This window comes from Calliphora vicina, chromosome 1, assembly GCF_958450345.1.
Source record: "Calliphora vicina chromosome 1, idCalVici1.1, whole genome shotgun sequence".
Classification (NCBI taxonomy): Eukaryota; Metazoa; Arthropoda; class Insecta; order Diptera; family Calliphoridae; genus Calliphora; species Calliphora vicina.
Genome location: NC_088780.1, coordinates 107,681,035 through 107,753,123, shown reverse-complemented (window position 1 = coordinate 107,753,123; position 72,089 = coordinate 107,681,035). Strand labels below are relative to the sequence as shown.

The 72,089-nt window shown below is 28.8% G+C and overlaps 1 protein-coding gene and 4 long non-coding RNA genes across 5 annotated transcripts; 2 read left to right on the top strand and 3 right to left on the bottom strand.

Annotated features, from left to right (window-relative positions):
• Positions 1 to 4,725: 4,725 nt before the first annotated feature.
• On the bottom strand, positions 4,726 to 6,465 carry LOC135955258 (U-Kazal-Dg21.2-like). The gene is made up of 3 exons (XM_065505596.1): positions 6,192 to 6,465; positions 5,965 to 6,117; positions 4,726 to 4,864 (listed from the first exon to the last, which is right to left on the bottom strand). The coding sequence occupies exons 1-3, from the start codon at positions 6,415 to 6,417 to the stop codon at positions 4,815 to 4,817; spliced, it is 429 nt and encodes a 142-aa protein (XP_065361668.1). The 5' UTR covers positions 6,418 to 6,465; the 3' UTR covers positions 4,726 to 4,814.
• Positions 6,466 to 9,745: 3,280 nt separating this feature from the next.
• On the top strand, positions 9,746 to 10,229 carry LOC135955252 (uncharacterized). Its single transcript, XR_010576290.1, has 2 exons — positions 9,746 to 9,995; positions 10,054 to 10,229. It is a non-coding gene; the product is annotated as an uncharacterized LOC135955252 (long non-coding RNA).
• A 22,238-nt stretch (positions 10,230 to 32,467) lies between these two features.
• On the top strand, positions 32,468 to 32,943 carry LOC135963007 (uncharacterized). Its single transcript, XR_010576806.1, has 2 exons — positions 32,468 to 32,691; positions 32,761 to 32,943. It is a non-coding gene; the product is annotated as an uncharacterized LOC135963007 (long non-coding RNA).
• Positions 32,944 to 38,184: 5,241 nt separating this feature from the next.
• Positions 38,185 to 38,741, bottom strand: LOC135955245 (uncharacterized). Its single transcript, XR_010576289.1, has 2 exons — positions 38,497 to 38,741; positions 38,185 to 38,417 (listed from the first exon to the last, which is right to left on the bottom strand). It is a non-coding gene; the product is annotated as an uncharacterized LOC135955245 (long non-coding RNA).
• A 31,953-nt stretch (positions 38,742 to 70,694) lies between these two features.
• Positions 70,695 to 71,121, bottom strand: LOC135955241 (uncharacterized). The gene is made up of 2 exons (XR_010576288.1): positions 70,897 to 71,121; positions 70,695 to 70,818 (listed from the first exon to the last, which is right to left on the bottom strand). It is a non-coding gene; the product is annotated as an uncharacterized LOC135955241 (long non-coding RNA).
• Between the last annotated feature and the right edge of the window lie 968 nt (positions 71,122 to 72,089).

Below are 72,089 nucleotides of genomic sequence, written 5' to 3'. Positions count from 1 at the left end.
TTGTATATCTTTAGTAGTTTTTACTAATTGTTGTTCTGTTGTTACTTTTTCTTTCAATGAAATTCTTCTACGGTTCCCCATATTTAATTCACGTGAATACTTGCACAATTATAGCCAGTTTCACAATATCGAATGAAAGATTTCGTTCGCATTATAAGCGAAAGAAAGCTGATTTTGGATTCCCTAACTCATGTTTATGTTAACGCTTAGAATACGAACGAAATCTTTCATTCGATATTTTGAAACAAGCAATTAAAACCACTATAAAAAATATCAGCACCTATTATTAAATAGAATAACCATTGAAAACGGTACTGTGACGACTTATTGTTACATTCTTTACTACATTTGTTTTTTATACTTTCTGTTCGTTATATTGAACGTACAATATTCAAAATGTTCGCTATATAAGATTATAAATGTTAAAAATTTTGTTTGTTTGAATTTGTTTGTTTTTTCTCACCATTCGTTATATCGAGTATACAATTTTTGAAACGTTCGTTATATAAGGTAGTCAATGTTACGAATTTGACCGTGCGTTAAATCGGATTTTCGTTAAAGTGAGATTCGTTATACCGGGATTTGCCTGTACAAGTAAATATGTATATATTTTAAGTAAAAATTAGCTCTTATTTTAATATTTCTCAAAATATATTTATTTTGTTCCTACATTTCTGGCGATTTTTTAATAACTTTAACATTTTTTAACCAATTTTTGTATTTTATATCTTATTAGAACGCCAATTACGTACATATATCGATTCTTTTAAATTAAATTGCAAAAGTAATTATTTAATGGCAAAATTTTTACAAAAACTGAAAAAATACATTTTTTTCCCCTTGTAAATGCACCTCGAAACTAAATCGCAAGTCGGCACGGTAGAAAGACAAAATTTCATGTTTAACTATAGTTTTATATATATAAAAACTCTATCGTACATGTTAAAATAACTATTTAAATAGCTAGTAAAGTAACTATGTAGTTACGAAGCTAGTAAGGCTTATGGTAATCGATTGGTAGATTATCATACTTTGAGTACTATGGACCAGTTATATAGCTAACTATTAATTACCCTAAATTATAGGAAAAATCACTAGTTTACACACAGAGAAAAAACATGATTAAGCATGATTACCACAAATATACTGTATTAATTGTAACAATATATTGTTGTCGTACACAAATAATTGCTATTTTAACAATTTCAACAATATTTTGGTTACTGTAAACATTTTGATGTTCATCGCAATTAGTATGGCTCAGTGAAACAACTAATATTATATTATTTACAACTATTTAAACATACAAATAACTATTAAGTAAATGTTAAATTTGTATATACATACATACTGATAATATGTTTAAGATGCAAACAAAATATTTTTACTTTTAATAGTATTATGGTGGATAATATCTTTAGTTTTCCTAAAGCGAATAACAATAAATTTAAGTAAATTTATCAATAATATTTTAATTGGGAACATTAAAACTAAAACCAATTAAAATTAAATTTTGGTTTCCCATAAACAGAACATATTATGATCATGTATGACAATGATGTTACGATGATGATCATATGGTATTTTAGTATACTAATGATCATAATATGTTTGCACTACAAATAAATCGTATCATAATATGTTGCTCTTAGATTATGTTTACCACAATCATGTTTTTTCTCTGCATGTAGAAAAAATCCACAGAACTGCTGGATAGTTTTACTATCCAGCAGTTCTGTTATGAACAAAATTGCTGTTCAATTGTACTTAAAACTTAATTTGTTCAGTTACTTTTCTGTTTTAAAACGATTCACTCAGGCATGAAATTTTACATTTAGTTTCAAACACTTTGTCTGTGTCACAGTTACTTGGTTTTGATTGTTGATTTTAATGTTTGAATTACAAAAAATATTAGAATTAATTAATTTATTCATTTACTTTTACAGTTCTTTTTTTTGCACTGTTTTTGCATAAAATATATGGGGAGTTTTAAATCGCGTGCCAATTGTAATTGTTATTTAAATGAGTGTCACATTTGTGGAGATAAAAAAAGGAAACGTGCATATGTCATAAGATAAAATAGAAACTGCTTCAATATATTTTATATACATAATTAAGTCTTTAGTCATTACTATAATTAATTAATTTTTTAGTATGGTTGAAATATCTTTTCATTAGAGAAATTTTTTCAGAGAATTCCTCGATTGTCACCTTTATTTAGTTGGTAATGAGCTAGTCAATTAGTCTGATGGTTGTGCCTTTGATTCCCACCATAAACTCTATGGCAGTTCATAACAACGGGCATTTTATTTTTATTACTTTACTGAATAAATTTAGTTAGTCAAAATATTTTGGATATTAATCTGAAACAGCTGCAAATCCAAAGAAACAAAAATCAAATTTTAAAAAGTTTAAAAATTTAAAAATTGATATACGATTATCTTATGGCTTTAATTTTATTAATATAAAGGATGGGCGCAGATATGTATATGCCACGCCCATTATTTAGAAACAAAAATACTTGGAGTTTAACCCATCGATTTTAAAAATATTTATTATTTTTCTATTTTATAAGAAAACAACAAAGAGAGCTATATTCGGCTGTGCCGAATCTTATATACCCTTCACAAAATAATATTTCAAAATAAAAATTTTAAATATTTTTAGGTAAACAAAATTAATTTTTTTTTTTAATTTTTTGGAAAAAAAAAATTTTGAATGGTTTTTTAAAATTTTTTTTTTTATTTTTCAATATTTTTTTTTTAATATTTAGCGAAAATAAACTTTTGGTGAAAAAAAAAATTCGGGTTAAAAAATATTTTTTCCGATTTTGACACATTGTAGGTCCAACTTACTACGGGCCTTGAAATATTTATCATGAGATATCCATATTGTCTATATTAATGACATAGTAATCCAGATAAAGGTAAAAAATCGAGGTTGTCCTGTTTTTTCCTTATACATATCTGAGCCATTTGTGGACCGTTTTTCTCGATTTTAAATAGCAATCGAGCCGAAATAATTCCGGAGATATTGATGTGTGAATCGTGTATGTATGTTTTTTGGGTTGATTTCAACAGACAGACAGACAGACACGAATGTGAAAGGTATAAAAAAATGGAAATTTTTCCAGATTTTTCATACAAAATTCTGATTGAAATTCAATTCCGCGTGGTATAATGAATAACTACCAATTATGAAAATTGGTCACTTTTTATTAATTTATTTTTGCCCAAATGTGACAATGTCAAAACAAGGCACCTTTCACATGTGAAATTGTTTGCTAATGAAATTGAGTTTAATCTAGCCCAGTTCTCTCAAAATATATCTTTTAGATCGGATGAAAACCAAAAATTAGATTATTGTTTTATTGGATAAATTTTATATGTGAAATGTTCCCTGACATCTTGCGTAGATTGTCAAAAATTAAACTGAAATACGAATTTTATATTTGTAATGACAAATTAATATCAGGATTAAATATTAGTTCTAGGTTGAAGTTTAACCAAATGTTTTAAGATGTCTTTTTCTAATGAAAAGGGTTTGATTTTCAAAATTCTTTCTTTATTAAAAATTATTTTTACACTAATTACTTAGTTTAAAATTTATAAAGCCGAAAGCAATTCTCTGCACTCTCTCGAATTAATGCGACAAATTCCTTCATGAAGTTGTATCCAGCCTAAAAAATTAAAAAGCAAATATAAGTTAAATAGTTCACGAATTTTTATTAGAAAACTTACCTTCTTTTGGTCTTTTGCATGCCCTAACACCTAAATGACAGGAATTACTAAATGTACACTGTATTTTAGAATTACCCATCCTGCCGCAGACAGGTCTGTATAATGTAATACACATGTCAGGACAACGTTGACAAAAAGTTGAGGAAATTAACATAAATAATACAAGATATAAACATTTCAACAACATTTTCTTTTTCACCTCTTAAAGACTTTTAATAATAATGCACAAAAAATCAAAAGTTGGGTTATTTATATTTTATATTCTTTTAAATATCATATTATTTTAAATATTATATAAGGTTAATTGTACTTATGTTATTATTAACCTACATATTATTGTCTGATTTTAAGTATTATTTTTTTATTGAATTATGTATTGTATTAATAAAATATTGTTTTATTGTTTTCTTTTCAGGTATTTATTTAATTTAAATATTCCATTTTACAATAACTTTGTAAGTAACACTTGTATTTATTTAATTATGCATGTATAACACAGCAGTTCTGGGGACAGTCCCCGAACTAGCTACCAATCATTTAATTGCTACCAAATTAGATATGTAACTAGTTATCTTCACATGTGTGTGTCCTGAGAGGAACTAGATTGTTCCTGCATAACCCAGAGAAAAACTCTACTTACCTATTAAGCCAGCTAGTAATATTGGAGCTAAGTGATAACTACTCAAAATTTGACTGAAACAGTAATTATTGTTGTTCGGGATTTAATCGAACCGGCATGCTCGAACCGGCATGCTCGAAAAATAGTTTTAACATAAACATGTAAATTAATATAACATGAACAAAAAAAATGGTAGCTTCGACTGGTGTTGAACCACTAACGTCTTGTTTTTCAGTCAAATACACTAGAAAACTGTGCTAAATACTAAATTAAAATCGGCAAATCCACGTAAATGTTGTCATTAAAGATTAGTTCTCAAATTTTCAATTAAATCTATATATTTCTTTTATTATAAATTCTTAATGATACAATTAAATTTAATACTATTTACAATAAATTTAATTTCCAATGCAATGAGCAACAGGAATTGAGGTCAAATGAGTTTTATGTTGGTTTTAGGCAGCAACGGCTTGATCGCATTCACCAACGTGTAGAAAAATGTATGCTAAAATATATAAACAATATAGAAAATTCATAAGAAAGTTATACAAAGAAAACTCTTTAAGAACTATTTGAAAAGCTTAAAAAGCTTTTTATAATAAACTCATCAAACTGTTTTTTTTTTATAGAAAATTGTACAATAAGAGATCCAAAGAAAACAGCTTGCAAATATTTATATTGAAATCTCATCTTTCTGTAGAAACCCTTTCAAAAGCTTCCACATAACATCATTTGAAAACTTGCTGTAAAAAACCGTTGAAAAGCTTTCTATAAAAAATCATTGAAAAGGTTTCTATAGAAAGTTAATTGAAAAGTTTTCCATTGAAACCTTTTTAAAATGGTTTCAATAGAAAACTCGTTGTAAAGCTTGTTGTAGACAAGCTTTCTAGGACTTCTTGAAAAGCCTTCTGTAGAAAAATCATTGATCAGCTTTCTATAAAAAAATTTTGATAAACTTTCTATAGAATACTCTTTGAAAAGCTATCCATACAAAACTATTTATGAAAAACTTGTTAAAGTTATATCTACAGTAAAATTTCGAACATTTTCTATATAAAACTTATCAAAAAGCTTTTTGCAAAATAATCTTTAAAAAATTTAAATATAAATCACGTCAAAGCTCTCTATAGAAAACTTGACGAAAACTATTTTATATAAAATCCGTTGAAGAAGTTTCCATTGAAAAGTTGTCGAAAATTATTTTATAGGAAATTGTCTTAAAGCTTTCTAAACAAAAATATTCAAAAGCTTTCTATGGAAATCTGACTGTCTTCCAAAAAATCTTCAAAATTACACAAAAGCTTTTATTTCTATAAAAAAACCCCTCCAAAAGTTGTATACAAAAATAGTCATAGGAAAGTTTATACAGAAAGCTTTCCAAAGAAAATTTTGTGGAAAAGCTTTCTATTAAAAACTCATTAAAACTTTGCTCGTAGAAAACTCATCCAAGAGTTGTAAAAAAGCTCATCAAAAACTCGTAAAAAAGCTCATCAAAAATGTGTCCATAGAAAACTTGTCCAAAATATTTGTTTACTACCTTAAATTTAAGTTTTCCGAAACTAGCTTTCAACTAAGAATAAGACTTAACCATATACATATACTTACATTCGTTTTTCTGACAACTGTGTCTATAAAAATCACATTCATTGAAGAAAGTCTTGTGCGCATTATCATACTCCCCACAAACCGCAGCATATTCCTCAGTACAGAAGTCATAACAATACTTTTTGCATTCTTTCTCAGTAACAACTTTGTATTCTAAAAACAATTAAATCAAACAAATTATAAAGTCGATATATTAAAAACAACATATCATACTAATACAATCATACCATCTTTGTTTTTATTTCTTCTCAAGCACATTTCATTCGCAAATATACAGGGGTTTCTAAATAAATAACACTGCTTATCATCTGTAGCCCAGACAATATCTTCTTTAGTGGAACACTTTCGTTGTATAGAACAGTCTATATCTTTATCACTGTCCGACATACTAAGGGAGGAGTTGATGAGGCTACTCATCAATACCAGAGTGGTTATTAACTTAAAATAGAACATTTTTATATTTTGTTATATTTTAATTTTTATTTTTCAGTCCGTTTGTTAATGAATCGTTTTAACTACTAAAACTTATTCCGTTTTGCTTTGGACCTTTTATAGATTCTACATAAAAATAACCTTTTTTATTTGTATTTACTTATATATTTTTTCGAATTCATAAAATAGGGGGAATTTTTTCATTGTTTTGTTAGAATTTTTTAAATATTTTTAATAAATATTAAAAAAAACTAGTTTTTTTTTTCTTATGTACGTGTTTATTGTTGTTTTCTATATGAAAACAAACGTTATTATTTGTTTCGTATTATTTATCATACCACTTTGAACTATTAAGGGTGTTCAACATCATCGTACACAATTTATAAAATAACATTGATCTTTGAAATTTTGTATAGTTGATCTGGTATATTGGCTTTAAAGTAGGAACATTTTAAACTAATTTTAATTTTTTAAACACTTAGCTAGCTATAATATTTCTTTATTTAAACATATATTTTGTTTGCTAGATTTAGTTCTTCTGTTTTCCAAATTAAGGAGATATACCGAAAATTACTGTTCTCTAAGATTTGGATTCATATATTAATTTGCTATTTGATATCATTAAACTGTATAAATTGAATTCCCTTATTGTGGAATATGATGAGTAGGTATCATTTTAATAAGTACTACATTTAAAAATACACCAACTGCCAAACGAATATTATTAATTATTAAAACAAACATTTTAAAAATAAATACACTATAAGCTACCTGTTATATTTATAATTCTATCACATTAATATTTGTACATGCTTCTTGTGCTACACTCTACAAAAGTCGAATAAATATTTAAGAGTGAATTATATAAATTAATTACTACTAGAGAAAAATAAAAATAATACCAAGGTTGGCTACCGTTGTTACCGCTTAGCTACCGTTACCCATAAAACTATGAATATACAAATTTTTGATATCTATAATTGAGTTTAATGGAAAAAAGAGTAACTTTTGTTTATTTATTACCTTTTTTATCTTAATGCTAGCGGATAAACAATATTTTGATTGTTTTCGGTGGGCGTGTAATAGGGCGGGTCGATTTAAAAATAGCAAAAGTGACAAGGAAAGTCGTACTATAGGGATCAAGATAAGAAACTTTGCCCAACGAACCATACTCTAAAATAAATTCTGATGTTCCTTACTTTAAGCTAAATTTTCAACATTTTTACTCACCCTACTCCAGCTCTTTGATAACATCGGATCCAAATATTTCCCGATTTCCATTTTTCCTTTATCGGACTAAAAACAAATGCATGTGTCAAATAGAAAATGAATTATTTAAAAATAATGACTAAGTTCAAAGTTATATACATTTGAATTTAAAAAATTTTAAAATTGCAATTTTTCGTTAATTTTTGGTATTTTTTTTTTCTTTTTAAGTTATCTCAAAAAATTTCTAAGAAGATGTATAAGGAATTTATACTGTACATCAAATATTTTAAATGAAAAAAAAAAATTTAATTCAAAAAACGCCTATTTTTTATGTAAAATTAAATTTTAGGGCAAAATGCAATTTGTAATTATTTATCTATTACCTAATGACAAGCGGTTTACTTTGTGGTTAGTGTTAAGTTGTATCATAGGATATTAATTTTAAGAGGTGACCGGTACTGATAATCTTTTGTCCCTCTGTAGAAATAATAAATTTTTTTTTACAAAATATTTTTGTAAAAAAAGTTCCAAAAGCAGAGATCAATTTATCCATTTTAAATTTTTTAAAAGGACTAAAATTCCATTTAAACAAAAATCAAAAGTACCACACAGATTAACTTTGAATTTTGGTATAGATACATATTTTACACGTTTTTACCAATTTTTACGCCCTTAAAATTCAAATTTCCAAAAATCCTCCCTTAGTGGATCTACACATCGGAAGAAATTTAAAGACAAACAAATTTCGAAAATTCAAAATTGTGAATTGTAAATGTAAAACGTTCTGGATGCCCAGTTGTGGTCTCTACATCCGAAACAATTGAAAAAATTCGCTGTTGTATTGGCCAATGGAAAATTGAAAGTGCAATAGATTGTGGAAGCCAATGGCATCTCTCATGAGTCATGACTGGTTTTTAATGATCATTTGGGTATGAGAAAGCTTTCGGCACAAACACAATCGTGAACACAATTGCAGTTTCCCTGGCGAAATTCCATGAATTTGGCTACGAATTCCTCTCTCATCGGGCATATTATCCGAATTTAGCCCGTAGTGAGTATTTCTTGTTTCCAAACCTGAAGAAATGTCTCGGCGATGAAATCATCTCACAAAGAAATACCTATTTTGATGACCTCAACAAATCTTATTTTTGGAAGAGATAAAAAAATTGGAATAACGTCGAACAAAGATCATAGAGCTTAAAGGAGACTATGTTGAAAAATAAAATGATTTTTTATCCAAAAACCTGTGTTTCATTTAAAAAGCCACGGACTTATTGACCCGCCCTAGTATATACATTAATGCTTTCAGTAAAGAAAGCATTATAAAGACAATCTAAATTTTTTGTCCGATTGTTACTTGCATCAAACAAAGTTAACTGCGGCTTAAAAAGACTTTCAGCATTTGATTTTAAATGTTTAGGGTTTTCTTTTGCGATATTGTTTGCATATTTTAACTTGTTTTTGAAATTTAGCTCCATTTAAATGGAGCTCATCATCGTTTTGAACAGATGAGGGAACATTGTGGTCAAATGGGCGTTCATATGTATATTTGATGTCCATACATTTTTGACATTCTTTGTCTGTTATAATTTAGCAGATTATGTTTTGAAGTTTTTGGGTAATTTATCAATCAAGATTTTCGGTGCTTCCAAGGTCTAAAATTTTGTTCACTTAATTTCAAAAAAATAAACCTGCTGTTTGATTTTAATATAATATAAACAACGTTGTTCTAAATTATTCATCCGCATAAAAGTACCAAAACTTAATTTTCTCTCTCCAATTCTGGCAGGAGAGGCCATCAATCTTTTTTAAATAGCACCTGGTAAATATTAAAACTTAAAAAAATATTCAATTTTATGAGGATATGTGTAATAAATACCTGTTTAATTAAAAGTTCCTTAAGTAATCCTTACATTTAGTACTTAATAAAATATTATTTAACATCACTAATAATTTTATCAATAATAAAAGACTAAATATAACAATAAACAAATACTAAGTTTTTCTTTTATTGATCTGTTTTTACAATTATATTATTTACGAATTTTTCCTATTAACTGCAAATAGAAATTTACGTCTGTTTGACGCCTTTATTATAATTATAAGTAGGTACATATATAAAACTCAATAGTATTGCTAAATAGTTATTAATCGTTAAAAGGCAATTCAATCGTACATTAAGATGAATTTTTCATTGAAAAATTTAGCTTATTGCTGCTTAATCCTTTTAAGTTTAACATTTATCAGTGCCAGAGTTATTAATTTCTATACATGTGGTGATATTTGTACCGAGGATTTTGATCCTTATTGTGTGATGTTTGTAAATGGTACCGTAGCACAGTTTGTCAACGAATGTAAACTAAATGTATATAGTTGTAACAGACGTTATGGTAAGATTTAAAGATGTTAAGGATTTGCTAGAATTTACAAATTTGTTTTTTTTTTTAGTAGATATCTTGAAAAGCAGAAGTGGAGCTTGCAATTACTATTATGGATAAGAGGTGTCCGAATGCAGGGGAAAATTAATAAGTTGTGAAACCGTTAATATGTCTTAAAAGTTGTAAAATTATAAATTATGTAAATTTTTAAAGGTGAAAAAAAATATTGTGAAAACTAAAAAATAACTCGAATTAATGGCATGTTTTAATATCCTTGGACATTTGCAGAAGAAACCGGATATAATTGCTTCTATAATTTTGGTTTAGGTTTAATTTTGACATGTCATATGCATAGGTTTTAAATTCTGGTGTATGTCCATGGACGCTATGACATTCTACTTAAAATATTTTTATTTTGATTTCAACACATACATATGTAGGTATACAACTGGTCACATTTGGACAACTCGCAACTAACAATTATTTTCCAAGATGAGATAAAGATGCCAAACTATTTCTCCATCAAACACATGTTGCACATTGGAGAAATGGATATAACTGAGGTGCCTCAATATGGGTCATTGTGACCCCGCCCTTATATTCTACTGTATCTGTGCTATAGCCATGGGAAGTTTTATTAAAATCTGGAAATAAATCTATAATTTTCGATTTTAATAAAAATTTCCATGGCTATATCCAAGGTATAGTTGAGTTTAGGCTTTGAATTTGGATTCTATTTGAAGGAAAAAAATCTAAATTACTATCCACCGGAATATGCTAATTATAGAAATTACATTGGTAAACACTAGAATATCCATATTCAGTGTTTGTTATTGGTGATCCTATATTGGAGCTATGGTAAATTATGAACCGATTAGCACAAAATTTGAAGGAGTGATAAGAAACTGATATTAAAAACAAATCAAATTTTTCTTTATTAAACTTTTTTAATGAAATTTTATTTTTTTTTGAGCAAAATTCAAAAGAGAAGCACAATACCCCAAAAAAAAATTAAAAATTCCCAAAAATTCGATTTTTTTATTTTTGGTTCTATTGACGGTGCCAAGGTCGGGACTATAAATTCCATTTGTATACTATTTAAGAACATACAATTTTTATACCCTACACCGCCATATTGGGGAGGGTATAATGCGTTTGTGCAGATGTTTGTAACGCCCAAAAATATTAGTCTAACACCCACCTTAAAGTATACCGATCGACTTAGAATCACTTTCTGAGTCGATTACACGATGTCTTTCCGTCTGGCTGGCTGGTTGTCTGTCCATGTAAACTTTGTGCGCAAAGTACAGGTCGCAATATTGAAGATATTTCAATAAAATTTGGTACATATAATTTCTTCGGCCCAAGGACGGAGGCTATTTAAAATGGCTGTAATCGGTCCATTATTTCACTTAGCCCCCATACAAATGTCCTCCCGAAATTGAATGTTAAATTTATATAGGTTACTTCACAAGTTTTGCTCCAAATAAGTTTTATATACATATATAGAATTCATGTCACCAAATTTTATTATGATCGGTACATAATTGGTCATAGCTCCCATATAAAACCAACTTCCGAAAATCACTTTAACATGCATAAATCTCCTAAAAATGTTGGTATACACACAAAATTCAACATAGTTAACTTTCATATAGACATAAATCACGCGACCTAATTTCATGGTGATCTTTCCATAATTGGTAATAGCTCCCATATAATGCCCACTTCCGAAAATCGCTCAAAAATATAAATTATTGAAATTTCAAAAAAAAATGTTTTTGCTCTTTTACTTAGTGTAGGGTATTATATGGTCGGGCTTGACCGACCATACTTTCTTACTTGTTTAACTGAGTATTTATGCGATTAGAGAAAATTTCGCTTAAAATTTAAGCTTCGGAAGGCTATGGACCTTGCATTAATACAAATTTTGAAACTGTTTTTCTTTTATATTTCCCAAACTATTAACTTTCAGACAATTGGGGGATTCAAACGGTCTGCTATTAGGTCGTATTGTCATAATGTCGTAAAATATTTTATAGTTTAAACAAATTCTTGTTGTGCTGCAAATAAAAAAAGTGTTATTTTATGACAAAAAAATAAACATAGTTCTAAAAGTCTTATTAGTTTATAACTTTTTTGTTTGAAACCCAACAAAAATTTATTTAAACTAAAAAAATATTTTGTGACATTGAATCCCCCAAATGTTTTTTTTTTATACTTTCTGTATAACTAAATATTAATGTAAGTATTTTTTTCGAAAAAACGACTTTTTAATTTTTTTAGTTTAAATGCACATAACGTTTGATTTTTAAATATTTATTTCTTTCAATACTTATACATAAATTTGTTGCTAATTAAAAGAAAATATTTCAAAAAAAACAAAAGATTTGGATCCGCTATTAGCAAAAATGCGGACTAAGGCAGATAAAAAAAAAATAAATTTTAATTTCATTTTAGTTTAGTTTTAAATGCAAATATCTCGTAAACTATAAGAGATAATATATTGCTATAGCCTTGTTTTTTGCATATCTCTTTAGGTTCGCGATTAACAATTTGGCATAATTTTTAATTTTCCATATACCCGAAGTACACTATTTTGGGGACTTGAGGATCCGCTCCCTTGGTGTTTGAAGTATAAATTCAATGGGAAACTTTATTCAAATCGGACTATGCCTTTAGAAATTAGATTTGTAGATTTGTTTTCATTTCGTTTTGGAATTCCTCCTCTGTGCACTGTGTGTTGGTAGCTATCATTATTTCATCTTGCAGAATAATTGTTAGATATTCTATTTCCTTGGTTACCAAAACTTATACGATGTAATTTTAAAATTTCTTTTGAAATCTTTTATCTAATTTTTTGTAATATTTATCAATTTCAATAAGCATTTTTAATTTTTTTTATTATGAAATATTAAACCAATTGAAATAATTTTCCTGCTCGTATTTCAATTGAATCTCTGATTTGAAATAAAAATAAATAACAATAAAATCATGGCAGCATAACAAATTCCCACTCATACATGCCACAATATTTCTACGAAAGAATGAAAGGAGTTTTTTTCAAATCAACAAAAAAAAAATAATATAGTTAACGTAAAGTTAAATGTGATAAAAAGAAATAAAAACAGGAAAGATTGGTTTCAATTTGAAAATCAAATAAAAAAATATATTTTTTTTTTAAATATTTATTTGCAAACAAAAAGAAAATCTTTGACAGAAGTGACTGAAATGAAACCTTACGAACGTCCAATGTACCACAGCCCGCCACAATACGACTGCCATTTTATGGTGCACTTGATAACGAACGAATCGTTCAACGTTTCAAAGCGAAACTAGCGGCGGACACATTCCAAAAATGCGTATGAAACAACAACTACGCCTGAACAACAAAAACATGTAGCAAATCTAAAATGCGAGTAAATGACAATAATTTAAAGGTGCAAAAGACAAGTACAAAAAAACACTTAAACTACAAGTCAATACCAAAAATAAATAAATAAGTAGACAATCTAAAGTATGTAGAAAAAGTTAGACAGGCAGACAGTCGGAAGGAGGGGCAGACACACGAGCATAAGTTTACAAAAAGGAGTTGGTCAAAATATTCACAATCAAAAATACTAAATTCCTTTTAATGTTTTCCTCATTTCAATTTTCTTTATTATACCCTTCACCATGAGCAATGTTTGCCATACCATAAAGTATATATTATGGAACGTTATTGATAGCGAAGTTGATATAGATATGTCTGCTTGACAGTCTGAATGTTAAATCAACTTTCCGAAGCCCCCAAATAAAATATTGATACATCAATATCGGGTATAATACCGGCTCGGTTACTATTCAGCGAAAATTGAGAAAGTCGGCCACAAAAAACCACGATTATCTCTTCACTCCAGGTTACTTAGAAACACTAAAATAACAAATGACTTCACGCTACATTACATAGGATATCAGTATATTTGAGGAAAAAAAAAACAAAATGTATAAAAATTATATCAACACAATTTTTATAAAAGTGACTTCACACTAGATTACTTAGAGACACTTAAGTGACAATTGACTTCACGATAGATTACCTGGGATGTGGAAAGTAACCAATTGACTTATATCTGCACCACAAACGTATGTGCTATACGTGTTAAATGCCCCAAAATAAATAAATTGGAGTCAGTCAAGTGATCAGACTTTATTTACAATTTCTTCATAAAAAGGATACATTGAGTATTTGCTTAACTGCTGGGATACAAACGAATTCAGTCTCGCCGAGCTTTCATACAGAGAGTTTGTGCTACGCTTGTTTTTCATATTCGGCACAGCCTAATATAGCACTCTGACTTGCTTTTAGTTGAAATTAAAAAATAATAATTTAAAATTCTAATTTGCTAAAATTCTTAATAAATTGGCCACAACCTTTATCTATTCGCATATTGCAAAACCAACAATACGTTTTGTTTCTAACAATCTGGTTTAAATATTTCAAATAATATCGTAAACCCGGCTCAAAATAACACAAAAAATAAATAAAACAAACTTGCACCAAACATTATTAGTACGGCAAAACTTGAAATGCTGTTTTTACCTTCTAAGGTTTCAACTAATGAAGTTATTTAATATTAAATTTTTAATAGTTAATAATATTTTTGTCTTGCTACTTCTTGTCATTTTTTTTGAGCAATTTTTCACAAGAATTGTTATAATTTTTAACAAGTTATAAATTAAAACAATTTAATTTTAAAACTTTGCTGAAATATTTCTTAATAATTGAAAATACTTATGTATATATGTAAGTATAGCAGACAAAATAATTATAATTGAAACTAAATAAATAATAAATAACGTTGTGTAAGCCAGTGATTATAAAACTGTTCTTAGTAAATAAATCATAAAACAATTAGTTATGCCCTTTTTTGCTTTCCGATTAATTTTTCATATAAAATATATTTTTAGATCTTTAACTTTTGCGTCGAATTAATTTCATAATTATGTAAACATTAATAAAAAGTCAAGTAATTCTCTTATTAACTTAAATTGTGATTGTAAAAAGCCAAAATTATTGTATCTTTCCTGAGTAGGTGGGAAATTTAAATGTTCCTGATAAAATTGTGCAACAACATTTTTTGAACATGAAAAGTCAAAATATAGCTTTTGCTTAATTAATTCGAAATTGTCATTCGAAACAGAAAATATTGAAATAACATCAGTTTACAAGGTTTTTATTCATGATGTGCAAAATATTTTGAAAAAAGTGGTATAGAAAAAAAGGGGGAAATAAATCTGTAACTTCTAAACGTACAGTCTGATTTGAATGAAAAAATTAGCAAAGAGTAAGTATTCTCGAGTTTAAGTTTTAAATGTGGATCTCAAACTTTGCTGGGAATTGTGGAATTCCTGACATGAAATATCAAAATTTGATCATGCTTTCTCAATAGAAAAGTCTACATAACTGTAAAATTTCATTAAAAAATATTCACAAATAAAAATTTCAATCTGAAAAAAATTTATCTTCACCAAAACTCAATAATAATCATTTTTGTCATATTTTACAAAAAAGTATTCGCTGAATTTTTCAATTGTCAAACGTTATACAAATATAATTTTGGAAAATATACAAAAAAATTTTAAAAATTTAACATGTCATACTTTGGGACCCCAAAAATCCAAATTCAAAACTTAAACTCGACACCACTATCTCATTGCGCATGTCAAATTTTATTCCAATCGGACTAGTACATGTTTAGTAGTTACAAATGTATTTCCATGTTTTTTTTTGTATACCACTGTGGGACGTAACAAATATGTATATTCTAAACTACTTGTACGATTGCAGAATTATATACAAACAAATCGTACAGGAGGACAGGATCTTCCAGAAAATTAAATTTGTGACCAAACTATTAGAATACAAGATGTACAAGTTGAACACATTTAGTTTATTATGCTCGTAACTTGTACAAATACGGATAATCTATTCGAAAGTGTAATATTGATAAGAACTAGCAAAAAAAATTACTTATCATCAGGGACATTTTTTCAAGCTTATTTGCTTGGAAAGTAAGCTTTTGCATATTTTACAAATTTTTAGGAAAAAATAAATTGTTTGTGCCATAATTTAAATAAAATATTACTTTTCTGTTTTTTAACCACCAATACAAATCGAATAACCTAAATATAATTTGGGTCCTTATGAAAGACTTTCAAATTTGTTGCTTTGTTTGTCTGTTGAAATCAAAAATATTTTTTTGTCACAAAAATTTAGTTTACAAAATTTTTAAATTTATTTTACAAATTTTTTACTTTTTTACGAAATGTAAAAAATAAAGACAATTTAATTTTGAAAACAAAAAAACACTTTATCTTACATTGTAACCATATTTTTACAATAAAATTGTTTCAAACCTTTATTTTTTCTATGCATATCCATGCTTATTTAAACCCACAATCAAAAAACAAGATTGATTTTGTCATTTCGTTTGTAAAATATCGAAATATTGGTCGTAGAACCACAAAGTATATAAATACTGGGTCCTCATAAGATTTGGAGACGATCTAGCTATGCCCGCCCGTCTGTCTGTTGAAAAGACGATAAGGCGCCAACGAAAGAAGCTTTTGATAAGATGTGTTTGGTATTGAAAATATACAAATGTACCCCCCCGAAATACTCTAAAATTATATGGTGAAGTACGGCAGAAATCGTGCAACATTTTTATATGAGCCTAAATCTTTCTATAAATAATTTAATATATTAACTTAAATTTCGTCATAAGTTATTTAAATTTTTAGAAATTAATCACTCTATCAAATTCTGCACAGTTCGGACCATATTTGATTAAAGTCCCCACAGAAGGCCAAAACTACTTATTGATGGTGGGTATACAAGATTCGGCACATCCGAATATAACACTCTTCCTTGTTATATTTTATTCTGGTTCATTGAATCAAGAAATTGTTTTTATTTTATTAAATATTTAATCATTAATTACACTGTGGAACAAAAAAAATGTTTGCAATAACTTGGCTAATGACCTAGTGCAGGTTGTAGGTCAAGCTGACAGTTTTTAGAAGTTCCAATACACCCTTAAATTTCCGAGATGTAGGCAAAAGCAAAAGTATATTGGACCCGCAAATTCAAACATTCTTTTTATTTTTTTTTTTTCAAAAACAAACACAACTGCGAATTCAAATTCAAATAAGAGACAAATTACCCTATTATAATATTAACACCAAAATGAGCCAAAATTAAATGATACAATTTTTGTTATGTTTATACAAAAAAAAAAGTAATTAATTATTTTCGCTTTCAATATTTCATGGTATGAAGAATAATCTATAAACCCGTAAAAATAAATATTAATCTTCGTCAGCAAAACATATTAATTTTACTTGTGACCATTTTTTTTATTATAAAGCATAGCAATTTTTAATATCGACTAAAAACGATATTAAAACATCTTAATAATTAAATATTTAAAAAAAAAAAAAATTCTTGAATCAACGAACAAGAATAAAGTGTAACAAGTAAGAGTTTTGTATCGGCTGTGTCGAATCTTCTATACCCATAGTTTCGGACTTATATGGGGACTTGAACCAGTTATGGTCCGAACCTGTTAATATCATTATATATAAATGACAAAAAATTCTTTGTGTTGCATGGAACTTTGTAGCTGTTGTTTACTAATTTGAGGTCGCCGATAAATCTTATTCCCATTTTTTCATATATTAAGGACCGTTTTCTCATTAGGTAATTATCTTTTTTCCCAACGAAAAACTGCAGATTAAAGAAATTTGGTTTTCTCAATGTCTCATTTGCATCTATTCTGTAGCAAAGCCAATTATTTATTTATCGTACAGATAAATTCAATCAGCTGACTGCTGTTCATAGTTTTTATGTGTTTGGTTTTTTGTAAACGAATTTAAATAGATTTTATAAAAAAAGTTTAATAAAGGAATTAACATTAATTTGATGGAGGGTGAACTCGAAGAACTTTCACATCTATTTTGAGAGGTATTGCCATCTGAAAATAATCACCCCTATCGCGAATCAATATTTCACATGAAATATGTTCCCTTTTCCTTTTTTCGTCCATCAACTTTGTTCAAGTGAAAAAATTCCACATTTTTAGATGGAATTTTGTAAACAATAAACAGCTGTTACGAACAAAATCAACTATTGTGAATGAAAAGTTCATGGGGATTTTCACGATAGCAATTTTCCCTTCGAGGGAAATGTATATTTCATGGGAACAAAATTTCACATGTTATTGCCGATAGGGGTGAATGTTTTTTGTCGGTATATTGAGAAAACCAAAATTGTTAACGGACAGTTTATCGGCCTAATAAATTTATGTCGACATTTAGTAACAGGCAGTTTGTCGATACATTGAGAAAACGGGTCTAAGTGTGTCAAAGTTCAGTAAACAAGTGTATTTTGACTATTTTGGATTTACTATTAAAATGCTTGACAAGTATTGGATTCCTAAAACTGTATGTAAAAGCTGTGTGAAGTATTTAAGATTATGGGCAAACATGAAGCAAACAGACCAATGGTCTGGCAGGAACCTTAGAATCATCATGATGATAGTTATTTTTGCGTTGTCGACATAACAGGCATTTATCCTAACGTGCTGTCTATTACCAGACCAGTCAACAATCTACATACATACAAAATAATACCGATTTACGACAAATGACTTCCATTTAGATATTTCTTCTGAACGTTAGCCATTTAATCAGACGGAGCTTAGTGATTTAGTCAGATACCTTGGACTATATAAAAAAGCATCTGAAATTTTAGCATTTCACAAGAAATAAAAATTTCGTACAGATAGGAAAGCTTACTTCCATTTTTTTTCCGAAGACGATAAGTTTGTTGATTGTTCAGATGTTGCTGGTTTAATAATGAAATCCAAATGAAATCCAAACTATTTATAGATTATAGAGAAAGTGCTGCCTTGGGTTCGTTACCGATTGCACATTCAACTACAATATCCTCAATTATAGATAAAATAATGTACAACGAACACATGTGGCTAATTTGTATGAACCTAAAAATGGTGAATTATCTCCTAGGTCAAGAAGCAGGCTATACAAAAGATATTCGTACTATAGAGCAGCGGTATAAGGGTCATTGGGTAGCCCATTGACAACATACAGACAGACATAGCTAGATCATCTTAGAATCTTATGATGACTTATGGGTCCGCGACAAATATTTGGATGTGTTACAAACATAGTGACAAAATCAATATACCCCCATCTTTTTCATGGTGGCTATGAAAACTTAATACAAATGTTTAACACCTTCGATGTTTTACATAATGATCTCTAACTCTAAGTGGCGTTTATTAAGACACTTTATCTACATTAATATAAAAATTTAAAACATTTTGGTTGTTATTAATTACTTTCAATTTTAAATAGCAGATTTCAGCAGGTCTGTCTGTCTATCACAAATGACCTTGATCTGCTTAAAAGCATTACGAAAAAAAAACAAAAAAACTAAATTGATTTTTTATAAAATGTATCTTGGTTTTGTAATTAAATAAGCAATTTTTATGTTGGTCTTACTTATAATTTAATACTTTGTGACAACAATAGATAACAAGAAATTGTCACAAGTTTTCATACTACAAAAAATAAATAAAAATTTAAATTCACAAGCAAAAGGATTTTATGTTGGTATTTAATTCAACAACAAAAAATCAAATCAAAATAAAAATTATTTTATATATAAAATGAGTAATTACGAAGACAGGCGAGTAACGCAATAGATAAAATTGTTTGTATTTTTTGAAATTTTAATTTAAACTGAACAACAAAACGCATTTGCATTAGAAAAACGTGCATGTTTTCTGAAAACAGGGGCGTTTTTTTAATAAATATTTTATAAAAATTGTTTAAACACGCATAAACACATACATACATAAGTATAGAAGTATGTTTGGACATAGTTTTTAATAGCTACGAGTACTCGACTATAAATATAATACTAATGGGTGTCGACAATAAATACCTGCTTCTGCTGCTGGTTGAACAAAAACTGTGTCAATTAAAAGCAAAAAAAAAATAGATTTTTGAAAGGAATTCTATGCTGCTCAAAAAAGCTAAAGCCAGCAGCCAATGCTTCTTAAAACACACTTTTTGCTAGTCATACGGCCGAAAATTGTTGAAAAAGCAATTAAACTCATACACACAGTTTGTCTAGTGATTACAGAAGCTGTAACAACTTTAATAATTATTAATTAATTTGCTAACAAAATTTTGGCTACCATGAAAGAAACAAACCACAAAACAAAGCGTTTAAGAATAGGCCACTTAAAGTCAAAACACAATGATAACGTTGAACTGCATTCATATTAAATTATTGAAGTCATATTTTCTTCAAGGTATTTTTTTTTATAATTTTATTAATTACTTAATTTTTTACCCAGCATTGCAAGGCCTTACAATTAAAAGTAGCAAACACTTTTTATTGACTCTCGTACTTAGATCCACTAAGATTGGTTATCGAATGTTGAGAGGGTGAAAACGGGAAAACTTGGTAATCTTATATCTCCTAAACTTATACAGATATAAACAAATATTTGAGATATATCTACTTTAATTTAAAAAAAGAATGGTTGTTTAGTACTTTTTTGAACTTTTTAGGGGAGAAAACAAGTAAAAATAATAGTTTGGGACTTTTTGCCACCCGCTACATAAACAAATAAATATAAAAATATACTTGAGGTGAAAAATTTTATTTATTTTCTAAACTTTTTTCATAAAATATGTTTTTTTCTATATACAGGTAAGCCTCCATTAGCAACCATAGAACTCAAATTAGCAACCATTTTTTTAAATACGTGACTTTTTTAACGCAACTTTTTTATAACGCGCCAACAATGATGAGTCTACCGAAGATGAAAGCACATATGCCACAACCGAGACTTTTGATTCTACTAGATTAATGCAACTTCTTTAAATGGCTCAAGAATTTTCTGATGATAATGATCATTTGTACAATCGTTCAAATTCATTTGAATATGCTGTTAAAAATATGTTGCATCATATGAAGAGCTTTTCAAACTACAAGAAACGAAATCAATCGGAAACGAATAACAGATTTCTTTTTTGAAAACTAAATGCACTTTTTTATTATTTTTAAATTACTTTAATTTTTATGAATTTGATCTCTTTTATGTATTGGAATAATATTTTGTTTTTTTAATTGATATTTAATTTTCGATTAGATTTAATTTTTTTAGTTGAGTTTTTTTACTTTACACTTGTTTTAAGTTTTTAAAAGTAAAAATAAAATAAGTTTACTTAAAAAATATATAAAAAAGTATGTACCTATGTGTTTTCGATTTAACGCGATTTTTAGGTCCCAATTTCTTTTTTGTTATGTGACTGAAGTATTGTTTTACGCGAAATAAAAAATTATTGGCCCCACAGAAGCATTTCGTTCAAAATTAGAACATCGATTTAAGCGAATTTGATTTATACGCTATTTTTTTGGGCCCAACAAACCGCGTAAATGGAGGCTTACCTGTATTGACATAGACATATCAAAAATTTACTATTAGCTGCCCTTACGATACTGAAAATTATTTGAATAAATTTTTTAATACCACAACGGGGGAAAAATTACCAAAAAGGGGCTAAAATGCAATTTTGATCAAATTTAAATAATATTTTATTTTTTAGGTTTAAAAATATTTTTTTTATAATTTGAAAGTAAATTTTTAATTAGGCTTAAGTTCACTTTATTATAATTTATTTGTAATAATTCAAAGAATATCACTGAATACTAAAATTTTAGACAATTGGCAAATTGGAATGCATTTTCTACCCTGCCAAGGGCGTCATCAAGGTCTTATTGCTTCATTCAAATGGTTTTATTTAAATAGAATTCATTCAACGTTAAATTAATTCATAATGGAATAATTCATAATAGAATTCATTCAAACTAATATAAATTTAATTAAAATATTAGTTCATCATTCTGTTTTGTTTTTGTTTTGCTTTTAATCATTTACAAAATGAATTCGAAAAAGTTTACTTAAGCCTTTTTGTAATAGATTATAATTGAAGAAAAACTAAATCATTAAATACATTTGTAAAACTATTTTGTAACAGATATGAATTCAAGAAAACTTGAATGATAAAAAAGGGCTTATTTTATAAAGATTGAGTTCTTCAAAGAATGAATTCAATACATTTGTATTACAAAGGAATTAAGCCTATGAATTAATACATTAACAGAATGGTTTTGAGAAAAAAAAAAAACATTTATGGCAAAAACGTCCTATTTGGGGAGGACATTTGTACGGGGGCTAGGTGAACTAATGGACCAACCAGTTTCAATAGGCTTCGTACTTAGGCCGAACAAAATGTATGTGCCAAATTTTATAGAAATATTTTGAAAATTGGGCACAAGGTTAAATCGACTCAGAAAGAGATTCTAATTTTTGGGTGTTGCAAACTTCAGCACTAACACAGTATACCCTCTCCAGTATACGGGTCTAGGGTATGAGACACATGTTATTTTAACACTTGCTTTAATTATTTAGTAATTTGTTTCTCTAACTTTTATATAAATTGTAGTAAGTATTTACAATTCTTTTAGATATTAATAAGCAATTTTATTTGTTGAAAATTATTTTGTATATTACACTCAGAAAGTAAAAAATATATGTATTTGTGTGTCAAATTAAAAATAAAACAAAATTTAAATTGTACATTTTTAAATAATATGTCGTCCCCTCAATAAAACAATAGTATATAAGCATATACACCATTAAGTTTTTATTGCATAATAAGAATCTACATAACAAAATTTGGTGAAATTCTACTTTCACAAAGTGGGTCAAAAGATCAATTGAAATATTACTATTGTTCCAGATGTCTACTAACACAAACATTTTAAACTCAATTATTTCGAAATGGCAAAAATATTATACACTATTGTTTTATTAAGGGGACGATGTAATTAAAATAATGATCCTTACTAGAAATTTTGGCGAATCTTTTTCAGAAAACGATTAAACAAATATTATTTCCATAGAATTCAGGATTAGTCTGAAAGAGTGTTAAACGTTCTTCCTGATATGATTAGTTTGTGCATTCCTGGATTAACTCTTAGAATACTCTATCAGGCAGATTGTAGGTTATTGTATGGTAAGGCTTGACTGACTATACTTTCTTACTTGTTTTCAAAACAAAATGCAAGAATTTTACTAGTATTTTTATGAATATGGGCATTTCCCTGGGTCACGAACGTACAAAACATTTCCTAGCTTGTTTTTGGTAGCTCTAAGTTTAGTGCAAAAACTGGATTCCATGGACTTTAAGTTTTCATAATGATAGTTATAAACATGTGGTAACGAACGTACGCAAAATAGAAGTCAACTTTAGCTGACAGTAGTGAAATGTAAAAATCTGCTAAATGGAACGGAATATTTAAAAGCGATTAATTTATTTTAAAAGTGTATTACTGTAGGTCTATATTCGGTATTTACACAATAAAATATCTCTATTGGTTTTTGTTTAATTGGCTTAATTAGCTGGTCGCGCTCGTACGGGTCGCGAACGTACGATTTTTCCATATATTTTTATTATTATCAACATGCGTTTTCCCATAAATATCTTCAAATTTCCTTAACAAACAAGTAAGAAGGTACGGTCGGTCAAGCCCGACCATATAATACCCTACATTAAGTAACATTTTTATTTTAAAAATTCAATAATTTATATTAGTGGCTGATTTTCGAAGTGGGCCTTATATGCGAGCTATGACCAATTATTGACCGATCAACATGAAATTAGATCGTAGTTTATGTCTATATGAAAGTTATTTTTGTTAAATTTTATGTGTATACCACATTTTATGAGATTTATGAACGTTAAAGTAATTTACCGAATCAGGTCTTATATGGGAGCTATGACTAATTATGGACCGATCATAATAAAATTTGGTAACATGAATTCGGTATATATAAAACTTATTTGGAGCGAAATTTGTGTAGATACCTACATAAATTAAACATTTATGACCGAAAAGTCCAATTTCGGGGGCTAGGTATGGGGGCTAGGTATGGGGGCTAGGTCCTTGGGCCGAAAAAATTACATGTACCAAATTAAATCGAAATATCTTATAAAACTCGATGATTATCAACATTTGATTTTTCGATCCTAGTTGACTAATCAGAGGAAATGCCCATATCGGATTTCATGTCAAGTGAACCAATTTTTGAAACCGAATTGGATAGTAGTTTACACACAATTTTTCAACAATATTGGTCAAGAACTGTCTGTGATAGAGGGGGTCAAAGTTTTACATTTTTGCCAAACAGGTGTTTTTTTCTCATCCATGTAACTTATTACTTAAAAGTTATATTAGAGCAATCTTAATACAATCGATAACCACCACAAATTCCAATCAATGGAATGCCAAAAAAATAGAAAAAATCATCAATTCTCAAATTATACACCAAACCTTAGACAATTAAATCATAAATTCTCATAATACGCAGTTCAAACGCTCAAAAAATCGAGAGAATCATGTTTGAAATCAAGACTACATGGGTCATTAGAAACTCTTATTTTTGTTATTATTATTGGATGTACAAAATTAACAACCTCCAAGAAAGAATACAAGTACAAAGTATTATTTAAAACATGTTTCTACGAAGTTGTTTGTTTATTTTTAACTAATTGTTGCATAAATAATTAAATTAAATTAAGTTTGTTTATCAATTTAAGCTCAAAAGACAAACAAGCAAAGTAATTACTTTTATTATAACAAATTATAAACGCACAATTTATCAAATGGTTTCATTAATAAAATTTTTCTTTCATATTTCTTGTCCCACAGACTTTTTTCAGAACAAATATTGGTACATTGAAAGATTTGTAAAGTGTATAAAACTCAAATTGAATGTAATTAATAACAATTTGTTATTATTTATGCACCAAAACGTTTTTATGCAAATCTTATATTTTATGAGTACTTTTTAGTTTTGCAAAACTATCAAAAATAAATAAAATATTTTCAATAAGAAAAAACCTATAAACAAACCAAAAACACAAATAAAAACAACTATTTCTATTGATAATCTACTCATGAGTAGTTCATGCAAATCCCGCCACTTGCATTGCATTTCAGTTCAATATTAGAAATCAATTTACTTGTCTTTTTGTCATTGAATTTTGCAAATTTTTGCTCTAAATGCATTTTAATTTATTATTTCTTTTTCATTTTATAGCAACTTAAATATATAAACTGAAAATGAAATGTGGTAACTTTGAACAAATTTGCATGAGTTTAAAAGTCATATTGTGGCTTGATTTAATACCCTGTTTAGAGTGACAATGAGCGATTTGGCTTACAATTAAAGCGACAGAACGTCAAATTCCTGAGCAAATATGTATGGATTCAATTCAATATAAAGCTGAGATGAGTTTAAAAATGTATTTGCTTAAATCGATTTAAAACAGATATCAATTAATATAATTTTAAAGTATACTGCTTACAGAGGAAGCGTTTTTTGTGACAACCGAATTTGTTGCCAATTGAATTTTGTGTAAAACTCTTTTTAGAAACTGAAAATATAGTGGCCATACTTAACTTTTATAGTAACAATTGAAAACTTGGGTTCATTGAACAAAATCATTCAAATGAAAACAAATTCGGTTGCCTGAACAAAACAAATTTCTCTACACAGTCCAACGCTCTAATTGTAATCTTTAAACACAGTCAAGAGCATAAGACTTTATACCTTTGAAGTAAATATTTTCGAAGTTCTAGGAAATTGCAATGTCAAATCATAGTATTTTTGATAAAAATATGCTTTAAGAATGAAGAAATCGTTATAAGTATGTACTTTGTTATGCAAATAGTTTAAACCGAATATAAGGTTTCAATCAAAAACCTTGATTTATGTCATAAAACGGGAACATTGCTAATTAATACAAACGTACCCATACTAGTTTTTATGAATCGACAATGTCAAAACGTCGGTCTAGGTTCACATTTTTAAATTTGTATCATGGTCAAGTTTACAAATGTGTAACATTTGGAAATTATTAAACATTCCTTGCAAAAAGATTATCAGGACTCATGGGCAATATCGAATCAGAGCGTACTTTCAAATTACCAAATTATTTTAGTTCTTTAAAAGTTTTTTTACAATAATCATGGATTCAGTATTATTTAGGAGTCTCTGATCACTGGAAATAATACCTCTCCAAATAGATTAATTCATCGTACCATTAATATGTATATAACTCTTTCAGACACAGTTTTATGCAGTTTTACTTTAATTAAGGTTATGTTATTATGGAAAATAAGAAGAAATAAATATACTGCTAAAGATTTTTATGGAATGGGGTGGTTAGTATATTAACCACCATGGCGGTTGGCATTAACAATAATTATGATAGAAATTTTCGTTGAAAGCTAATCATTTTGACTAAATTTTTAGACCAAAACAGACGAAATAACTTTGTAGGTGAGACATTCTCAAATTTTATTGTATCATTTGGTATATCCCTCCTCCTTTGTAATTACCCGGCTCTTCCATTCAAAAATTTGTTCTCCATATTGGTTGCACCATAGTTTTTTGGGTAGATAACTAACAGAAGTATTAGCCAAATTTGATAGAGGTAAGTCATCATCAGAATCAAAATCATCATAAAATTTTGACTGGATCGGTTTGCTCCTCATAAAATTTCAGACACTCTCATCATCCGAAAATATACCTTGCAACAAAATTTCTTCAATATCACGTCTTCAGAATCAAAGTGGTTAGTAAACTAACCACTCTATTACTTACATTATTTATCAAAGAGTATAGTATAAAATATTACTTTGATATCACAACACAAATGAAACAAACACTGAATAACAAAGTATCACTGAATTCGATGAACAATGAACACTCTTAGCTTTTTTTATTGAATACGGGAAAGCCTATATTTTTAAATTAATATATTAATCTAACCAGAGCACCCTGATGGCAATATTTTGCAAAAAAAAAAAACATGAACGACGATTGTTTAGCAAAATGACAATAGATGCCAATAAAAAATATTTTAAAGACTCTAGAAAAGGTGGTTAGAAATGTGACCACTAAACCGCAAAGTTAGAATGCTATTGTGGGAATTACAGAAACTAAACAGGTAAAAAAACTAGAGTTTACAAAAAATATGGTCTAGTGATTTATTTTAATACGAAACTTATTTTTGCTGAATTTTGTAGAGATACCGCAATTTATAGGCCTTTATGTGTCATAGATTGGTATTCCAGGAACAAATTTAAATAATGGACCGCTTCTTAAAATTTTCAACAGAGTTTGTTCATTTACTGTAAGAATATATACGAATAAATTTAAAATATAATACCAACAAATTTGTGAACATTTTTTTGGAGGTTGTCTTACATTTTTGGTCATAACTCTTGTTATGATTTTCAATACCAAACTGCTTAGGAGAATAATAAACGTTTTTATATAAATCTAATTGGACATGAGAGTGTTATCTGTGATCAGTTTTGCTGATGATCGATAGCATCGATATTGCAATAAAATCTTTTAAACCTCTGAGAAAGTCGGCCCACTTTACTTTTCCTAAAATGACACAGTTCCCCTTGAAATACCTTCACATAGTAAATTATTGAAAGAAATAATGTAAATAATTTTATGAATGAAAAGTTGCTGAACACAGAGAAAAAATAACTTTTTATTGTCACAGTAATTATTTATAAGATTGTGGCAACTATAATACGGTAAAGTTAAGATTCACATGATTGTCGCAATCATATATATGATTGTAGTAAATAAGTATATATTTATGGAAATCATGTTCATGATACCATATGTTTTTCTTAGATTATGATATCCATAAGTCGGGAATAACATAATATCGTAAATCCATCATTATAAAAATGGTTGTCACAAACATATACCTATTTACTGCTTTAATATCTATGATTGCTACAATCATGTGATAATATTTTTCAAAAACTTGTAACTATATTTTTTATTTGTCTGTACCTTCCAAAAAAGCAATAGGAGCATTACCATGAAGCTGTTTCTTTTACAGGGCATGCTCACATGAAATTCTCAACAGTTTTCGTAGTGAATTAAAACTGATCTCTGATTGTAAATTGCTACTATGTATCATTAAATTTTGCAAGTTATAAGGGGATACAAATTAACTTCAGTCATTCAATAGTTTAGCAAAGGAGCTTAAGCTAGGCAAATAATGTTATGCATCAGCAAATTTCACCTAAGATTCCTGTAAAATTAATTAAACATCGAATTATTCTTAATCATTAATTTAGTATTTGTAAAGCGTGATGTGTTTCTGAATACGATTTGTTAAACTGCTCAACATTAACAATCATTTCAGATATAAGTAGTTCCATATTCGTATGAAATCTTTACTTTACTTATTATTTATGTCCGGTCTCTTTAATTAATAAGGTCTATCGATCAACATTTTCATGTAATCTTTTCCTTTTTATTTAAGAAAATACATAACTTTTGTATTCAATATAACATACAGAAAATGTGTCCCAAATTTTTTCGTATATATAAATACCACACCCATTTATGGGCGTGTTGAAAAAAATTCACTTTAAATTATATTAAATTACATGTTTTATATTGGATATGGATACTTTTAACCTTGACTGTACGCTCGCACACTTGTATGCACTTAATAAAAAACATAACACACTAAAGAAAAAAATCAGTCTAAATTTGCTTTATGTCACATACGGTTAAATTTGAACAGATTTTTATGACAAATGATTGGAACAAATTTAAATCTGCACTTGTTATTAATAATTGAATGACCAAATAATCGAGGTTGATCGGTTTATCACATGATCTTGTAATAATCACACCTACCAAGTTCACAAAACTAGATAAAACAACATGTTTGGCTTATGTGATTTTAGTTTTTTTTCAAGTGGAATGTAAAGCAATTTTATTCATTAATCTTTATTTTTATGAGTAGAATTTAAGAAAAAATTATTATGGAAATCCTGATTAGATAAAGTATGATTGATATAATATTTCTAAGGGGCATTGTAACTAACAAAATAAATATAAAAATGCTCTTTTATGAACAAAAAAAATACTGAATTTCTTATAACATGTAGTTAATATTATTTATCAAAGTTAAAAATGCCGCCACTACCGCATAAAAATTGTAAAAAAATATTTCCTAAACACTTGATCACATCAGCATGCAACATCATAATGTTGCTGCTGTTGTTGTTAACATACATGCTGCAATACTACTGTAATTGTATATGCAGCACATGAGTCTGTGCCTTAACAATATGCAGCATTTGTCGCTGCCACCAGCATCATAAATATGGATGTAATATTTGTTCAGCTCCTAAATCTCTTGTTCTTTTAATGCTTCCATCTAATTTCGAACTTATGGGTTTGACAATTTTATTTAATTTTTGTTGTTTTTGTGCCAGCCAGCCAGACAGGTAGTCATCCAATTGAGCCAACCAACCAACAACGTATTGTGTTTGATCACACACGTATAAATAACAACATTTTTCGTAATATGTTTTACTTTTGTTTGTTTACGAAGAGAAATAAATAAATAATTAACACAGTTTTACCAGGCGTTTGTTTGTGCGAAACATTTTAGTAGAGAAGCTGAAATGAGTGTTGAAATTTCACATCTGTAATTTTACGTCAATAATTCCGCGACTTTTTGAATATCCCAGCTCTTAACTTAAATTGGAACACTGTTCCTGTCAATAGGCATCTGTCAGTTGAATCCTGTCAAAATTAGAACAATCTACGTCATTTGGTTTGTGTTGACAGTTGTTTTTGAATTTCGTCTGCTCATTAAGCTTACTTTTTTGCGGAAAAAAACCAATGGTTTCAATTTTGAATGATCACTTGAGTATGAGAAAACTTTCCTCAAGATGTCAGACGCGTTTTCTCACAATCGGGTAAACATATGTGCAGTTTCCATGGCAAAATTCCATGAATAAGGCTACGAAATGCTCCCTCTTCCGCCCTATTCTCCGAATTTAGCCCCGTGTGTCGCGCCGGAAAGATATTTGACTCCAACTATGGGATAAACTCACAAAAAGTACCTATTTGTATGACCTCAACAAATATTATTTTTGGGAAGGCATAAAAAAATTGGAAAAACCTTAAATTATGCCTTTATTCTGCTCTTTTATGTTTTCATCTCTTATACGACAGTAACTAAGTTGCATAAAAACTGACTTTATATTTCTCATCGGATTTGAAATGAAGAAACTGTTCGAATGATATATATGATATTTTAAGGTGGACCCTCAATGTAAGGAAAAATTTAAAACTCCTTTGCTTCAGAAGGACAGTTTTGTGTGAGGTTTGAATAAAAAATTGACTAAAGTTTGAGCTCGATCGGTTTTAAATTGGCGTGCTGCATTCCTCCAATTTCGTTCGTGGGAACAATATACAATATTTTATTATAGTCCTCCATAATTTTCACACCTCCTTCCGTAGTGTCGTTTACAACGTGAATTGCCTCGTCAATTTTCAAGGTGATTTTTCCAGCGAATATCGTATAAATTCATGCGGCAAGACATGTGCCGAATGAAGTCATTCGACAAAAATTGTTAATTTACTTTTTCAAAATTATCCACAATAAATGATGCGTATTCCAATATAGATCGGACAAACGTTGAAATCAAAATATTTTTAATAAGGAAATCAAACAGCATTTCGCTTGATAAAACTTAAAATAGAAGAAGATCTGGGAATTATATAGTTTAAATGACTAACACAGGTTAGTTTATTGTCAAAACCAACACCTAGGTCTAGGATTTCATCAACTGATTGCAACATTTGATTCTTCATAAAATAATTTGTAATTAAAATATTACGAAATCTGTGGTAAATCATTTTAAGATTAAAAGGAAGACCATTATTTTTCCACCAGACAATAATTATATTTATATCATTCTGTAAATCCCTAAAATCTTGAATAGATCATCCGAATATAGGATAAATTCAGAATTGCGAAAACAATGACATACATATGTCATTAATGAAAAAATTAAAAATACTGGACCTAAAATGGTACCTTGAGGAATAAAATATTACATCAAGAGAAACTATAAAATATCTTTTAAGTAGTTAAATAATGCTGAAACCCGCTTAACATTTGAGAATTGAAACCAATTTTTGACATTTTTAATAATTGTAAATTATGAGGAACACTTCAAAATGGAGATATTTTTAAAACAATGTGAGACCCGAGATGACATGTAATTTTGCTAATTAAGAGTAAAAGGTTCTATTTACAACTTTTGTATCTTTGGTGACCCCCACTGAAATTTTCCGACAAAAATTTTCGTAGAATATTTTAATTCTTAAATGCCGTTTTTAAAAGGAAATTTTTTGATTTTCTCGAAAAAACGGTAAAACCTAAAGAGAGGAGATAGAGGGTTAAGATCTTCCACAAAAATTATCCCCATAAAATTCCACTATATAAATCTGACAATAAGAATTCTCTCAGATATTAACTTACAACATTTTTTCCAGTTAGTATAATGCTACACAGAGAAAACAGATTCGTAATAGCAACCGAATTTGTTGCCAATCGAATGATTCTGCCTTAGTGACCGAATTTTACAGTTGTGACTAAAAAATTTTAGAATTGGTAACAAAAGTTTGGTTGCTTCAACCGAATTTTTTCTTTATCCACTGATATTCTGTTGCTAGAAACGAAAAATTCGATCTGCGCAACCGAATCATTCGATTGACAACAAATTCGGTTGCTATTACGAATCTGTTTTCTCTGTGTACCTTCGATCAAAAAATTAAAACTTTGACCCACTGTAAAAAAAAATCAGACCAGCTGGACTATAAGTTTATTCCACAAAAATTACCCACTCAACATGCCTTTCAAAATTATAGGGTCGCTATTCTGTTTCAAAAATGCTGTTGGACAGTGTTATTATAAGATAATTATGAATGTTCAAATCATTTTGTATGGCAAACAATTTGATAAAAAATATTTGAAATATAACGGAATTTTGTCAGCATCATCATCGATTTTTTGAGCAAAATCATCCCAAGCAATAAGGAACATAGAACCGACATGTGAATGTCATTGTTTGTTTTTTGGATTGAGGAATCATTGGAATATACTTTTTGAAAACGGTGTTGGTTAAACAGTGAATGTTACTGATGGAATATAGCGACGTGATAACAGAGAGTTTTCTGTCTAAATTGGATATTGATGTGGAACAAATTTTGGGACACCCTTCTATTCAGTTTTAAATTTTATTACTTAATACTTATATTGAACCAAATAGTCATTGATGTCTTAAACAATACCGACATACGTGCTTAGTCGTAATAGTTTTCTATAAAATATTATCATAGAATGAGTATTAGAATGAGTTACAAACAAAAAATTACTATAAATAGTGAAATAGTTTTAAAATTGCTTTCATAAACTCTAAACTGTTGATTACTTTTCCAAATGCGCTTTGCCACAGGTTTTTTGATTTTATCATTGTGTTTATTCTTCTGCATCGTGGGATCTGAAGAAACTCACTGCCAAACTATATGTCCCCGTCTTTACAAACCGGTTTGTGGCAGCTTCGAAAAAAGTACTGACAACTTATTGCAATGTACCTTCGGAAATCAATGTTTGTTGCATGCGCACGCTTGTACTAGTAATGAATGTAAGTTGCTAAATAAAATTTGTTTAATGATTAAATTATTTAATTAAATTATTTTTTTTTTAAAAAAAGCATGGGATGTTTCTTCGGGACCTTGTGATAAATACTTTACTGAATGTGCTTCTATAGAACGTTACTAAAAATATGATTTCTATATTAAATTTTAAATCTATAAAATGTAAATGATCCGATGTAATAATGTCGACACACCGTTACCGAACCAATAAAGATTTTTAAAACGCAACTAAAAAAAAACATTTTAACATAACCAATTTTAAGAAATTTTATTATACGAGGGTGGGCCATTAGTCCATGACCAATAAGTCCGCGACTTTTTGAATCTCTTAACACTGCTCATGTCAACAGGCATCTGCCAATTGTCTCCTGTCAAAATTTGAAGAAGCTGCCTTATGTTTGACAGCCATTGATAGGAGACTACATCGTGACTTGAGAAATTGGAAAAAAGTGAATTTCGTTTGCTTATTAAACATTATATTTTGCAGAAATAAATACTATGGGAACTCTGCACCATCAATTTTAATGGTAAAAAAGTGGTGAATGGCCAATTGAGGTATTTACAAGCGAAACAATGGAAAAATTGTCCGATCGAAGATTGAAAGTGCGAGAGATTGTGATAGCCCAAGCAATCTCACATGGCTCAGTGGTTTAAATTTTGAATATGATCACTTGGAAATGAGAAAGCTTTTCGCAAGATAGCTGCCTCGTTTACTCACAATCGGGTACACAAAAGGGTACACACATGTGCAGTTTCCATGGCAAAAATCCATGAATTAGCCTAAATGCTCCATCTTCCGCCATATTCTCAAGATTTAGCCCCGAGTGACTACAAAAAAATACCTATTTTGATAACCTAAACAATTATAATTTTTGGAAGGAATGACAAAATTTGATAAGCGTTGAACAAAGTGCTTAGATCTCAAAGGAAACTATGTTGAAAAAACTAATTTTCACATTTCTGGATTCGTCTTTTACTAATCCATAATTCTATAGCGTAACTGGGTCAACTTATTTTCGACCAACCCTATACACTGTTTTTTATTTTTTACAATTCTATGAAATTTGATTATATTTACACAAGTGTTCCTTAATTTTTTTTTAAATTAATGCTAAATTAAACAAAAGTATTTTGTTAAAAAAGCTTTTCATTTATTAAACAATTAAAATATTCCTTTTATTAAAACTTCTATATATAATCACAGAAAAGCTTATAAAAAATCACTTTTAAAATAATCTTCTGCGCTTTTAAAATATAAACAAAATGTATCTCGCTCCTGTTTTTATGATTCTATCATTGGGTTTATTCTTCTGCATCATGGGTGCTGAAGGTACACGTTGCAATACAGCTTGTACACGGGAATACAATCCTGTTTGTGGCAGCTTAAAGCGTCGTGATGGCAAACTGTTACAATGTACCTATGGGAATCCATGCTTGTTGCAAGTGCGCAGGTGTTTGACAAATGAACGTAAGTTGGGGAATATTTAGTTGTATTTATTGATTCAGTAAACATTTCAATGGATTATTTTTAATTTTTAATATAGAATGGATTGGAAAATCCGGACGTTGTGCTGTAAATTCTCCTGAATGTGATAGAATTAGACGTTCTTAAGCAAATATTTTTTTAATTTAATAAAATATTTTAAAATTGGAAAATTTATTTACAAATTCAAACATTTTCTAACCAGTAAAAAATCTATATATTCTAAACTACTACACCATTTCCAATTGTATTTCAGAAATTTCTAATTACATTTCAGAAACTTCCATTTGTATTTCAGAATTTTCTAATTGTATTTCAGAAAATTCCATTTGTAATTAATTCCAAGTTTTTTATTCAAATTTTTAAAATTTCTTTAAAGATTATAATAAACATATTTATTGATTTTCGTGTGAAAATATATTTTATTAAATGTATGTAAGAAAAAACAAAAAATAATTTGGAAATTCCCAATATAAACAAGTAAGAGAGCTATATTCGCCGAATATAATATACCCTTCACCAAATTATACTTTAAAATAAAAATTTTAAATATTTTTTGGTAAACAAAATTTATTTTTTTTCTAAAGTTGTTTTTTCATTTTTTGGGAAAAAAATTTTTTCGAATTGTTTTTTTTTAAATTTGAAATTTTTTTTTGGTTATTTAATTTTTTTTAATATTTAGCGAACAAAGAACTTTTGGTGAAAAAAAAATCGGGTTAAATATTTTTCCGATTTTGACCCATTGTAGATCCAACTTACTATGGTCTTATATACGTCGTTACAAAGGTCTTTGAAATATCTATCATTAGATATCCATATTGTCTATATTAATGACTAAGTAATCCAGATATACATAGGTAAAAAAATAGGTCAAAATCGAGGTTGTCCTGGTTTTTTCCTTATATCTCAGCCATTTGTGGACCGATTTTAAATAGCATCCGAGCCGGAAGAATTCCGGAGATATTGATGTATGAATCGTGTATGTAAGTTATTTGGGGTTTCGGAAAGTTAATTTCAACAGACAGACAGACATACAGACGGACATGGCTTAATCGACTCCGATATCTATAAGGATCCAGAGTATATATACTTTATAGGGTCGGAAAATTATATTGTGGAAATTACAAACGGAATGAGAATGGCATAAAAAGTGGTCATATTAACGTTAAGTAATAAATCTATAGAAACTCAAGGATGTTTTTTTATACTTTTTATGCAGTTGTCCGCGACTTTTTGAATGAAACACTGGTTTTTGGATAAAAATTATTTTATTTTTCAACATAGTCTCCATTGAGCTCCATGTACTTTGTCCAAAGGGTTTCCATTTTTTTTATCCCTTCCAAAAAATAAGATTTATCGAGGTAATCATAATAGGTATTTTTTGTGAGACGATTTCATCGTTGGTTTCAAATCTCTTTCAACCGAGACATTTTGGTTTCGAAATTCAAAAAGTCGTATAATTTGATTGTGCATATAGATAGCCATTACCCAGCAGTTAAGCAAGTAGTCAATGTTTTTATATATTTTTGGTTCATATGCTATTTGTTGTGCAGAAAGAAGTCAATTCGTTAGTTTATACATCCCATGTAATCTAGCGTGAAGACAATTGTCACTTAAGTGTACCTAAGTAATATAGAGTGTAGTCACTTTAAACGATAATTGTGTTATATAAATCTCATATAGTTTATTTTCTTTTTACCTTAGTATTATGACATCCCTAGTAAACTAGCTTGAAGTCAGTTTGTCACTTCAGTGTCTATAAGTAAACTGGAGTCTCTTTAAACGTTTATTTTGTAATGAACTTTAGAAAGCAATTATTTTACCCACCAGAAGCAATCTATTGGAGAGTTGTCGGAGGAATGTTTATTTACAAGGAATCGGTTATTGGACTGGTGGGGAGGGTATATTGGGTTAGTGCTTTATGTTTGTAACATACCAAAATATTGTCTCAACACCCAATTCAAAGTATAACGATCTGCTCAGGATCACTTTCGTCCGTCCATGTAAACCTTGTAATCAAACTACAGGAAAGAATTTCAAAGATAATTCGATAAAATTTGGTACAAGCTTCTTTAATGTCTCAAGGACGAAGCCAATTTGGTTAGAATCGGTCCATTATTTCTCCTAGCCCCCATACGATTGCCCTATCTGAAAATAATTAAGCTCTCATAAATCTCCAAGTTATATAGATATCCAAACCAAATTCATCACAAATAAGTTTTATATAAGCCGAAATCGCCTCACCAAATTGTATGATGATCGGTCCACAATTAGTCATAGCTGCCATATAGGCCCACTTCCGAAAATCACTTTAACTAACATAAATCTCTTAAAAATATTGGTAACTAATAAAACTCAGCACAAATAATTTATATATATACAAAAGTCATGTCACTAAATTTTATAACGATCGGTCCATAATTAGCCATAGCTCCCATATAATGCCCACTTCCGAAAATCATTTTAATGAGTGTAGATTTCTAAAAAATTTTGGTATTAAAATAAAATTCAACACAAAAAGGTTTCATATATGAAGAAGTCATGCCACCTAATTTTATTGCGATTGGTCCATAATTATATTGGTCGGGCTTGACCGACTATACTTTCTTACTTGTTATACATGCTAAAATATTTAGATATGTAGCTGATCAACTACGTAGCTGATAGACTACTTCAGATCAGCTTTCAGACAGACTCATTATACCCTACACCACCATAGTGGGGAGGGTATTATGCGTTTGTACAGATGTTTGTAACAAAAATATTAGTCACACCCACCTTAAAGTATACCGATCGACTTAGAATCACTTTCTGATGTCTGTCCGTCTGGTTGGCTGTCCATGTAAACCTTACACATGTCCTTCCGAAATTGGACTTTATCGGTCATAAATGTTTAATTTATAAATGTATCTCCACAAATTGCGCTCCAAATAAGTTTTATGTATACAAAATTCATGTCACCAAATTTTGTTATGATCGGTCCATAATTAGTCATACCTCCCATATAGACCCGCTTCCGAAAATCACTTTAACGTGCATAAATCGCTTAAAAATTTTGGTATACTCACAAAATTCAACATAGTAAACTTTCATATAGACATAAATCACACTACCTAATTTCCTGGTGATCGGTCCATAATTGGTCATAGCCCCCATACAAGGCCCACTTCCGAAAATCACTCAAAAATATAAATTATTGAAATTTTAAAAGAAAAATGTTTTTGCTCTTTTACTTAGTGTAGGGTATTATATGGTCGGGCTTGACCGACCATACTTTCTTACTTGTTTTAATTACAAAGGGTCAATTGACGCCCTGCTTAAGACATGCACGTGTTAAAATAACTAGTTATCTAACTAGTTGTCACCCTAAATGATAGGTAAAATCACTAGTTCGGCACAGTCTCCTAGAACTGCTGGCTATATTTGAAGCTGCGATTTTTTCAGTTCTCAGTTCTTCATTTTATGATAACTTCTCCTTTCAAAAGGACTTGAAAGTCTTAAGGATATACAAAAACATTGATAGCTGAATTGTTAACCAAAGGTTGACTACAGCAACACTAATAAAATAATAAATTTGTAATAATAAGAATACACATATATAATAAAAATATTTGAAATTTCGTCTAATTTACAAATAATATAAATATGATTTAGGCTTCCCATATTCTAATTCCTAATAATAGTAAGTTAAATAGATGATATTTACAAATAGACCTTGACAATGAAGATTGTTGATGACGCCCTTGGCAGGGTAGAAAATGCATTCCAATTTGCCAATTGTCTAAAATTTTAGTATTCAATGATATTCTTTGAATTATTACAAATAAAATTATAATAAAAATGAACTTAAGCCTAATTAAAAATTTCTTTTCAAATTATATATATAAAAAAGTTCGAATAATTACCAAAAATCTATAAATATTTATAACCATTAGTTTTTGTCAATATGGGTATCAAACCAAAGAGGACAATCTCTAGAAATGAAAACTATATCCTGTTATCATTTTTCAAGACGAACAATTTAATTTCCTTTATTCTGAATGTATTGTTTAAAGTTAAGAAATCTAATAATTTTCCAACAATAAAATAACACATTGATTTCAAATTCTTTTTAGCACAATTCATTTACATATTTCTTAAAATTTTCATAAACATAGCTTATTTAACCTCTTACTTGTCTCTCGCAATCGACCGTCATTTTAGGGCAAGCTCCTGGAGTTGCAGTCCACGCTTTAATAAAACAAATTATTATTGACTAATTAAAATTTCTGGTCTAAAATACAGTTTTTGTTTTAATTAAACAACTTACGTTCTCCTGTCTGGCATCTGTGAACTGCCAACAAACATGGATTTGCGAAAGTACATTGTGATGATATTCCACTTGGTCTTCGATATCTACCACAAACGGGATTTGATTCGCGGGTACATGCCTTATTGCATGCAGGTCCTGCCTCTATGCTAACGAAGCAGAAAATTAAAGCCCATGCAAATATTACAAAAACTGAAGTGATTTTCATACTCGTATATAGTTTAAAATGCTAAACTTTAGAACTATTTCGTAGAACTAATTTCATCTTTATTAATTTGTCAATATTTATACAGAATTCGTACGTTTTGTGTTAAGATTTTTATGAGAATTTATTTAAATGCAGTTGTGCAAATATTATAACTTAATTATCTGTAATTGAATGCTATTGTTGTTTTCCCGTCTGAGTTGTTCAAAAGAAATTTAAATCGTATAAATTACTTGATTTGCTAAGTTTTCCATATTGTCAGAAATCCCATTGACGTGTTTTTTTTAAGAATTATAAATAACTCTATAGTCTACATATTGTTTTTTAACGATTTTAGTTGAAAGTTTCACTTAGAACCGATCCTTTAAATACTTAAACAAACGTGAATATTTAAAAAAGAAATCGTGATGATAGTAATTTTTGTGGTTGACCTCAAAATTTAATGATTTAATTTAAATATTTGTTAGAAAAAATTAAACTTTTTATTTTTCATTGGATCTTAAATAAATGATTTTGTATATTGTAAATCTATCCTGTTGTTTTAAAGGATGCAATTGGGAACATTTCACTAGCCAACATATTGATTTCTAGACGTTATTGACCCCATTGTGCGACAGTATAAATATAAGTTAACATTGAACCAGAACATCGTGAGTTAAAAGATATTTTCACTTTTAAAATTTAAATTTTTTCAAAAAAAACTGTATTCTTGAAATTATGTTCTTCGGCGGATAAGTTAAATACCAAAAATATGCAATTACAAACATTTAATAATAATTTAAAAAAATAATCGACCACCATTAACTAGCAATTTCACTAGTCAATGTCTATTTAAAAGGTGGCAATTGTACACCTCTCATTGCCAAGAGCGTATAGTAGCTGGGTAACCACGCGAAACTATTTCCAAGAGTTGCTGGGTATATATACTTACCTTTATACAGTACAACTATCTGTATCATGGTTTGCAAAAGTTGCGGGCGAGGTTTCACATTTTTCCAAAACATTCATACACAGAGTGAACGCATTAAACTCTACCACTTCTAATCAAATTTGTATGCCGTTGTAAGAAGATAGACTGAAAAGTACCAGAAACAACATTACAATAAAAATATATTTGGTCAATTCACAATGTCTCCTATTGTCATATTGTCATAATGCCCTAATATTTCACGACTCGGCGGCTCTACTTAACCGACTCTTAGGCGTTCAAAGCAGGTCTCTGCTGGTTGGTTACGATAACACAATAAACGTAGCATACAGAGTAATATTATTTTAGAAAATTTTTTGCTTGAAAGACAATAACAACATTTTGAAACCATTGTGGAATATTAGGACATTATGACAATATGACATGTTAGGAGAATTATAATTTTCAGAGAGAATTGTATCCGATTAATGGAATTTCACCTTTGATAACTACACATGTTAGTAGCATATATGGGATCGATGCTTTTCGGAAAACTTGAAGAAAGAAATCTGAAACGGTCAAATACCAATTTCCAAAACGAGACGTTAGGTGACCCCGAAGCACATCAGTCATATCCATTTGAGTGGATGCAAAAAGTAACAAATAGCTGAGAAGAGATTGTTTTTATAGAACAAAAAAATAGGTTTCAAATCCGATTGCAACTGTTTTTATACTATGTCATCTCTGAGTTTTAGAGTTTTGTCGTCATTGTAAAATTTGAAAAGTCTGTTCAGATTGCCGCCAACATATAAATATTTACTCTTACGCTTATTTAAATATATACATTGTGTGGGTATATGTATGTACTAGGGTATCCATTCGAATAATGATCTTTCGATAAATCTAACCATTTCATACGAATATTGTTCCCATACAATTTGCAGTAAAACCAAAATCACGTTTTTCTCAAAAACACTTAAAAACAAGTAAGAAAGTATGGTCGGTCAAGCCCGACCATATAATACCCTACACTAAGTAAAAGAGCAAAAAAAAATTTTCTTTTAAAATTTCAATAATTTATATTTTTGAGTGATTTTCGGCAGTGGGCCTTATATGGGGGCTATGACCAATTATGGACCGATCACCATGAAATTATGTCGTGCATAATACCCTCCCCACTATGGTGGTGTAGGGTATAATAAATGGTTTTGTGTCATCCTGGAATATATTTAGAAGCAGGATACGTAGGATCTAGATACAACGGCAACACAGTTGTTTCGAAACGTTTTATTTTGGAAATAATTTGGTAGCTCGTGAACGATTGGAGATATCTTAATGAAATTTCACATGGTCATATAAGATTTTTATACCCTACACCACCAAAGTGAGGAGGGTATAATGCGTTTGTGCAGATGTTTGTAACGCCCAAAAATATTAGTCTAACACCCACCTTAAAGGATACCGATCGATTTAGAATCACTTTCTGAGTCGATTAAACGATGTCCGTCCGTCCGTCTCGTCGGCTGGCTGGCTGTCCATGTAAACCTTGTGCGCAGAGTACAGGTCGCAATTTTGAAGATATTTCGATGAAATTTGGTACATATTATTTTTTCAGCTCAAGGACCAAGCCTATTGAAACTGGCTGAAATCTGTCTTATATTTCACCTAGCCCCCATACAAATGTCCTCACGAAATTTGACTTTATCGGTCATAAATGTTTAATTTATATATGTATCTCCACAAATTCCGCTCCAAATAAGTTTTATATACACAAAATTCATGTCACCAAATTTTGTTACGATCGGTCCATAATTAGTCATAGCTCCCATATAGACCCGCTTCCGAAAATCACTTTAACGTGCATAAATCGCTTAAAAATGTTGGTATACACACAAAATTCACTTCCAAAAATCACTCAAAAATATAAATTATTGAAATTTTAAAAGAAAAATGTTTTTGCTCTTTTACTTAGTGTAGGGTATTATATGGTCGGGCTTGACCGACCATACTTCCTTACTTTTTATATAAATATTGGGTATATTTTAGCAAAATGAAATAATTTTATGAATTTTTCGGACATCATTTATCTTTAAAACTAAAAAAATTAAAATGGTGATTTTCCAATTTTAACGGTTAAAGATATCATTACATAATTTTGAACTAAATATCCTAAATATTTGAACTAAATATCCTTTGATTTAAGGATATCCAAATATCCTTAAATCAAATTCCTAAAACGGGGAAAATGTGTTCCACTGTGACGTTATTTATTTTACCATGTGATAGCATAACAAATATTGTACGTATTTAAGTAACATATACAAATATGCAGCTTTTTCAAGGATCAGTGCCTTGCGTTTTTTGAAGTTTTTACTCAAACTTAATATTTTGTTTTAAAATTGGGCAAGCTTGGATAGGGTTTGTGGTGATATATCCGCTTAAATCAGCCAAATTTTGTTTTAGACGCTTTAATAATAAATAGTCCCGATGAAACATTTAGTCTATAAAAGAAGAAAATAGGGACTTTTTTGGGAAAAAAACGTAAAAAATACTTTTTTTTTATTCTAAATTTCAACTCATTCGGATTATAAATAGATTTTTGGCGATTTAAAAAAAAAAGACCGGAAGTGACCAACTTTGAGCGGCCAGACTCTGGCCTTTATTCCGCCTACGAAGCTGAATAACTCCAAATAAGCACCAAAACACATCAGCTCCAATCTGTGAAATTTCGTTATGATATCTCCAATAGTTCAATAGTAGTGAGATATTGAATTATATATAAACAAAAATTTCTAAACTACTGTTTAATTTGACCCATTAATTAAACTTATTAATGTTGAGATTAGGATTGTCAATATTTTATTGAATAAAAATTTTAAATTTATTATTCGAGTAATCGGTTAATTTTTTTTATAATTTCTTCATTATTTTCTGAACTAATAACGATTTCTAGTCGTATTATTATATCATTCAAATAATTCGATTGATTTTAAACATGTAGTCGAATTATTCGAACAATTTTAAATCTTTTATTTGATCGTTTTATTCGAACAAAAAAAATATCGAATAATTTGGATACCCTAGTATGTATGTATGATAGGGTATTCATTTAATCGGGTTTCTTGTTTAATCGGTTAATCGAGCAAATAATTAATCGGGGTTTTGATTTAATCGGTTAATAATCGGTTAATTTTAAATTATTCTATTAAATAATTTCTATTTTAATTTTAAATTGAAAAGAAAATCACCAATTTTGTGTATGTACTTATTTAACAATTTTATTAATAAAAAGAATATACATAATTTAAATATTTTCCGTTTAAAATTTAAGATGTTGGAGAAATCGAATGTAAGAATATCAAATTTCTCAGTTCTTTTTTTAGTTTTTGTATAAGCAAATAAAATCCTCCATTGGAGTCCTTTTTGGATATTTTTAGATTTTGAATACTTTTAATAATTTCGTTAAGTTCTGACAAAAGACTCTTTTTAGTATGTCTTCAGTTGCAGCATGTCGTCCTCCGACTCATTAGGACAAAGTTCATCATAGAAAATTCTAGAAAAAAGGTCATTTCCAAATTCCTTAATTTTAGTTCACCATAAAAAATTCTAGAAAAAAGGTCATTTCCAAATTCCTTAATTTTAGTTTAACCGATTAACGGTTAATCGATTGAATACCCTAATGTATGTCCAAAAATATTATGCAATAAATATTTGTGTTTTCTGTCTTGTGTCTCGTATCCATTTATTTATATTAAACACACAAAATTATATACATATTTTACGTTTTAATAGACACCAACAATAGCAACAACAATTCAAATAATAACACATGTTACGTATACGCAGTACGAGACTAAATTGAAAAAAAGAAACAGAAACAAACACTCTGAAATTGAAAAAAAACAAGAGTTTTGGCTGTGTAGCATGGTCAGTCAGATCCTTTCTAGCTTTAAACCAAAAAAAAAAGAAAAACATTGTTGTAAGAAGTGATTTGGTAGTTTGTCTTAATTACAAACAAAAAATAAAACACACTAACTCGGTGTGTAACAAATTTCAATTTTTCATACAATTATTTTGTATGGTTGAGTTGCTTGTATCTTGTAAACACTCACGCTTTTTTATTTTTATATGTTTTTATATGAGAATCTTAGTTCATGTGGCTGTAATCATTATATAGTAAATATTTTTGGTTTTTTTCTATATTTTGGCATTATTAAATCTTAGCTTTTTATACATACATATATTTTCTATATTTTATGTTAAAATAGGAGTAGGGATGATAAATTAAGTATAATTCGCAATTAAAAACTAATTGATTAAAAATTTATCTTCTATACCCTTCACCATGAATGGTGAAGTTCCGTTTTTATTTGCGTGCCCATAAAGTCTATATATTCAGGACCTTTATATATATATATGTGATTCGACATATGTAGCTTAGTACGTCTGTTTGTTAATATCAACTTTCCGCAGCGTCCGGTAGCTACTTAAATCGGGAAAATCGGCTCACAAGAGGCTGAGATATAAGCAATATACCACCACTACCTCGATTTGTTTTACCTATATTTAAGGAGCCGCAGAACAAAAGGTACTTTTTTGCAATTTTTTACAAATTGGTTTTTTGGTATTTTTATAATATTTAGTTTGGAATCTACTAGAAATAATCAGGTTTGCATAATTTTTTAATTTTGTAAATGGGTTCTAAAAAATTGGTGCTTAACAAAACGTACTTTGTAGTATGAAACGACAAAAATATTATATTTAATTTGTGTAAATCGGAGCACAGACAAAGAAATAGGATCCTTTTAAAAATTCAACATACCCAAGTTGTCCTACTTCGGGTACCCCTGGCCGCACCCGTCATAGGCCCATGTTGTCGAAATTTAAAACTTAAACTCTACAACATTTCTTTTTTGCGCATGTCAAATTTCATTAATCAGAGATTAATTAGCTCTCAGCTAATATTTTAAAATAAACACATATTTTATTCAAAACCCAGCAGTTTAGCAGGAAGTTAATGTATACCTTATATACAGTAAATGTCACTAATGTCTTGACAACTTTCCTGACTCCAATTTATATATTTCGGGTCATTTAACAAGTCAATTGGTTACTTTGTACATCCCAAGGTATCTAGCGTAAAGATAATTGTCACTTAAGTGTCTCTAAGGAATCTAGAGTGTAATCACTTATTTTACCCCTCAGAAGTATTCTATTGGAGAGTTGTAGGAAGAAGGTTTGTTTACAAGCAATCGGATATTGGACTACCTATGATATGTCCTTTTAACCGACTACTTGAGGTAAATTATCACCCGTACATGTTAAAATAACTAGTTATGTATCTGATCAAGTAACCAGCTACGTAGCTAGTAAGGTAACTGTGACTCCAATGCGTTCAATTTCATACAAAGTGTTGGAACTAGTATTGGTATACCAATCCCTACCCAGATTTGCATCAATTCATCTCCAACTGGGGATTTTAATCAATCACTTTTCGGATATAACTGTGTATTTCAGAAATACAAAACAGTCATATTGGTTAAATGTTCTTAAACGTGGTAAAAGCGTCTTCACGAATGAGATATGAGATATAAGATACTATACTATCTGCAGTTCCAGTTCAAGTTTGGGCGACTTATATGGCGAAGAATTCCATTAGAATCACTTAGAGTAAGCTTGGCATATTAATTAGTTTAAAATGGAAGGAGGTAGCTTGATTTCTCATTTGTTTTTACTAGAAGAAAGAAACCCAATGCAAATTGTATTTTAGTTTTAGAAATAATGGAAAAGTGAGTATCAAGTAGAATCTCCAAACATTTTATAGAATTTTAGGATTGCTTAGTATTAAAGGTCTTGTGTACCTGCGTCTGTCTTTAAACTTTGCTCAAAACTTTTTCATAATGTACATTTTCAAAATCTTGCCTGTTTCCTGTACGCTCTCAGTGTAATTTAAATCCTGCCAGGATAATTTAAAAAGGCGCTTCTGCCTGTTTGTAATTCCCCATTAGGCTGCTTTTCTCTAAACAGTGACAAGATAAATCCCTTGCCAAGTTAAAGACATCGCTATCAAAAGAATTCCAGAATCCTATTTATAAACTCCGTTTTAAATATGTAGAAATTTTACAATTAAATTACACAATTCTTATGTATTAATATTCTTTTCAAATATAGATTTAATTTTCTTAAAATTTAGCTACTGAAATTAAATTTAACTATTACATAGTTACTCTTAAACAAATATTAGTTTCACTAAATCATGATTAATAATTTTTCATTCAGTTATATTCAAAATAAAATTAATATCTGAGATCAAATAAGTTTATGTAAGAGTAAGAATAATAATAATACTAAACAAAATCAAACAACAAAAATGCAAATTAATTGCGAAATAATTGGAATAATGCTGCGATTAATCATAAATCGCAACAAAAATTTGCCATTCAATAAGACAAATAAAATATTAAACCCAAAAAACATTTGAGTCAATAATAAATTGTTGAACAAGAACAATATGAAAAGGAAAAGTTATACAAAAAGATAAATAATAGTCAACTTGAAAGTATCGCTAAAAAATTAACATTACTTATGAGTTTGTTATTTGTCTATATCAAAGGAAAGGATTATTGCCGAATGATCATATCAAGCGAACATCTATCTATCTTTTTTAACAGAATAATAATAATTTGAAAGTAAATTTTAATTAGGCTTAAGTTCAAATTATGTATATAAAGTTCGAATAATTACCAAAAATCTATAAATAAGAATAATAATTTAACTAATTTTAAATTGGGGAAATTCAGAATTTACTCTTGCTAATGTTTAAATATTATGAAATATTATCAAAATTATTTCGATTTGACATTAAAAAATCTACTAAGTAGCGGTTACTTATGCATTAAATTCATGTAAGATAAAGTTTTATAAAATATTTTATTAAAATGTTTGAAAAAACCTTGTTAAATATTTTAATGCTTAGTCAAGCTAAATTGTATGCTTAACTAATTTTCAAAAGTCTTTTATGAAAAATGATTTAACAAAATTTGCTACATTAACCTTAATACTGCAAGTCATTGCAGCAGTACATTTATATATTAAATATTTACTCTTATGTTTGTATTTCCGTTACCATTAAACAAATAATTCTTAAAATTTATTTTTCGAAAAGCAAAACCAGTATCAATTATGAGATAAAACCTTAAAATTTTTGATAATAAAGCAACTAACCATTGGGTGTCAAAAATTGTTACAAAACCAACATAAATAGATTTCAAAACTCAATCGGTCATACATAAATACCTTTGGACAGCGAGCCCAGCTGTCAAAGACACGTTCCGAATTGGATTTTATGTTTTTCACATTTGTTTTTAATGTCAAGAAAAAAATAGAAAGTCAACTTTTGAAATTGAAATATACATTTTTTTATTGTGGCATTCATTTGTACTTATTTTTTGATCTATTTACACAACTGATTCGAAAACTTTATGAATGCGAATGTAAATAATATTGAAAGTTCTCTAGGTGGGGTTAATTTGTATGAATAATATTTGTATGTTCTTTTTTTGTGTGGTAAATGATATTATTATTACTATTATTGTTGAATTTCAATTAATTGCAAATTAATTATACTCATACAAAAATTAAAAATAAAACAATAACTGGGTTAAAAATATTGTTGGGTAATTATGATGGAAATAAACAATTACTTGTTGAAAAGTGAATGAACTTTAAATTTATTTAAATAACTTTGAGTATTTTAAGAAGTTTATTTAATGTAATACGAATATAAATTTGGGTCATTTCATGTCAAGTGAACCAACTATTGAAATCGATGTCTTCCGATCGCACAGTGTGGTAGATCGCAAATCTAAATCACGTTGGGTTCACTTCTCACTTATGAATCATATAAAAAATGAGTTCAAATATATAAACGATTATAAAAAACCAACTTTTTTTTCGCAATGTATTTTGGGAGTTTTTACCCATTCTTCAAAAATTTTCTTTCGTGAAAAAGTAGAAGTCATACTGGAAAAGTGAAAAAAAATGTATGGCGGTCGCAAAAATGCGCAAGATGTTTTTGATTTACCTTAAAGTGAACACTTGACAGATTAACCCAAATATAGTTTTACAGCGGAACTATGCGGAATAAACATCTTTAACTCTACTTGAAAAAAGTAAATATTTTATTTTTTCCAATTTCTGATCTTCTCACAAAAAATAGTTTTTTTTTAATAGTTACAATGGAAATAATTAAATGAAAATTGTTGCATATTTCCTTGAAATAGAGCTTAATAATATAAAAAAATTATGACAATAAAATCACCGTAGCCTTTTTAATCATAAACCAAAGTCACACAAAAAATACATTTCTCTTTGAAATCTGAATGTACCTGTTGACAACAACTGACTTTAAAGCTTAGTTTTTCCTAATCGGAGCTAAAAACCAAAAAAACAAAACGAAACTCATTAAATGATCAGAAGGAATGTTGCCAGATATTTATTTTTTTAATTTTGTCCAGCTAGATTTGTGATTTACCACAGTGTGGATCGGGATGAAATTTGCACCAAGGTTAGTTCTAATGGAACACAACTTTTCAACAAGATCGATGGAGAACTCTCTGAGTTAGAGGGGGTCAAAATTTGACATTTTGTCCAAGCAGGTGCTTTTTCTTATCCATGTAACTTATTACCTATTGTTCCTAGCAAAATGTGTCCCAAATAGTTTAGATTGCTATTTCTTCAATCTTTCAAAAAAAAATATTAAAAAAAAATACAAAAATTTTAATAATTTTTTTCCGAAATCAAAAACTTTTTTGGCTTTTTTTCCAAAATGGGCCCTTTTTGATAGATATCCTACTCGCATCCCATTATGCGACCAAATAGGTCTTAAATGAAAAGACCTAAGCTTTATTTTGAGCAAACATTTTTTTTTTAAAAAAAGTCCCATATTGGCAAAAAGTTCGATTTTGCACGAAAAAGTCAAAAATTGTATGTCTTGAGTTACAAAATATTTATTTTGATAGATATACCACTCGCATCCCACTAAGCGACCAAAAATATCTTAAAGGAATGGACCTAAGCTTTCTTTTGAACAAAAAAAAATTTAGAAATGGTCCATTTTTAAAAAAAAAAAGTCAAAAATTGTATGTTTTGAGTTACTCGCATCTACTAAGCGACAAAATAGGTCTTCAAGAAAAATAGTTGAGCTTTATTTTTAGAAAAAATTGCCCTTTTGAAAAAAACGTCAAAAAAGTTTTTGATTTCGGAAAAAAATTTTAAAATTATTATTATTTTTTTTTAATATTTTTTTTTTCGAAAGATTGTGACACATTATGCTAAGAACAATAGGTAATAAATTGTCACTCAGTGCTAAATCCGGAGAATATGGTGGATAAATATTACAAAACTGTAAATGACGGAAATGTTTGCCTTTTTTACATGAATTTGTTGATATTTCATAATAAATTAGAATACAATTGCAGTACGTAATGATTTAGTTAAAATATTTGTAAACAGTGGCCCTATAGATATTGACTAGGGTATTCAATCGATTAACCGTTAATCGGTTAACCGATTAATTTTGGACGGTTAATTGTTCGAATAATTTAAAATTGCCGTTTTTCAAATAACAAATAAACCGATTAATTTGTGTCGATTAACCGAAATTCCTTTTTTTGTATTTATTTTTTCCTTTCAATTCAAATACAAATTTCAAATTAAAATTAGATATTTTTGAACATCCAATAAACATGATTAGTGAGTATGTATAACAACTGACATATTTAATTTACATGTATAGACGAAACTTTTTTTTGAAATGAGTCTTTTAACATAAGTAAACGAAACTATTAAATTAATCAAAATCTAAAAAAACCCAAAAAGGAATATTCTTTATCATGCTTTTGATCTTTGAAACTGTTTTTCTCCAATAAAAGTTTTATTAAATCTAAAGAAAAAAATCGTTTAAATTATATTCTTTTTATAAAAGATTATTTCAGAAGATCTCACTAAAACCCTAAAAAATTCACACATCTCTCATTTGCTGCAACAACCTCATAATTCAAAAAAAGTAGTTTCGAGAAAAACGTATTTGAATGTTTTATGACATTTTACTATTTCTTAAATAAATTTTCAAAAAATCATGCGATTTCAGAAATATAAATAGTAGATGTTAATATCTTTCTAATCCGTATTTAACCCAAATTTTTACTTGTCAAATATACGAGAAAACGTGAATTTTAATTTTGATGTTCACAACAAAAAAACACTCTCACACAAAAAATAATTGACTTTTTTGAAAACTGATAAAACTATATGAAAGACTATAGAACGGCGCATATTTTGTATTACTCAGTTCAAAAAACACGGGTTTTGAGTTATGACATTGTTGCAACAAATAGGCATTATGTTTACAAAAATGATCTCAAATACCTTATTTGCCGTTTTTTATGTTTTTGTACACAAAATTCGTTGTTTTATTTTAAATTAACCTATTATTGACAATAAATCTAAACCTCGATTAATTATTTGCTCGAGTAAACGATTAAACCAGAAACCCGATTAATTGAATACCCTAATATTGACCAATCATTCAAGATTAATCAACAAAATCTAAGACGTAAAAATTATCATTAAATAAATATAATTAAACATGCAATCAATTTCGGGAATATTTTCCCATTTTGAAATTTGTTTCTGACTTTTACATTTTGATCAAAAATTTGTAAAATTTTAATAAAAACGATTCATAAACAAAACATTTATTGCATTTTAAAAAAATTCCAAAAAATCAGCTACCATTTTTGATTCCTATATTTTTGAAAAGTCTTTTATAAATTTCTTAATTCGTTAAAATTGTAAAAATTTTTATAAAGATATAATATGTGAATCATATATTTTCCAAAAGTCTTAATGGCTATTTTGAACTCATAACTCACAGTTGTGTTCTCCTTACCTCTTTTAGTTCAAGAGATATTTGGGTCTATTTATTCATTTTGTTAAATCTTTTATGGTTTTTTAGAAAAAGTTACATACCTCCAAAGTTGGAACATGTAAAAAGGGTTGTATTTTTGAAGATTTTTCCCCAAAAAATTCCTATATATATTTTTTCTAGAAAAACATTTGCTTCGGGAGTATGTATAATTTCTATATGAACCGGAAAGAGAACTTAATGCATAAACGTAAAATATATAAAATGGTTCTTTAAAGCGGACATAGCCTCCAGTCCTATCCGAACATGCCTAATTTGAAAAAAAAATAGGTTTGTGTAAAACCTGTAGCATATTTGTCAGAAAAGAACACAAAGAAGGATAAAAGGCAAAATAAAAACATTATTTATGCCAGAAACGAGAACATCATAAGTCTGACCGAAACATTCCGTTATCATTAAAATGCAGTTAGCGAAATAACCAAAAATTCCGTTACATCTAAAATACCGTTACCATTACCTTTTAACCATTTCAGATCGGTATACAGACTTTCTTACGATTGATAATTTATTTAAGGAGTGAGATCGAAAAATTCTTAACACACGTTTTTCATTACATTTTTTAACCCAAGTATTATTTGAATTTTTTTTTGATCAAGTTACCTTTGAAAAACATGTCAGTTATTATGTGTAATGTCAATTATATTAATTTTTTTGTTAATCTGATTAAAATGAGTGACCAGAAAAAAGTGCGTACTGAAATTATTAAATATTTTCAACAAAACCCAACTTGGTCTTACAAAAAGTTGGCCAAGCATACAAAGGTCTGCCGTCAAACTGTTTCCAATGTTATTAAACAGTACCGGGAGAACTTGTCAGTTGATAGAAAACCTGGTTCAGGTAGAAGGAATGGTCCACATGATGTTTCTAAAGCCAAAAAAATAGAACGCATTTTCAAAAGAGCTCCCAACACATCCGGTAGGAAAGCAGCCCGGTTAGCTCAGTGCTCGGACTATTTGGTACGAAAAGTTAAAGCTAATGCAGGTTTAAAAACATACAAGGCTCAAAAAGTTCCTGACAGGAACGCTACTAAAAATTTAGAGGCCAAAAACAGAGCACGGAAATTGAAGTCAAGTTTTATAAAAAAATATTCTTGCTGCATAATGGATGACGAAACGTATGTTCTGGCAGATTTTTCGCAACTTCCAGGTCAAAAATTTTATGTTGCTGATGCTCGAGGGAATGTTGAAGAAAAGTTTAGGACCCAAAAGCAGACAAAATTTCCCAGAAAGTTCTTGGTATGGCAAGCAATATGCAGTTGCGGCAAAAGAAGCCACTCATTTGTTACAACGGGCTCTATAAATACCGAAATTTACATCAAGGAATGTTTACAAAAAAGGCTGCTTCCATTCATAAGACTTCATAATGTGTCCACTTATTTTTGGCCTGACTTGGCATCCTGTCACTATGGCAAACAAGCCCTTGAGTGGTACAAGAACAATAATGTGGTATTTGTACCAAGAGAGGCAAATCCTCCAAACTGCCCGGAGCTAAGGCCAGTGGAGAGATATTGGGCTCTTGTTAAAAGAGAATTGAAGAGTACAAAAAAGGTGTCCAAAAGTGTGGTAGATTTTAAACGGAGATGGACTACATGTTCGAGCAAAGTGACAGAAAGCACTATAAAAACGTTAATGGAAGGGTTTCCGAAAAAGGTTCAAAATTTCATCACTAGTGATTAAAACTATAAAAATAATTTTTTTTGTAAATTGTAATAATAATTTCAATCAAATAAAAAAAAATTAAAGCTGTAAGTTTAGTGGTTTCTTTTTTATAAACATATATGTATGTTAAGAATTTTTCGATCTCACTCCTTAGTTAAACTTTCAAAAATTCATATAGTTGTGATAAGCTTCTAAAGTACCTAATTTTAATGTAGTGTAAGATCACACTACATAACTGAAAGAAAATCATTGTGGAAACAAACAATACATATACTTATGATTTTATTACTAAAGTAATTCTCCAAACTTTCTTTGTCTAGACAACATCATAAAATTGGAGCAATAATAATTACTTTTAAAATTAAATTTCCAACCAACTTCTCAGGTGTAATTTGGTAGAAAATAAAAGTTTATTATCAGTTGCACCACCAGTGCATATAAATAAATGAATTATTCGACTACTGCTTTGATTTTCTAATTTGTTATCGGCTTAATCGAAAATGTTACTTTAATGCGTTAAACTCCTACTTAATTATAAATTACAAACACTTGTGCTACGATCCCTAGAGGAAAAAATTGTCACAGATAAAACCATAGATCATTTTCCGTAGTTATAGATAAAATGAAAAGACAGAATGGTGGCAAAATCAAATGAACAGCGTACATATAACAAATCGATTAACAACAAAACTGCTGCAACACCTACAGACGCTGCTACATAACATCAGGTTGAGGCTGCTGCTGCTGTTGTCATTGCTGTTGCAGTAATTTGCTGTTAACATAATAATGGGGGCGCGTAATTGTCATTAAACACTAAAGTCACGTATATTTTTCATTTTTATTATTTTTGAATTTGTAAGGAAATTAAAAATAATACAAATAAAAACCACGATCTATTATTCATCATTTATTCATGTTCGTTTTTGTCAACACAAATTCAAGTTGTTTAAAATCAAATTCATTAAACAAAACAATGGTTTACTAACATGCAGTGACTAGACTACTCTAGACCAAACCACAACCATCAAATTCCCCCATAAAACGAAGACAATGCCTTTGAAACATTTACCCTCTGTCCGTCATTAGTTTGTGGTTAAAATATTACATTTTGTTTAAAAATTGTACATATTTGCAATTGTTAAACAAAAAAATGCATAGTGCGTATTTAGTTTTTCAATTGTCTTATAACTTGTGGATACATAAATCTAATTGTTGATTAAATAGTGTATGCGATCGTTTTAAACTGATTAAAATATATAGATAAAGGGTGTTGCAGCTGGAGATTGAATATTTTGAAGCAAATAATATAGAAAATGTGAGATTTGGTTCCTATTAGAGCCAGCTACGAATTCCATTTCGATATCTAGATGTGTTCTAGTAATGACCATGGCAAAAATTTAACTTGCCTTTGAAAGCTATCATTAGTCATCACTGATATTTTTATTGCATACAGTTTAGACGACCGACAGGCATCTAAGAAAAATATTAAAGGCTAGTAAATTGTTTGTATTTGATCCAAAATCAAAGATTTTAATATATTCTTGAAACTCTGGATTAGCCTCGGTCCAATGTGTTGTCCCAATGGGAAAAAATCCTAATATTCTCATTTTTATACCCTACACCACACCACCATAATGGGGAGGGTATATTAGGTTAGTGCTGATGTTTGTAACGTTCAAAAATATTGTCTCAACAACAACCTTATACCAATCTGCTAAGTATCACTATCTGAGTCGATTAAGCGATGTCCGCCCGTCTGTCCGTCCGTCCATGTAAACCTTGTAATCAAACTATAGGTCGCAATTTCAAAGCTAATACGACAAAATTTGGTACAAGCTATTGTCCCAAGGACAAAGCCTATTGAATTTGGTCAGAATAAGTCCATTGATTCTTCTAGCCCCCATACGATTGCCCTATCTGAAAATAGTTAAGCTCTCATAAATATCTTAGTTATATAGTTATATATTCAAACCAAATTCAGCAGAAATAAGTTTTATATAAGCCTAACACGCATCCATACCAAATTTTGTGACGATCGATCCATAATTAGTCATAGCTCCCATATAAGGCCCACTTCCGAAACACACTTTAACTAGCATAAGTCTATTAAAAATTTTGGTATTCAAATTAAATTCAACACTAATTAGTTTCATATAATGAAGTCATGCCACCTAATTTTATGGCGATTGGTACATAATTAGTCATAGCTCTTCACCTTGAATTAGTGATGTTGAATTCTTTATACAATTATTTTATATCTTTTACGAAATGGTGCCAAATGCTACAATTTTCTATAAAATAAATCAATATTTTTAAAAATGGTATCAAAGTTTTTCATAAATATATTTAAATGAGCTTTAGAAAATATATTTCATTAAAACCGGTTAATCGTCTTACAAAAACCGGTTTGTGAAAAAACCGAAACCGGTGGAGTTTACAAAGATGAAAAAACCGGTTGGCCGGTTTTCGGTTTCGGTTTTGGATACTCTAATATGTACTCAAATTAATTTTTAATAATTTCATTATGAGTAATTGATTCTGAAAAAGTTTTTATGTAAACTTATCGTCCTCTACTATTTAGAATCATTTGGGGTATTCACACGGTCTAATATTTGGTCATATTGTCATAATGTTCGAATACGAGTATATTATGATAGTTTAAACTAATTTTTGTTGTGTTTCAAACAAAAAAGTTCTAAACTAATAAGACTATTTGAACTATGTTTATTGTTTTGTCATAAAATAATACTTTTTTTTGTTTAAAACACAACAACAACTAATAATAATAGACCGTGTGAATACACCAATTGTAATCCTTAAACATATTTATCGAAAGAGCTTGTAGTTATATCATCAGTACAGGTTTCAAAACACATTTAGTCCCAAATTTTAAAAATTTTCGGTCGGTATTCAAAAATTCAAAAACTTTTTTTTTCATATGTAATCGGTATGTATTTATAAATAAAAACAAGCAAGAAAGTATGGCCCGGTCAAGCCTGATAATATCCTACACTAAGTAAATGAGCAAAATCATTTTTCTTTTAAAATTTCAATAATTTATTTTCGTGAATGATTTTCGGAAGAGTGCATTATATGGGAGCTATGACTAATTATGGACTGATTTCAGATAGATTTTATAATAATTTAAATTTGTATATGTATTAATACACAGTATTGTCGTCTGTAAATAACTTAAGTACTATTTGAAGCATATTTTACTATAAACATGTACCACTACACCTCTTTATGTTTACACCCTTTATTTAAATTTAATTCAAATGGCGAATCCATTGCATTTCAAATGAAATTCAGTTAAATAACCAACTTTATGATTTAAATAGTTGAACTATTTTGTAAAAAACAAAAGTGAAACTGTTTTTTGCTCATTTGTGGAATATTTTAATCGTGTATTCATTTCAATTCGTTGAGGTATCTGTTTATTTTTTTTTTTGGTTAATCAAAAATGATTGATTTATAAAGAGATAAAACGCGGATATAATGACATGATTAAAACTATAACATATTTTTGGCGGCTAAAAATTATTAAGAAATTAAAAAATTTCTTTGATACAATGTAATAGAATTTCTGAAAAATTTCTTTTACTTTCTAAAAACGGAATTATTTGAAAATTTCAATATATCAAAATATTTTAGCCGAATAATTCATAAAATAGAGTTTAACTTTTACCTTTTATCAGCGGCGACCTTCACTTACCGCCCCAAAGTAACAAATAATATAATTTAGCGATGTAGTGTTTTAGTTTTGAAAAGAAATCAATTCAATTTTTGTTTAACAATTTCATATTTAACTAATCAATTTTATATTGTTTGATCTGGTTAAAAATATTAAACAATTTATTACTAACTTTAAATTTAAACAAAAAGCAACCATTTAACAACTATAACGAATTTGCTTTAGAGACCGCAAAACAGCCAATAATAAAGGGAAATATTTATGAATACATTTTATTTTTTTACATGGCCAAAGAAACAAAACAATATTTTTTTTTCATTATTTTCTTAGCTATTTATTATTTAACGGCTATTTGGTTAATGTTTCTTTTTTGTACTTTTTTTATTTATTTGATTAAAAGCGTAGTTAAGTGTGGCTTTTGACTTAAACATTCATTCAATATTTTAATGTGTGTAGAAACGAGATTATTTTAGTGGGTAAATTATTTGAAAAAAAAAATGGTTCATGATTTTTTTCTGGGGGGTTTGAATGCCTTCCAGCATTACATGCACATTGTACAAGTATTTGTTTATTTTAATTTATATTTTGTGGTTAAAATGTTATTTTTTTAAAAAGAGGTTTGTCAGAAATAAGTACAATATATACAAATTTTAGAGTAAACCTTTTTAAAAAACTAATTCTGAAGCCACTAAAATAAAAAAATTATCATGCACCTCTCCTACTTTGTTGATATATGCTTAAAAAATCGTGCGTTTACGAGTTCAGTTGCAAATATACTTAAATTATTTTATTAATGATAAAAATCTACGCCTTCTATTAACAATTATCATAAAAATAATAATACATTTTTATAGCAAAACATTGAATTGGTATTTATGAATCTTGTATTGTTCGTAATAAAAGCAACATAATAATTTTAAATAAAGTAAGTACACATGTTGCTAAATTATTTGTGGCCACATACTTGCCTGTGGTAAAAAAATACAGAAATATGCTTTAAAAACCTGAGTAATATAAACCTTTTTTGTTGATTGTGTTAAATAAATAATATGAAATCGTGATAATTTTTATTTAGGTCAAAGCAAATTTATACTGAAATATAAATAACTATTATTGTTTTAAATAATTGCACATCAATTGTTTCATATTTCATAATTATTATAGATAAATAATTAATAAAAGTTTTTTTGCTTTTGCTCCAAATAAGTTTTATATATACAGAATTCATGTCACAAAATTTTATTATGATCGGTCCATAATTAGTCATAGTTCCCATATAAGACCCGATTCGAAAATCACTTTTACGTGCATAAATCTCTTAAAAATGTTGGTATACACATAAAATTCAATATAAATAACTTTCATATAGACATAAATCACACGACCTAATTTCATGGTGATCGGTCCATAATTGGTCATAGCTCCCATATAAGGCCCATTTCGAAAATCATTTTATATTTGTGTATGTGTTTTCGAACAATAATTTTACAATAGTTTAAACAATTTGCAGATTTTTTAAAGAAAATTAAAGTTTAGATTTGAGATGCTCTACTCTGAAATCCCACAGCGCCACTTCCAGGGGGTTTTTGGAATAAATTTGCTACATATAAGTATGTGATATTTAATGTCAGTCGGATCAGCCAGTTAGAAATAGCAGATTTATTTTCAAACTATTTTGATTATTTTACAATGATTTCTACTCTATTGATGGTTCACAATAAGTAGAATATATCTGAATGGTTAGGGGCTGAAGATTATACAGGACTAGCTGAACCCGATCCGCGTTGCTGGCCTTTGGAAGACATCAATGTATTGCATCTCTATTTTAATATACAGTGTCGGGAAAAAAATAATGCACGGACTCCCCCGACCTGACTACGCACCCTTCGAACTGGAGCCGCTTGAATTCAAATGATAAGTCATTGGAAATCATCGATATGCGTGTAATCAGTACGTCTTCGCCTTTGAATCTGCCACCGATGATTGTTGCCTCAATTAAATTTGGTGAAAATTGTTGGCTGATCAATCTTGTTCCGTTGCATAATTTGGGCGCGTTTAAGTTGCGGAGAAGTATTATCGGTTATCCAACCAATCCAATGTTAATAAATGTGGTTGCATTCCAGCTGGTTCCAATGAATTCAAAAATTCGGTAGGTCAACTGACGGCTTTGTTCATTACTGTATCAATCGATTTGTATTTCATTGTTTCGCCAGGCAGTTTCAATTGAATTGGCTCATTGAGCTTATTGACATCAAGATTTCCAAATTTTAGTAGTTGGTTGTAGGACTTGGGAACACCTTGTCGACAACGGCTTGAAAATTCATTTGCATTGGGCAGCAGTTCGGCGGGAACGAAATCTCATTTGTGGCGAGATCAATTGGAATTTTTCCATTTCCGATGTCCAACACTTGCTTTGAGAATGTTTCAGCAGAAGGGTCTTGCAATGAACCAAGCCACTGTGGTTCCAAATCAAAATCTAGGTGGTCAAAATTAAGAAAATCGGTATCTTCAGAATTCAATTGGACATTTCGTTTTCTCTACAGAAGCGCCAGAAGTTCAACAAATTTTGAATCATATTTTCGATAATTTTTTTAATATTTTACTGCTTTACTAAATTAGATATATCTCTATGTTTTTACCATATTGAAATTCATACTTCAAAACATAGATAAACATTGATATAGGCTTTTATTAAATGTATATCTTATATTTATGGGCCTCTCCATTTTCCTGTTATAGTCCTTTAAACTTGGTTCTCAAATATACTTATATTTTTTTTTTTCTAAGAATGTTATATAGCTTGCCAAAAAAAAGACCGTCGAAGCCCGCCCAATGACTATATACATCATTTAAAGAAACTTCTGGGAAAGTCTTTGTAAAAAAATTGTAGCCGCCAGCACCGCCGAAATACTTTTTTTTAATTTTTACGGAATGGAATTTTTAGAAATATTTCTTTATTTATTATTGATTTTTATATATCTAGACCCTACTGTAACTTGAAATATAGTAAATACAGATCTTTTTAAAAATTTAGTTTCAGAAAGACATGAAAACGTATTTTTTTAATTTTTTATTAATGTTTTTTATATATATATCTAGACCCTACAGTAACTTGAAAAAAAGTTTATATTGATCTTTTAAAGATTTGTTTTTGGAATCGGAAATACCAATTCTATATAAAAATATCGCTAAATAATTTTGTCCACCTAGATTTTGATTTGGAACCACAGAGCAAGCAGGAGCAATGATCATTTTAGTTTAATCAACCACAAACTGCGAAACGTTTTGCTTGTCTGCAGATACACCCAGAGTCTGTGACGGGAATCGAACCCGCATCCCTCAGATTAATAGTCCAGCACACTATTGACTTTAAAGGTGGGCATGAAGCTGATGTTGTTTACGATATTAATTGCCCCAAGGACGTTATTTGAAAGCAGGAGTTGTACTTTGGGATATTTTGAAGAAAGTACTTGGAAATCGGAGTGGCGCCGGAAATGTAACTTAGAAGCGTTTTAGGCAGTTCCATAATTGGTGGCAGACCAACTTTACCGTTTGAACAGCATATTAACGGGGATTAATTAGGGAACTTTAAAAGGTTGCAATGTAAGCTAAGTTTGTTCATTGCGCTATTCAGTATGTCCTTGTGATTCCTGTAGACATCATCCTTATTGTAATGAAATGCAACTATCTTTAAATCGATTTTTTTTCTTGATCTAGATCTAGTGTACAAATTTCATTCTGCCACGCACCTCCGCCCAGATACCGAAAATCAAAAATCTGTTACCCGCTAGGCTATTCTTAAGATTTCCTGAAAATTTTATCAAAATCGGTCCAGCCGTTTCTGAGTTCAAACGGAACGTGCATAGATAGATAGAAGATAGATAAAACTAATGATTGAGTTTATAATTCCTTTAAGAAAATGTTATTCATTCTATGAATACTAGGGATGCCAATCCCGAAATCCCGATCCCGAAAATCCCGGGATTTTTCGGGATCGGGATTTCCCGAATCCCGGGATTTGTGAAAAAGAATCCCGGGATTTTTCGGGATTAACAAATCCCGAAATATTATGAGATTTTTGAAATTTTAGGAAGATTTTTGAAGCACCCAAAATACTTAGAAAGCTAAATTTCAGCATATTTTTTATAATACTAATCTCGCTTCAAATCCAAACGCAGCCAGATTTTTTCATTTGAATCGGAGAGCAGCACGTCTCCCTTGCATTAACAGGCTTTTACACAATTTACACTTTTACGAAATTTATGTTCAAGTTATTTTCTAAAGGGGACTAGGGGCAAATGTTGCCCGATTTCCGCAGTACTTTACAGTATAATTTCAGAGTACTTACAACTTATTTTGTGCAAAATTTTATAAGGATTGTCGCATAATCAAGATATTTATGACTGCTCAAATAGTACTCCGGGGGACAATTGTATGGAGCTAGGGGAAATCATGGACCATTTTATTTTAATTTAACGCATTAGTTTTTGATTTGTTATGTTTTTACTTAAATATATTAATGAAATAATAGTTTTTATTGTTGAATTTGATGTTTTTGACGTTTACCTAAAATCCCGAAGTCCCGAAAAATCCCGAAATCCCGAAAAATCCCGGGATCCCGAAAAATCCCGGGGTCCCGAAAAATCCCGGGATCCCGGGATTTACATTTCTAAAATCCCGAATCCCGGGATTTGTAAAACCCAGTCCCGTTTGGCATCCCTACATAATACCTTCATAGATCACTATATAAAGTTTTTTTTAGCAACAATTTTTTTCCATGAAAAGGGTCGCACAACAGGCCTGATAATGGCCTGGCCAGAAATATGAATGATCACAGATCAGCTCCTTTTCTTGATTAAACGCTTATTGGCCAAGTTATTAACGAATTTAGATATCTTCAGTTTTTATATAAAAAATCGATTTTTGTTCTGAAATATGAGTGATCTCAGATCGAGCTCCTTTTCTTCCAAATGATACATTAAAATAATTTTTTTTAAATATTTTTAGGTAAACAAAATTTAATTTTTTTTTAATTGTTTTTCAAATTTTTTTTTTTAAATTGTTTTTTAATTTTTTTTAAAAAAGTTTTTTCCAATTTTTTTTCAAATTTTTTTTTTTAGTTTTTAATTTTTTTTTTTTGGAAAAAAATTTATGAAAAAAAAAATCGGGTTAAAAAATATTTTTCCCGATTTTGACCCATTGTAGGTCCAACTTACTATATATAGCCTTATCTACATCGTTGCAATGGACTTTGAAATATCTATCATTAGATATCCATATTGTCTATATTAATGACTTAGTAATCCAGATATAGATCAAAAATAGGTCAAAAATCGAGGTCCCGGTTTTTTGTTCATATGTATCTCCGTTATTTATGGACCGATTTTGCTGATTTTAAATAGCAAACTTCTCGATAGCATGTCTGACATCTGGGGTCTTCAGAAAATTGATTTCAACCGATAGACGGACAGACAGACAGACGGACATGGCTTAATTGACTCCGCAATCTATAAGGATCCAGAATATATATACTTTATAGGGTCGGAAATGAAAAATGTAGAAATTACAAACGGAATGACAAACCCTTCTTACGAAGGTGAAGGGTATAAAAATCAAGAATTTAAAAAGCATGTTATTTTATGAAAATATAGTTGAAAACGATCAAAATTGCATCATTGACTTGACATTCCGATATATTCTTGTGATGGTTTTTTTCCTTTGAAATTTCAAAAATAATTATTATTTTGGTCCCAGCTTATTTTTATACCAATACGAACGGGTTAATTATTGAATTAAAACCCAAATTTATTTACAGAAAAATGGACTCTAGTATGAATTTAAGTTAATATCATCACATAAAACTTTTAAAAATATTACAAGAAACATCTATTTTTAAAATATTACTTTCATATTATTCTTATTTCATATCACTGAAATGGAAATAATAATTTTGTCCATTGAACTAATAGGCGTACCCATTTTTAACAAATAGTTTTAGACATTTTATTATATTTGTATTTTTGTTATAAATATTGAATAATTTTTTGTCTCCATTCAAATGAGGCCATAATGTGTATAAATTTGATACAAATTCTATATTTCAATATCCATCGTTGTTAGAAGTAGTTGATTTTAATTTCCAACACTTTCCTCTAAATATTATTACTTTTACACATAATGGTAACTCTTTACTTCCTTGGGCTAGTCAAAGTCAATTCGCCTTTAATTGTAAAATTTCGTTTCCACTTTTCTTCAGTCTAATAAGAAATAGTCGCCGGGATCGGTCGTGAAAATTCATTCGTCTTAAATAATTCGTGAAAAAGTTTTTAATATGTAATTAAATGAATTAGAAAACAAGTGAAAAATATAATTGAATGTTTTGTTAGTTAAGTAAAAGTGTTAACTTGTTAAATTAATTGTTATTTGTGTGCTAAAACCGGAAAATACAAATTTGCTAAAATCTTTACTTCGTATCCGCCATGATTGTTGAGTTTATTTGTCAATTCGTCACTTCGTTTTTTTTGTATTAGTAGTAGTTTTTTAGTTCGTCTCCTCGTCCAAATTAAAAAAGGTAAAATATGAAAGCTTATAAGATATAAGAATTATCGAAAAGACCGTAAACGTGAAAGGTTTGTGGCTTTAATAACTAGTTAGATTTCGGATTAAATAAAAAGTTTGCAAGACCAGCTAAGAAAGTTTCTCATTTTACATAGTCATATTAGTATAAAGGTTTTTGTTTATACAAATCACCATTTTACCTTCTCCACATTATTAAATTAATTTGAAAAAAATCATATGGTTACATTTTATTTCCACCAAAAGCTTCTTTTTTATTTCCAATTAGAAACTTTCGACAGAAATTAGCAAGAAATTAGCATATGTGGAGTTTGACATTCACAAATAATTCTCAAAATTTTGAGAATGTCAAACTCCATACATAAAAAATAAATAAGTGAATTCGCTCGAAGTTGTAAATTCACCTTGCAATTAAATAAAGAAAAGAGGAAAAGGAATTTGAATTTACAAAAAATGGCGAATTGGAATTAACTAATACAATTAAGACAGAGATCCCAGTATGCAAAATGATTCGAAGTTATTTCGAAAATGAATCATTTTTTCGTAAAATTTTATCGATATCGACTTCGATATAATGTCGATAATGTGCGTGTTTTCCTGAGTAGAGTGCAGAGCGATAAAGAGTCGAAAATTATTTATTATTCTGATTCTAATTTTTATCGATATACTATACCTTTTTCGGTATTAAAAATGTTCTAAATTGATTCGATTTCGATTAAATATATGAACAATTTCGTATACTTTATACCATCGAGCAATTTCTTCTTGAAATAATGCATATTCAATACCTTTATTATTATCCAATAATGTTGCGTTAGATGTGTTTTCATTTTCAAATGCAATAAATTCTGCACATATTTCTGATGTTTGCTGATTATGAGATTCGAATTGTCAAAAACAACATCAATAATTTACTGCGCTTTTTTTTTAAGACGTCTTTGATAAATTTTTCGTGTTAAACTATATTTTTATGAATATGTTATTGATAGGATAAGAAATAAAATTTTATTTTCTCACAAATTAACAAAAGAATAATATGTATGTATATGAATTTGTCAATTTGTGCAAAAATAAAAATTGACAAAAAAATCGAACATTATTCGCCATTTCTATAAAATATTAAAATACGATATTATAAAAAATGTAGATTGGATAGAGCATCATAATAAATTCATATTTTCGATTTTAATTCGAAATAAGTTCGATAAAAAGAACTGACTCGAAATGTTGCATACTGGGATGCTTATGTAGAAACAATTTTAGAATTTAGGGGAAAAGTGTTAATCCTGTTAATGAAACTACGAAAAAACATGTCATTATTTTACAACAGGTCTTCAGATTTGCTTGTAGAAACTACACTATGGATACATTTGTGTAATTAATTTATTAGTTTTTTCTTTTTAAAAAAATTTGATTTCCGTGTATTTTTAAGAACATTTCAATATTCATTCAAAATATTTTTTGTTTTTACAATATTATTTTTTTAAACTATGTAGTTGATTTTAATTTTCAACACCTTCCTCTAAATATTATTACTTTTACACATAATGGTAACTCTTTACTTCCTTGGGCTAGTCAAAGTCAATTCGCCTTTAATTGTAAAATTTCGTTTCCACTTTTCTTCAGTCTAATAAGAAATAGTCGCCGGGATCGGTCGTGAAAATTCATTCGTCTTAAATAATTCGTGAAAAAGTTTTTAATATGTAATTAAATGAATTAGAAAACAAGTGAAAAATATAATTGAATGTTTTGTTAGTTAAGTAAAAGTGTTAACTTGTTAAATTAATTGTTATTTGTGTGCTAAAACCGGAAAATACAAATTTGCTAAAATCTTTACTTCGTATCCGCCATGATTGTTGAGTTTATTTGTCAATTCGTCATTTCGTTTTTTTGTAGTTGTGTTCGTCTCCTCGTCCAAATTAAAGAAGGTAAAATCTGAAAGCTTAGAAGATATAAGAATTATCGAAAAGACCGCAAACGTGAAAGGTTTGTGGCTTTAATAACTAGTTAGATTTCGGTTTAAATAAAAAGTTTGCAAGACCAGCTAAGAAAGTTTCTCATTTTACATAGTCATATTAGTATAAAGGTTTTGTTTATACAAATAACCATTTTACCTTCTCCACATTATTAAATTCATTTGAAAAAAATCATATGGTTACATTTTATTTCCACCAAAAGCTTCTTTTTTTATTTCCAATTAGAAACTTTCGACAGAAATTAGCAAGAAATTAGCATATGTGGAGTTTGACATTCACAAATAATTCTCAAAATTTTGAGAATGTCAAACTCCATACATAAAAAATAAATAAGTGAATTCGCTCGAAGTTGTAAATTCACCTTGCAATTAAATAAAGAAAAGAGGAAAAGGAATTTGAATTTACAAAAAATGGCGAATTGGAATTAACTAATACAATTGAGACAGAGATGCTATTGTAGAAACAATTTTAGAATTTAGGGGAATAGTGTTAATCCTGTTAATGAAACTACGTAAAAACATGTCATTATTTTACAACAGGTCTTCAGATTTGCTTGTAGAAACTACACTATGGATACATTTGTGTAATTAATTTATTATTTTTTTCTTTTTAAACAAATTTGATTTCCGTGTATTTTTAAGAACATTTCAATATTCATTCAAAATATTTTTTGTTTTTACAATATTATTTTTTAAAACTATGTAGTTGATTTTAATTTTCAACACTTTCCTCTAAATATTATTACTTTTACACATGATGGCAACTCTTTACTTCCTTGGGCTAGTCAAAGTCAATTCGCCTTTAAATTGTAAAATTTCGTGTCCACTTTTCTTCAGTCTAATAAGAAACAGTCGCCGGGATCGGTCGTGAAAATTCATTCGTCTTAAATAATTCGCGAAAAAGTTTTTAATATGTAGTTAAATGAATTAGAAAACAAGTGAAAAATATAATTGAATGTTTTGTTAGTTAAGTAAAAGTGTTAACTTGTTAAATTAATTGTTATTTGTGTGCTAAAACCGGAAAATATAAATTTGCTAAAATCTTTACTTCGTATCCGCCATGATTGTTGAGTTTATTTGTCTATTCGTCACTTCGTTTTTGTAGTTGTGTTCGTCTCCTTGTCCAAATTAAAGACGGTAAAATGGAAAAGCTTAGAATATGTAAGAATTATCGATAAAGGCGCCAAGGTAAAAGGTTTTTGGCTTTGATAACTTAGTTTGATTTTGGTTTAAATATAATGTTAGCAATATAAGTATTGAGGGTTTTATAATCCAATAAGAAGTTTTAATTAACTTTTCAATCACAAGCAAGCTTTTTAGAGTTGTGGATACTAGGGATGCCAATCCCGAAATCCCGATCCCGAAAATCCCGGGATTTTTCGGGATCGGGATTTCCCGAATCCCGGGATTTGTGAAAAAGAATCCCGGGATTTTTCGGGATTAACAAATCCCGAAATATTATGAGATTTTTGATATTTTAGGAAGATTTTTGAAGCACCCAAAATACTTAGAAAGCTAAATTTCAGCATATTTATAATACTAATCTCGCTTCAAATCCAAACGCAGCCAGATTTTTTCATTTGAATCAGGGAGCAGCACGTCTCCCTTGCATTGACAGGCTTTTACACAATTTACAGTTTTACGAAATTTATGTTCAAGTTATTTTCTGAAGCGGACTAGGGGCAAATGCAGCCCGATTTCCGCAGTATTCTACAGTATAATTTCAGAGTACTTACAACTTATTTTGTGCAAAATTTTATAAGGATTGCCGCATAATCAAGATATTTATGACTGCTCAAACAGTACTCCGGGGGACAATTGTATGGAGCTAGCGGAAATCATGGACCATTTATTTTAATTTAATGCATTAGTTTTTGATTTGTTATATTTTTACTTAAATATATTAATGAAATTAATTGTTTTTATTGTTGAATTTGATGTTTTTGACGTTTAAGTAAAATCCCGAAGTCCCGAAAAATCCCGAAATCCCGAAAAATCCCGGGATCCTGAAAAATCCCGGGGTCCCGAAAAATCCCTGGATCCCGGGATTTACATTTCTAAAACCCATTTGTAAAACCCAGTCCCGTTTGGCATCCCTAATGAATACATTTTAGTACCGGCTTGTATTTTAACACTTCCTTTCGTATTAGTAGTTTTCCATAATAAAAAGCTTCAGACACTTTTGTGAAGGTTGTATACATTAGATTCGGCACAACCGGATATACAAGCCTGCAACATTTTTTATTATTTACTTTTTATATTTTTGGTAATTATGAATAATGTTGTTTTGGTATAACAAATTGATAGCAGTGGTCAAATAGTAATATTTATTCTCAATTAAAAGATAATTTTTCTAAATTAAAAAAAAAAAAAAAAATATTTTTGCAGAAATTGAATGACTACATGGCCCCAAAAAAGTGACTTACATGTTTTAGCCATTTTACTTATAGTACATTAATTTTGACTACAACACAAATTACAGATTGAAAATGAAACAACAACAAAAAGAAACCCAAATTGTATCCACATGTTAAATGATACCAATGGTCATTTGAGGTAAAAAAAATAATTTTGTGAAACAAGTATCTATATACTTTTTTCAATATACTTCCAAAAGTATGTAAGTACTTGTACGTACATATAGATGACTATTTTTTTTAAGTATCTGACTGTGGTTGGTGCGTATTCCAAAAAAAAAATAAACGTTTATTTTTTTCTCAAAAAACTAATGTACGTGATTAATGTGAATGCGTTTGCAAATAAACCTTTTTGTGACTGTTGTCTCCTTTGAGTTTTTTTTTGTTCGTCTCTTTAATTTTTTACCAGATGTCTCCGCATTGATAGTCTGTCTGTCTATCCGAATTGGACATATACAAATATTCGCATTTTGTATGCCACCATTAACAAACATTTGTTGTTGGAGTATTTAAAGATTTATGAGTGCATATTTTACTTTACTTGACTTTTAAGACAAAACAAACGCAAATAGTGAAAAAATAAATTACAAACAAAGAAAATAATGAACTAACTAGTTTAAATACCAAAGTTGTTTGAAAATTATTAAAAATGTTTGAAAGCTTTTTGTTTAGTAAATTAAAGTCCCTGATCTATCAGGGACATATGATATAATGTCATAATTTGTCACTTGCGACTTAAAAATGCCCTACGTGTAGGAGAGATCTTAAATCACTTAATAATCCTTAAAATAAATTAAAATATGGAGTAAGTATTTTTTAAGTTACTTCCAAAACTATTTAATCAGAATTATCAAGAAAAATTACAATTACAGATGAAGGTTCTATAGTTGAAACAAAGACTTTTCGCATTTTCTACAGATTTTCGAACTTTCGATTTCTTTAAATTTTTGAATAGTCGAGTTTCGATTTTAGCTATTTATAAAAAGTCGACTATTTTCGACTCTTCATTATATTTTAATAATAACGTAATCGATTGTTCGATTTAGACTTTTCGACTTTTTTGGCTAGATCATCTCAAAACTTCATGAGGACCATATATCCTTGGTCCTCATGAAGTTTTTTTGGTTATGCGCCCAATAAAAAAAAATATTCTAAAAAGATGCTAAATGAGAATTATATTGATTCTTTAAACGACTGCTTAAAATATTTCGTATGTACATTTAAGTGATCATGCAGATGTCTAAGAAATAAGTCATTATTAGACTATTTCTGTGTAATGCAGACAGTATATAGCAATCACTAAAGAGTATATATTTTAAACAATTGCCAAAAATTACCAAATTTTTGCTGAGTCATACAACAAACTGCAAAATCATTTGAAATTCTTTATTTTGCCAACCAATTTAAATAAGTATTCAACAGACCCTCATTGTTTAATAACGAACAATGCGAAAATCATATCAAAATGATTACAAAATAGTTTTACTTTCATTTACAAAAAAATAAAATTAAAAAAAGCTGATCAATTCAACAAAAAAAACCCACATTTTGTTAAAATAATGAAAGAAACGTGTAGCCAATTCTATTCAAGCACTTTCAAATAAAACAAAACCAAAAAAAATATATATAACATGATTTATTTGAAAATATTTGTATGGTTTGTTTGAAATTATACAAACACAACAAATACAAATCTTTCCCGATTAACGCACTTGAAATAGTCTTCAGCTCTATTTCATAACGAACTCTCTTTTTAAACTTTTTTTTCCATGTAAACGTTTCTCTTTTCATATTCCATCTTCATGATCATCCATGATGATGCTGCATTAAACAAAATATTGTGTATTTTGCTGGAGGAGAAACCAATTTTTTTGATTTATTTCTGTTTTTAATATTGTTTTAAGCCAAATATGTAACAAATTTTAAAAAATGGTCAATTGTTTTTATTAGAGTAAGTACCTCATGTGAAGTGATATTTTCATTTCGTTTATAGTTTTTTATCACTCTGGGTTTTAGTTATTTATTTCGGTCGGTGCGTTTGGTGGCCCCATTAAAACCGCACAGTGGTTCGGTTCACAACACAGAATGGTAATAAAAATATAAAAAAAAACAAGGGAGTATCCGAGTTAAAGTTTTGACGACGGACCCCAAAGACCCCCATCGGCGCTGTGGGGTCTCAAAGTGGGCACCTCAGACATTCAACATTCGCACTTCAGTCACGCAATACTTTCAAACGTGTTGCATACCTGAGGTACTGCTCCGCTTCTGAAGGGTCTGTTGTTCCAAATTTAAAATCGTATACCCCTGCTACGCCTATGTAAAATTTAGTATTGATCGGATCAGCCAGTTAGAAATGGCAAATATTTATCTTAAAATGGATTGGCTATTTTTCATTGTTTTTGAGTGAATTCATAACTTTACTCGATCTTTCTAAGGGTTTGCTGACAGCCTAGTTAAACAACTTTCATAATAAGTCTTAGCTTAATACTGTAAAGCGAATATAAATTAAATGAACTTCACATAACGTTGCCTCATGTTTTTAGCGATGAACCCCACTGTGCATTTTATTGAAATAAACTGATGTTAAAGGAATGAATTGCTTTAAATTAAAGACATCTTTAAAATTACTGAGAAACTCAATAGCCACCGTTCAATAGTATACAAAATTTGTTTGTATTCTTATTTTTAATAATTTTTGTGTATTGGTCTAACTTTTAAGACTTAAACAATTTAAGGCCATTATTACAACTTGCCGTTATAGTTAAAGGTAACTTTAAGCAATAGAAAAAGGTACCTTAAAGGTAACTTTAACTATAACGGCAAGTTGTAATAATGGCCCTTAGACTCCAAATTTAAAAGAGAAATCATTGGTTACGTGAAATAAAAAAAATTGAATTGGATTTTGCTACTTTGACCTAAGACTGGAAATTTCAAATAAAATGTGCAACCTCTAAATGATATCCAATTTTGCTAAAATTTACAGAATTTAATTTTTAGATAACGAAAAACAATTTTAGGCCTTGGGAGCATTGAAAATCCAAAAAATTATAACTTAGGGTCACCCTAGTGTACAATATTCAAACTGTTGTGTTAAAAATCACATGGAATTTATGGATGAGACGTGGATCGACAATTACATACCTTAATTCAATAAACAGTGTAGTGAAGATCAACTGGAAAACAATACAAAGGTAAACAAGAAAGAGAGCTATATTCGGCTATGACGAATCTAATATACCCTTCAACACATTATTCTTTAAGATAAAGATTGAACATATTTTTTTTAAAAGTATTTTTTAGCTGAAAAAATTGTACGGTAAACAAATTGTATAGTAAAAATAATTTTATCGTAAAGAAAAATCTGTTTGGTGAAACAAAAAACTCTCACAAATATCAATTAAAGATATCATTATTTCGAACAACTGAACACAACTTAAATTAAATATTCGAATATGCATGTTACATATAAAATATATTTTTGGATTGTAACAAGTACATTAAAGCTTTTTTTAAGTAAAATACTATAAATCACTTTATATACCAGTTGAAATATTGTTGGGGAGGAAACTGTTAATATTGTAATATCCGGCTTCAAAAAAGTATGTATAGTATGTACTTGTAAGATGCTGTTTTTTTTATAAACCAAGGTTAATTTAAACCTTCAATCATTAATGGCGAATTTTTAATTGATTTCTGTATTTTTTTCTAACATTAAGAGAATATACATATATTGATTAGTAACACACGTACATACTTATATAATTAAATAAAAAATGAAATTTTGTAACAAATAAATAAAAAATTTAAATTTATTCCATGCATTTTAAGAGTTATATATCGTATAAAAAATGTCGCCTTTTTAATACATTTATTTCGTTGTTATTAATTAACATGGTATCAATACTGCAAAAAAACATAAAATTAAACATTATTTAAATTTGTTGGTTTAATTTGGTTTCTAATAAAAGACTATGTACTTACACGGCTCTCCACTGCGATAACGCAGACAATTTAATTTCTCCACCAAACACTCGCTGTCATATGTTTCACATTTACCCTCCTCGCCAGCTTGAGCTTTAACGTTTGGTGCACCTCCTGCACATAAACCCGAACTATCATTATTTTTACAATAACCCGGTGGTTCTGCGTTGCAAGTAATTACAAACAAAGCGATGAGAACAAAAATTGTTGTTAAACTTTTAAATTTCATTTTGCAAATGTTAGAGAGATGTTCTAAGCGGAGGGTTTTTATAAAGAATTTTTTTCTATATTCTTGTTATACCCTACATCAACACAGGTACATTATAATGCACTTGTGATTGTTTGTAACACTAAAACATATTGTTACTTTTTTACCTTTTAAAAACGGTGGTACTAATTAATTTGTTCAACTAAGAAAAAACGAAATAAAAAATGTACGATTTTTTTAAAAAAATTCCAACAATCTTTTGTAATTTTTGATTTTTTTTTCAAAAAATGTAATAATACTAATCTTTTCACAGCCTTTTTAACAACACTATATACTAAGAAAAAACGAAATAAAAAATGTACGATTTTAAACGATTTTTTTTTTAAAATTCCAACAATCTTTTGTAATTTTTGAATTTTTTTAAAAAAATGTATTTTTTTGCGCGATAATAAAATATTTTAGTCTAAATTTTTAATAAAAATGTTATTACTGCCGAATTTTGAAAACACTAAAGAATTCAAAAACCAAAAATTTTTACTCATTTTTATAAAAATGAATTTTTGAGAATTATTTTCTTGAAGCAATTCAATTAATTTTTTCTTAAATTTGACTGACTTTAGCAACCTCTGGTGAAGTCTAAGAGAGTCAAATAAAACCAATTCCTACAAATTTATTTGAGCTGTGTTGTTAGCTATCGATCAACATATATTTTATCATATTTTGAAACCAAAACTTTTTTTGGATTTTTGTCTATGAGACAAAGCACCGTGCGGCACCTATGATAAACTAAACTGACTGCTACCCGCTGCCACTATTTATACACTGAGCCATCTTCCAGCAGTTTCATGAATTATCTTAACGCTCAAAATTAGAATGTTCTATTTCTAGCGCTTTTAGCAGCTTCAATGTTAATGTTAGCAGATTTAACGTTTAATGTTGCTATACTTGCAAACAATGTTAATTGAAATGTTTATAAACATGCTGA

What these genes read in the sequence shown, in the direction of transcription:
- LOC135955258 (XM_065505596.1), bottom strand. Translation starts at nt 6,417, where the DNA reads ATGTTCTATTTTAAGTTAATAACCACTCTGGTATTGATGAGTAGCCTC. An exon ending in AAGAAATAAAAACAAAGATG is followed by an intron (nt 6,118 to 6,191) that starts GTATGATTGTAT and finishes AATTGTTTTTAG; the next exon opens with AATACAAAGTTGTTACTGAG. An exon ending in CAGTTGTCAGAAAAACGAAT is followed by an intron (nt 4,865 to 5,964) that starts GTAAGTATATGT and finishes TATATATTTTAG; the next exon opens with CATACATTTTTCTACACGTT.